The 72,089-nt window shown below is 37.3% G+C and overlaps 1 protein-coding gene across 2 annotated transcripts; it reads left to right on the forward strand.

The window, feature by feature from the left end:
* Positions 1-9,489: 9,489 nt before the first annotated feature.
* On the forward strand, positions 9,490-51,713 carry ACP3 (acid phosphatase 3). 2 transcript variants are annotated; one of them, XM_039837139.1, is made up of 11 exons: positions 9,490-9,663; positions 19,931-20,026; positions 22,881-22,967; positions 23,465-23,617; positions 28,101-28,199; positions 32,690-32,782; positions 34,422-34,554; positions 39,240-39,322; positions 41,334-41,437; positions 43,119-43,288; positions 50,848-51,713. In XM_039837139.1, exons 1-11 carry the CDS (start codon positions 9,544-9,546, stop codon positions 50,964-50,966), a joined length of 1,257 nt encoding a protein of 418 aa, XP_039693073.1. In that variant the 5' UTR covers positions 9,490-9,543; the 3' UTR covers positions 50,967-51,713. The 2 variants fall into 2 exon arrangements, with proteins under 2 accessions (XP_039693073.1, XP_039693074.1); XM_039837140.1 differs by lacking the exon at positions 22,881-22,967.
* Positions 51,714-72,089: the final 20,376 nt, after the last annotated feature.

Here is a 72,089-nt window from a genome sequence, read left to right on the forward strand (position 1 = left end):
TTTCTCTCCCAAACTTCAGACTCTCCTATCCAATAGTCATTCAACATCTCAACTTGAATTTTTAACAGGCATTTCAAACACTTCTCCCATTTTTCACACATCTCCAGCCCCACTGCCCTTTTTTTCTTTCCTCTGATACAACAACCTCGTTCACACATCTCCAGCCCCACTGCCCTTTTTTTCTTTCCTCTGATACAACAACCTCGTTCCTGTTTCAGGGCCTTTTCACCTGCTGTTCATTCTGTCCAGTCTGCCCTGCTCCAAGTGTCCTCATAGCTCACATCTTCATCTCATTCAGGCCTCACCTCAAATGTCACCTTAGAGATCCTTCCCTGACCACCCACCTGAAGTATCTTTACCACAGCATTTCTCCTTGTCAAATCACTTCATCTGATTGGATGATTGTACTCACAGTAGTTATCCCTGTGAAATCATCCTGTCCACTTATTCATTTACTTGTTTATCTGCCTTTCCTTGCTAAAATAAGTTTCATAAAAGAAGAAACTCATCCGTTTTGTCCACTCCAGCATTCTAAGAACCTAGAAGAGTGCCCAATACATGTAGATGCTCAATAAATAATTGTTTGGATCAATGGGAGGTGATGGGCATGCAACTAGAACCAGACCAACTAGATTCATCCCTGGGATATTTGAATTGGAGTTGGAGAAGAGTCTTTTCCTCTTGGATGAAGCTATGAAAAGCCTTGGTTCTAATTACTGTTGAGAGAGTGTATGGTTTGAGAAATTGAAGCCACAATGGGGAAAAGAGAAAAGAATGAATTTGATGAATCTCAGTGGCATATTTGTTCCAAGTCCCCAATGATCTTTACCCTTACCTTTGTTTAGTTACATGAGGCAAAAAAAATTACCTTCCTTGCCTAAGATGCAATAAATTAGATTTCTGTCACTTGCCACCTAAAGAATCCTGAATACTAAAGTGGATAGCAGGCTCTAGTGAAGGCATCAAGTGCCCTCCCAAAAGGAAGTTCCACATCGGATGTTCAGAGCGGGGAATCTGGTTAAGAATCAAGTACCTGGACTGAGACTCTATTGTTTCTCCCATCAACATCAAGCCAGTGAGAACTGCCCTTCACTGTCTGGAAAAGTAGTAGTGGCAAATTTTCTGAGCACACATGCAGGTGTGATGCTCAGATCTGCTTTCAAGACCAAACTTGCCAGTAAGATTGAAGGAGTGCAGTTAGCTGACAGCCTCCAGTTGCAGTGCCTTTGGGATCTACTGTAGTGTTTGTGCTGAGGCCACATTCTTTGCAGGCAGACCTCAGGCAATGACTGTGCATGGCAGGCTACTAAATTTCTGCCCAATTCAGGGTTCCTCTATTGCGCTGGACTCCCTAATAGCATACTGAGACTTTCTCAGGGTTGCACCACAGTCTGAAGCTCTTTCTACCCAACCATCCTTCCATCCACCACTCTTTTCCCAGGTATTGGACCTGTGTCACAGTCCGAAGACTTTCCCTGCCTATTTCATCTCCCTTTTCCCTTAATAGACATTATCCCCAATAAAGAGCTTGGGCTTCTAACTCTGTCTTGACATCTGCCTCCTGGAGGACCTAACCAACATATTAAGCAAGTGCAGGGCAAGGCCAACAGCCCTCATGCTATCTGAGGATCAATATAGGGAAGAAAGAGCAAGACAAAGGCAGAGCTGAGCCATCTCCCTGGGATCTTTTTCTCTTCCCTCCTATTGGGACTTTGTATGGAGAGCCATAAAACACATCTTTATAACTCTGGATTCCTACAGTTTGCTTATAACACATTCCTTTAACTACTGCACCAGTTCTCATGATGCTGGCTATAAGTGCACAAGGCTCTTGGCAGTTCCTGAAAAGAGAGAGGATTCTCTTTCATCACAAGAATATGCTCTGTCTGTTGGAAACCACAGGCTTTCCTTTTAGGAAGCTGCTTCAGACAGCTAAAAGACTGCCTTGTCCAGCACTAACCTTTCCAGTTCCAGCACGCTGTGATCTTGCTTTCATACTGACACCACTCTGGCCTCAGTATTTGTTCCCCTAGTTTGTATTTCCAAATACCCCTATTCTGCTACCCTGTAAAATTTCTATCCTTGCTTGAGGAAATCAAAAGAGTAAGAATTTTGAAATTAAACAAACTTCCTTCTCTTCCAAAGAACTTCTGTTTCTAACATCTAGTGTTTGCTCTCTGATACTGACTTCATAAATATTATTCTTTATCCTCCTGTTTGAGCCCTTACGGAGCTATACTGTGCACACTCTGTCTACCACTCACACTCTCCCATAACCACACTCATAACTGCAGTTTTACAATTTCCATCTGTCTCTCGGTCAGAAAATCGCACATTAATCCCCCTCAAAAATAAGGAGATTGTAGTGACACCATAATTAACAATGTGGTATTAATGAAATGGTGGATCCAGTGGTGTGCAGGAGCCTACTTATACTGGCTTTCAAGAATCCATTGTTGAATTTTCAGAAATTTTGCAAGATGGTTGTTAAACATAGCCATTATTAAAAATTAAACTATATAAATTTAAATATCCCAATCTAACAACTTGCAGGTCCCTAGAATGCATCATTCTTCTCTCATTCCTCCATGTCTTTTCTATTGACCTAAATACTAGGTAAATGAATGATTAAATGAATGTTCCTCTTCTTAGCAAGCATAATATTTCTGTGCTTGTTTCACTGGGTTCATCACATTGTAATTGTTTGTCTTCCCCCACAAGATAGCATGTTCCTTGAAGAAGGAATTGTGTCTGTTTAAACTTGATGTTCCCAGATCCTGTTCACAATAGATACTCAACAAATTTTTCAGTCATTAGCTTGCCTATAGCAATAGTTCTCAACCCTTTTTTAAGTGGATTGTAGCTATTGATATTTACTGTATTTGAAATTAAAACAAATTTTAAAACACAGTAATACATAAGCATAAATTCAACTTGCCATCACAGCAATGATGTCATCACAGGTCATGTAGACTTTGGAAAATTCCAATAAATACTCATGAGAGAAGAAAAATGAAAATTGTTATAAAAATAGTTTGATCCCATGGACTCTCCAAATAGACCTTAGAAATCCCTTGAAAGAATCTCAGGGACCTCTTGAAGGGTCTCAGAGACCCTAACCCACACTTTGAGAACCACTGCCTTATGGTAATTCTTCACCTGAACAAATTGATTCAGAAAAAAATACATTGACCCAGTTTGGGTACAGTGCATAGATAGAGAGATGACGAGTTAGGATTGAATGTAGCAACTATGACCCAGTGGGATCTTTGAGAAGAAGTGGAGTTGGCAATCATTTGATATGAATCATTGTTTTGTGGATTAAAAAATGGGATTTGTGAAGTTGTAACGTGGTACAAAGCACATTAATCAAATGCATATTTTTGATAGAACTGCTGTAAGCAAAGATATTTTTTTATACAAATAAATGGTACTTTTAAGCAACTGATATTTTGGGATATATTTTATGACTCTTTACATTACTTTTTCATAATTCCAGTAGCATCATTAACTTTAAAATCCTCCAGCAACAAGAACCCTAGTCTTCTGTCAAGCTTTTTGAGAACAAAAAGAAGGGGTCAATAAATGGAGATTCCTGTGGTTTTCCTTTGAATCACAAGACTTTTATGATTGAAACGGCCACATGACCTTATAATCTGGTCCAATCTGGTACTATCTGTGCATTACAATAATAATTTCCATGAAGAGTTTAGTTTCATAAAGATGAATAAAGAAAGCTATTGCTTTGTTATCCAAACTTTGACTATAAATATCTTTTTCTTTGCTACATCTATATGATATCCCAAATTATGTCATGTTACAAAAGTGTTTTGAGTTTTTCTCATGGTCAGAATAATACTTCAGTGTTCAACATTATTTCTAATGAGCAGTCTCATGTAAAGATTATGACATTCAAATTGCTCAATTTCCATTTTTATTGTCAAACTCTAATAGATTTATTGAGAAGTAAAGAAGGATGAAATGGGGCAAAATGGATATATTTAGGGTGTTTTAGAAAACTTACTCTCAACCTCACTTTGATAAAACAGAAAATGCCCTACTTACCTACCACAAAACTTTCCTCAGTAAGCATCACAAAATATCCCCAAGTTTTCTCCCAGGAGTACTCTTTGAGGAGAATTCATGCCACACTTCCAGAAAGAGGGTATATTTATCCTAAGGCATACATTCATGTTTGTGTATGTGTATGTGTATATAATATCATCATGGAATATGTGCCCCATAATAAGGATAAGTAATTCAAATATTATTTTTATTCAAATAAACACAGACATTATCACATAAAATGAAGAAGTTACATTAATTTTTCAAATTAAAATAGGATTCAAAAAATGTCTCTCCTTCAGCTGACCGATGCCCCCAAAACACATCACAATTGACAGAAATTACCAGGAGGACTAAGGTCAGCAGTCAAATAATGGAGACTAGGATTCAGAAAATCACAAAGCTTTGAAAGTCTCACAATCAGAAGATAAAGATTGACATGACTTTATTTATTCGAAACAAGTTATCCAAGCTTTAAAAGTACCCATCCTCCCGGCAATGGGACAGATAAACAGAAAATTAGTTGAAGGATATTTTAAGAAAATTTCAAAATATGTTGGGAGATTTTCTTTTTATATAAAGAAATTGATTAATAAGAATTTATTTATTCATTCAACAAATATTTATTGAGCTCCTACTATGTGCCAGGTATTGTTCTATCCAATGGAGACACAGCAGTAAACTCCTCTGCTCTTGTGGAGTTTATATTCTAATGGAGGAGACAGACAAGAAACAAACAAACAAGCAAACAAATATATAACAATGTCAGGTATGAAAAGTGCTATAACAAAAATAAAACAAGGTGGTATAATAGAGACTGCTGGGAATCTGCTAGTTTAACTGGGTGGTCTGTGAAGGCCTATCTAAAGAAGTGAAGAGAAAGAATCAGCCCATCTGAAGGAAAAGTATACCAGAGAGGGAGTTGTAAAATGCAACAGACATGAAGAGGAAGCATTTGTGGCTTGTTTAAGAAACAATGAGATCAATGTGGCTGCAAAGGAATGAGCAAGGAAGGGTGATAAGAGATGAGCTGAAGAGGTAGCAGAAGCCAGCTCAAGCAGGGTCTCGATGGGTTTGAGATTTTATTTTAACCAGGGTGGGAAATCAATGGAAGATTTTTACTAGGCCACTGACATGCTTTGATTCAGGAAATTCTCAAGGACAAACTGAGAACTTTCTAAATGGATATTGTGTTTTCTGGGAGTTTCGTGATACTAGAAGAAGTTGTGGACACATCGAAATATGGAAGAGAAGGACAGAACAAAGAAAATTTTCTTTTCAATCACTTAGGAATTGGCCATAGAGAAAGGCAGAAAGAAAATTAAACCACTTATCATCACGTCATCCAGAAAAAATCACCATCAAAATGTGCATATCCATTCAGTCTTTAATTTACATTTATACAAAATGAAATAGGGTAACATATTTTTAAGTGTGAGTTTTAGCCTTAACCTTTGAAGAACCAGTCTAGTATTCAATCAGTAAGGCTGTACTAAAGGTGAAATAGCAATGGGACATTTCCTGGTTATTCTAGTAATCAGAACTTTGGAATGATGAGCAAAGTGGACTGTAACAAAACATGTGCGTTCTGTCTTTCATGCCGGGACCTAAACAACTGGGACTGGTTCCTGGGTGACAGTTTCAGAAAGACTGAACTCTATCCCTGTTCTCCTGACCTCTTTCTCAGTTATGAGTCACTGTTATCTCTGTTCTCTCAGGTTAGTTAGTTCCCAATGTGAGAAAAGTAACTTTATTACAAGGAGAGGATTTATGAGGGAGGCCAGCCCCGTGCAGGTCCAAGGACTAGCTGTTAGTCGGCATTGTTCAATCTACAAACAAAACCACTTTTCAGTTCTTTTCAGTTTTCAGTGCCTCGGTATAGTCATCCAAACCTGGCCTCATCTCCCCCAAGCCTTCACCTCCTTGTAGACAGAACCAGAGAAAGTTAGATAATTTAATCTCAAAAGAAAAAAGAAGTTGTTCTTTCCCAGATGAGGAGAGTAAGGCACTTGCCCTGGGCACATAATTTAAGGGGGTGCCAAAAAACTCCCTAATCAAGATAAATAATATTTTACACAATATTTAAAAAATAAAAATTACTGTAAAACAATCTATCATTTTTTTAAATGTTAAAATTTTTAAAAAGACAGGCTCAGTATTACTAATTTTTCCTTCCACCTGAAGCTCCAATAAGGCTTGGTGGGGCACTGTTACTGACCTTACCTGAACCTCCTGAACTAGAATTTCTGGGAGGCCCAGGAGTCTGTATTTTATTAAGCTTTCTAGGTGATTCTTACATATGTTAAGTTAGAGAAATACAGGAAAAATGATCTCTGAAGTTTCATTTTACTTTTGATAATATTCTAATGAAGTAATCATTGGTGCTGTGGGGGGAAGTTTGTCTAAATGTTAAACAATAAAATAGTCATCTTATTCCAAAAGCAAAGAGAGACACACACACACACACACACACACACACACACACACACACACACAATGACACAATGACTAGCTAAGGGGAGTTTTACCCTAATCCCGCCTCAAAGCAGCTAACATTATAAATTTTGCCTCAAAGCAGCTAAAATTATAAAAAGGCTTTGATGCAATAATTTCCCTTTATATTGACTGTTGAACAATCAATATTATTGAGTGCCCAAAGTCCATATGACACTGAGAGACAGATAATATAATTTTGAAGATGTAGGAAGTCAGCAGAGTTTCTACTTGGTGAACAACCAATATACCTATTGATGTATCTCAACCTTCAATGCTACTGTATCCATTTATTCCAAATGATTCTCAGTCTTTACATAGGCCTCATGAATTCAAGGTTCACATGACCAAAGAAGATTCCAAATGGGTTTTATGTGAGTTGATGATCTTTCAGACTCAACTTCATGGTGTGCAGATCTACATTTATAATCTTCTCTCTTACAATTTGATGATCGAAGTAGAAGTTAGGATGGTGACTGATAGAGATGTAAACCATCCACTAATTCCAACTTGAATTAAGTTTGAATTGAGATATATTCCATTCAAGTAGCCTTTTCCTGATTGTCTCTATAAAAAATTGTTGTTATTGTTTTTGTTCTTACTTGAAGGGCTAAAAGGAGCCCAGAGGAAGTTACACAGATAAATTAAGGTTGAGTCAAAAGTAGGGTTTACCTAATAAAACCACCTTATGACTCAGCAATTCCCCTTCTGGATTTTACTCCCCCAAAATCCAAAACCCTAATTCAAAAAGATATATGCATCCTTATAATCACTCAGTATTATTTGCAACAGCCAAGATATGGAAGCAACCTAAGTGTCTATCAGTAGATGACTGGATAAAGAAGATGTGGTACTTGTATATAATGGTATAGTACTCATCCAAAAAAAAGTAAAATCTTACCATTTGCGAGAATATGGATGGACCTAAGGGTATTACGCTAAGTGAAATAAGTCAGACAGAGAAAGACAAATACCATATGATCTCATTTATGTGTGGATACTAAAGGGCAAAAATAAACAAACAATATAAACAGACTCATAGATACAGAGAACAAACTGATGGTTGCCACATGGGAGGGGATTGGGAGATGGGTGGAAAAGATGAAGGAAAGAATTAAGAAGTACAAATTGGTAATGGCAAGATAGTCACAGGGATGTAAGGTACAACATAGAGAATACAGTCGATAATATTGTAATAAACTACATACAGAGCCAGGTGGGTACTAGACTTATCGGGGGATTACTTTGTAAATTATATATATGTCTAACCACTATGCTATACACCTGAAGTTAATATAAAATAATATTGAATGTCAACAGTAATTTAGAAATAAAAATTATTTTTAAAGGCATTTATAAATGTAAATAAATAAATAAAATACCAAAAAAAAAAAAGTAAGGTTTATCCAACCTAGCACAACATGACACGGAACCAGAGTAATTATCAGGTAGGTTACGGAACCAGAGTAATTATCAGAAAGCACTAAGGCTGTAGCTGAAATAGTAACAGGCTTTAATCCAAGGGTGAGACGAGGCAGAAAATAGGCAAACAAGGAGCCAGACTGATCCCTGAGAAAATAAAACATCAAGCAGAATCAGATATTTGGCACGATTAAGGCATGTAAGAACTAAGCCTGTGAATGGTCAGCAGGTACTACCTTCCTTTCTCAGGTTGTTTGGTGCACACAGCAGGGATCAGTGTGGGAACTTCATCTCTGCCCTGGACAACCTCTCAATCTTGACCCCCTTTTTCCTGCACCCAACGCCTCAAAATCTTCCCCATTAAAAATGACAATGGAGACTGACAAGTAGAGAATGTGATGGCAAAGAGAGGGTCACAAGTCCCCTTAAATGTCTAACCCTAACTACACATGCCTTCCTTCTTCACATATATTTCCCCATACTAGACAAAGCAACAGCTCTCCCACACACCACATTCTAGGGCATCCTATGTCACGTAACAACAGAACTCTCCTGTCACAGGTGAGTGCAATGTACCAGAAAACAGGTTGGGGGAGGGGTTGCGGGGGCGGGGGTGGGAGAACCATTGTTCTCCCTCTGATAATGGGGTGGAAACATCACCACAGGAGCTCTGCACAAAAATCCTGTTTTAGCCTTTGATTGGAGCTGACAGATTGGGGAAAATGAGAAGCTAAATTTCCTCAATCCGGATTATCCTATTTTGTAGCATCCCTGATGAGATCAAAGCAAGGGTGTGACTAACACAGAATATAAGGCTCATGGCCAAAGTTCATGAGGGATAATATAGAGTTGTAGGTTAGTTTGTTATTGTTTTTAAACTGTTATAAAAGTACCTTTTCAGGTTAGAAAAGGTACTTTCAATTCTAATTTTGAGATATCGCAGATGAGCCTCAAATACCTTAAGGAGTAACTAAAAATTTTCAAATTAAAATTGCTCTCACTTTTCTTCAATTAAAAAAATACCTCTATGGGCTACACGAGAGTATTAGAAAAGGGAGCTCTGTTTGGCCTAGAGAACAGACCCAAAATTTGTCAGTACCTGCAGTTCCTTCCATAGTTCTTTCCCTAGAATTCCAGATTCCCAAAAGATGAGGAATCGCTGGCCTAAAGTTTCCATAATCAGGGTAGATCTTTCTCCCAAGTGACAGCCAAAAAACAAACACTGTATCACAACCCCATCTAAAGAAAAGATAAAAGGTAAACTACAAAAGAAATGTCTACGAAAATGCTCTGTGACCTTGAGCAACAGCTCTCTCCTTTCTGGGCCTCAATGTTCTCACTTAAATCCAGGAAACTGTGATCTCTAGCACCCAGCCCCAAATTTATTTGACCAGACACATGCCAAACCTAGTCCCAAACTACCTGGAGATTTTACTGTTTATGAATCTGGCTCCTCCCAGCTCCTCCTCCTCTTTTAATCCTTAATTAAATAGCTTCCCCTCTAATGGCTTTAGCACAGGAAGTAGCACCTCCTAACTCCTGCCAGAAACAGCCCTCCCCAGCATGAGAGCTGCCCAGCTCCTCTCGGCCAGGACAGCAAGCCTTCGCCTTAGCTTCTTGCTTCTGCTTTCCTTCTGGCTAGACCGAAGTGTGGTAGCTAAGGAGCTGAAATTTGTGACATTGGTGAGTAGACTTTTCTCATTGCTTTTCCCTTAAAGCTGTGACCATCAGGATCTGAAAACCAAGTATCTGGTTTCATTTTACCCTTATGTTGTCTCCCAGAGACCAAACTCAGAAAGTGAATAATCAAGTTTTGCAAGGTCCTCATGATGAAGTTATAACGTGTCCTGACAAAGAAGTGTTTGGTTTGGTTATTTTTGCCTTTGCCAGTGTTATTTATTTATCTACTTGTTTTACAACTGCCTTGAATGCAGATTCCTCTCCACAGCCACATTGGACAAGGAGAAGCCTCAGTTGGCGCTGTTTAGCACCAAAAGCTAAACTAGCTTCATTCAGTTTAATAAGTACTTGTTTGAAAACTAAAAAACAGTCATTTTGTTTTTCAGGAATGTATTTGTAAATGGTGTTTGAGCATAAAAGTGAAACTAAACTCAAGAGTTCTAGAATGACTTCCTGATACACAGAGTTGATTGACCATTAAAATCATGTTTTTCCTCACCCATGATATGTGTGACAACTTATGGAAAAAAGGGGGGCTGCCTAATGCATGATGTCAGGGAAAGAAAATACATTGTCGACATTGTTTTAAAAATAGATAGAGAAATTGTAGAGTAAGAGGGATTTAACCACTTAATACATGAGTTCTGGAATTAATCCCTCTATAACTCTTGATTTCTGTCTGTGTCTTTGATTTTTCTCTGAATCACTATTTCTTTTTATTTTCTGTTTCAATTTCTGTCTCTCTTTGCCTCTGATGCTCTCCTTGTCTTTCACAGGTTCTCTCCATCGCTCTGCCTCATATTTTTTTTTATTTGATCATGAAAGTACGCTGATAAATAAGTAAAGTTTCTTTCTGTAAGAATACTCAAATTTTATTTTTATAATTTGAAGGGAGGTCAACTTTTACTTAAAAATTAAACATGAAGTTTCTATTTACTCAGCTTAATGTATTCAGAACTCCTTTCTCTTTTGTAGAAAAATTTCATAACCATGTGTTTATGCAAATCAAGATTCTTTGTCCAAAAAATCTTTACTACGTCATAAATCAACAACGAAAGAGAGAGAAACAGAGAAACATATATCATCAATTTATTTACAAATGATCTACCAGCTGTCAGGCTTCTGTGCTGAAAAAGCTGTATAATATTGTGTACCATTCATGGGAAGTTAGACTTTAGTCATATAGGGAAATCCATGTGAGTTAAGACTTTCAGTTTTATTCATGGATTCCTTGCCAACATGTGCATTAAGCAAGTGTGGGGACTCTGCAGAAATTGCATCGCCAACACTGTAAACCTGTGACAAGCTGGTTGAGTAGTCCAGGCTAACTTCTCTTGGCTACCAAACTCTTGTGGGTTTCTTTTCTTCCTCTCTACTCTTGGATAACTTCTGGTTAGGGAATCCAAGTTAATTCTTCTCTAAGGCAAGCAGGCAGTTTCCTTGTGTTTCCTCTGTGATCCAAATAATAATAATAATAATAATAATAATAATAACATTTAATAATAATAATAAATCTTCCCTAGTTCTGAAAAGCTGTTCCTGTTGGAAAGAACAGGAAACTGCCCTTGAGTTTTGTTTTTTCTCATGAACAGAGTCACCACATGATTTTTTAAAACAGGTTCACCAAAATACGCCTTGTGAAATGTTAGTTTGACAAGTTGTTAACAGGCATTGTCTGGTTAAAAAAAAATGGGTTTCAATAGTCAGATCAACTTTAGGAACAGAATGTGGTTACACTGTGTTTAAATATCTAGTAAATGCAAGACTCCTTAGAGTCTTTAATATTCTAATATTTTCTGTGTCTTTCAAGTAAACTTTCAAGTATTTCCTAAATTTTGACTATAGAATCCACCTCCTCTTTTTTCCAAAGTGTCCGTAGAAAACCCTTAGAGAATCGTTATTTTTAAATTTATAGAGAGAGAATAATAGATACGGTGAATCACAATGCACTCATTAACCAGCTTAAATAATTATCACTCATGGTGCATCTTCTTTCATTTGTATGCCACACACGCCTACAGGGCTTTTTAAAGGTAATCCCATACATAATTATTTTATATGTAGATAGGGAAATGCCATTTGAAAGTATTCTCTCTCCTCTAAGCAAGGGAAAAATCACAAGTTTAGGGGATCTAAGGAAGAAAGAAAAATTCCTTCTCATCCACCTAGGTTCTATAAAGAAAGGGCTGTCACAAAGTATAAGTTCTTCTCATTCTTCTTGATTTACCTTGCAAAGTTCTTACTCAAGTCACAGAATATCCTTGATGAAAACAGCCTCTGAGTCTTAAGCACATCACCTCACTACTGAGATGGGTAACTTCCATATTGTGGTAAGGCAAATGCAAATGATGCTAGCCATCGCCCTTTGCCAGGGACAGCAGACCTTCAGGGTTCTGTCTCGCCTCTCCTGGAAAGTAAAAAATTGGCAAGTTCCTCCTCAGGGTGGGAGTCCAATATTGTTATAAATTTGCTAATGCTATGTGCTAAAATAGAAGTCGAAAGCTATACCTCAGAAAACATTAAACTTTCATTAATGCAAGTTCCAGCATCATTAATCAGGTATATGGAACCACAGACAGGTCACTCAATCCAGCTGAGTCTCAAGTTCCCCAAATGTAAAGTTGAGGATAATGACCGTAACTATGCTTTCTACTTCACAGAGTTGTCTTTAGGTTCAAATGGCATGATACACACGTGAATGTGAGAACCAGGATACAAATGGAAGGTGCTGCTAGAAGCTATCAGTCCAAAGCAGAAACTTTCCAACTTTTTGGATAAAATCTGTTGATCTTTAATTATTCTTTTTTCAAAAATCATGATAAAATACAGAGAGCATAAAGTTTTCCATCTCAACCCTCCCAAAGTGTATAGTTCAGTGGCATTAGGTGTATTCCATTGTTGTGCTACCATTAAAACCAACCAACTCCAGAACTCTTGTCATTTTGCAAAACTGGAACTTCATATCCATTAAAACAGCAACTCCCATTCCTCTCTCCCTTCAGCCCCTGGAAACTACCATTCTGCTTTCTGATTATGAATTTGACTACGAATTTGACTACTCTCCATATCTCATAAAAGTGGAATCATACAGGATTTGTCCTTTTGTTACTGACTTATTGTACTTAGCATAAGTACATAGAACTTCAAGGTACTAGATAACCCTTTGTTACTTTTGAGCTTATAAACAATACAATATAAATTTTATTATTTTCGAGTTCATAAAATTAATAAATAAACTTAATGGTTAAGCACACACATAACTTAAAAGGAGCATATGAGAGAACATAACGTATTAGATAGTTATCTATACTAGAACCTCAGACTGCTTGACTAATTTGTATTCAAGGCTTCCCCATGTACGAATGCTAACTTATTTTCTCTTGCGGGGTGACACACCTAAAGTATGGCTGGAGGAGAGAAAGAGCTGGAGGGGAGAATGGAGAGAGGATACTACCACAACTCAGGAAAGGCACAGTGAAGACCCAAGTTGGATCAGAAAGCCATAAAATTAGAAAATAAAGGATGAATTTCTTTTAAAAGTTGTGAAGGCAGAATCCTGTGGGCTGAATGTGAGTATTAAAGAAGAAAAAGAAAACAAAATGACCCTGAGTTTTCTAATTTTGGTTGCTGAAAAGATGATGATGCCATAGAGACAGTATACATAAAAGGCTTTAAACATCTGAAATTCTTGAAAAGGAATATGAGCTATAAACAATAAAGAAATTTATAATATTGTGTTCTACACAATACACTATAGCACAGCGGTTAATCCTCCTGGGCTTGAGTGCCAGCTCAATTCTTTACTAAGTGACATTGCATGAGTAACTTAACCTATTTGTGCTTCAATTTTATCATCAGTAAAATGGGGATAATAGTACTTTGTGGAGTTGTTGTGAGGCTTAATTGAGTTCATATACAGACGTACTTCTAAGCCTATCTGGTAAATGCCTAAAACATTGTAATTAATATTAATACATGTATACCACACAGTTATCTCGTGTGTGTTTTTTATAATGTTCACATAACCAGTTAATTAAAATGCCAAGGTTTTTTTCTGTTTATTCTTTTTACTCTCAAAAGGATGAAGTATTTACATGTTTTTTTTCCCCATCAACTTTGGTTCATTTTCTTCCCAGTTTTGGGCCCCTAGCTTAATAAAAACTAGAAAAATATATACATTTAAAATGTTACTCAAGAGTTAAATAGAATTTATTCGAACCATGGTTTGACTTACGGATCTATTAACTTACTGGTCCTTTCCTTAATAACTTTTGGCTAGAATAGACTACTGACTGCCTTTTAATTTCCTCAGCTTCACTGTTCATGTTTGAACTATTCCTTTGAACACAGGCAGGAACTTCTCGGGGCCTGTAAAACATTTTTTCACTTCTATTAAAGAATTTCAGTTACAGCTACCATATTGTGAGCATCCACTAGATGCCAGGCTCTTTATATTTGTATTTTGAATCCCCAAAATGACCTGGGAAAGTATATAATTTTATCTTGGTATTACATAAGAGTAATAAAATAGGAGCTGAAACTTACCTGTGGAGTACTGGGTGCTTGGGACTCAAGATGTAACTGTTCGGTGGCCCATCTACAACCTGTGAGCTGGCTTACAAAAGATGTACCAGATAAAATTCTCTACTAGAAAACAAAAGTCAGAGTTCCCGCGTCTGCTCAAGAACAACCCTCCAATGTCTCTCCTTTGCTCTGTCGTTCCCTAATCACGGGCCAAGGAGCAGCAAAGCCGTCTGTAGAGACCTGCATGTTCTTCAAAGGCATTTTCTGGGCAGAGCACTGTGTACTGAGTGTTGGTGCTGGGCCAAGTAGGAGATCAGTCCAGTTTGCTGACGCAAGCTTCTCCCCAGTTTTATGCTAATACATTTTGCAAATTTTCAAAGTGGTAAACTGATCAGGGAAATTAGATTTGGCTCAAGACGTTTCAACCAGCCAAGTCAGAGAAATAAAAGTGGAGAAGAGATGATTTAGAGTTGATAGAAATATTTCTTGAAGGAGAGAAATATGTTTCTCTTTGCTCAACAAGTAGTACTCATTTACCTATATGATACAAGCCATTGCCAGCAGGAAGGGAAGTATAGGGAGTAGCTAAGGTATATGCCTGAATAATAACAACAACAAAATTAATAGTAACAAATATAATAGCAAACCTCATATATAGAGCGCATCCTCTATGTTCAGTTCTATGGCGCTAGCTTTGCATACATTACACATTTAATTCTCATGATTCTCCTGCATAGGAATTAATGATTTTCTCATTTTACGAAGAGGGAAATCGAGGCATGTAGAAGTTTTACTTAAACTATTTTCCCAAGGTCATCCAATTAATTAGGTGTCGACAAAGCAGAGCTTTGAACTCAGGTCTAACCAACTCAAAAACCAGAGCGTTTTCCAAGATATGTCGCAGCTTCCACATAATGTAACACACAGTTTCACCCTTCCCCTCTCCTGCAGGCCTCTGTGTTCTTCCTGGATAAAAGTCTCTTTAGAGTGGCCTGCCTTACTGTCTCCCTCGTGGGGTATGGGAAATGGAACAGGATCAATCATGGGGGTAGCAAACTATGGGTGTTTTTTCAGTATCTCCTCAACTGCTTTTTTTTTTCCTTTTTTTTTACAGTTGGATTTTTTTACAGTTCTGTTTCACTCTGATTCCTTTTATAGCCCGTCCGCCTTCCTTCATACCTCTGAAGTAATGTACATATACTTGGCTCATTTATTTCTGCCCATATTCTTTCACTTTTTAATTCTTTTTACCAATGGACCTATTCCTCAGTTCCTAGAAGAAGAAAATAAAAGGCTTTTATTCAACGCAAGGTTTGTGCCTCAAGAAATTTCACAACTTGGAGTACACCCTAATGGAATAGGGAGTAGGGAGTAATGCCAATAGCCATGATCCCTTTGAAGATTTCCAGAATCATCCCAAAGTTTTGTGATGTATCTTGAATTCCAAACCTGAAAGGAAAACACGATGGTTTATTAGACTCCAATCTAGACCAAAGACAGACTCACTGTTCTAGAAGCAAAGGCACATATAGAGGGCATCAAGGGGAAAGACAAGAGAATGAAAGGAAACGGGGTGGGAGGGTGGCAGGGGAAAGAAGCACACACGGTATACCTTGATGATAGGTAAGCATGACAATCAAAAGCCCTTATGTAATGAGATTAGAACATCACCATGTACCTGGAGGAACTAGACCCAATCCAAGATTCATTCATTCATTAAAACAAGCTCTGTGTGTGTGTGTGTGTGTGATGTGTGTACTTTCTGTGTGCTGGCACTGTTTTGGGGACATAATATGTTGAATGTAACATCAGGAGGGTAAGCACATTTAACAAGAATATAAGGTGAGAACATCGTGGTGGCCAGGGCCAAATCGGGTAGGATCTTGTGAGCCATTGTAAGGATTTTGAATTTTATACAAAGAGAGATAGGAAATAATATAATGTCTGAGAGTGAGCGATTATAAATGATACAAGACTAGCCACACGTGAGTTGATAACTATTGGAGCAAGTGGTGGACTCATAGGGAAGGGCTCATTATAAAAATCTCTACTTTTATATATCTTTACAGTTTTCTGCAAAATAAAGTTTGATAGATGAGAGGACATGAGAGGGTTCTAAGCAATCAAGTGATATATTCTGACTGACATTTTTTGAAAAACACTGACTGCTGCACATAGAGAGGGACTGGACATGGTGTCCCCCGGTGTATCCATCAGAGTCTCCACATGCTATGCAACTCACCACTTCTGGTCGGCAGAGTCAGCAGACACAGTGGAGCAGGATCATTTGTGGGGGCAGCAAACCATGTTTTTTTTTTTTAATAATGTCTCAACTGCTTTTTTTTTTTAGTTAGATTTTATTTTGTTTCAATTACAGTTGAAATTCAATATTATTTTATATTAGTCTTTGGTGTTACAGCATAGTGGTTAGACATTTATATAATTTACGAAGTGATCCTTCCCCCAATAAGTCTAGTACCCACCTGGCAACATACATGGTTATTATAATATTATTGATTATATTCCCTATGCTGTACTTTATAGCCCCATGGCAAACCACGGTTCTTTAAAAAAAAAAAAAAGTTACCTGTAACTTAAAAGGGTGAAGTGAATGTGATGTGGTGGGGAAAACACTGGGCTGGCAATCAGGAGAATTAGATCTGGACCGCTTACTCCATCTCTTTGAACCTGTGTTTCCTTATTTGTTCAGTGTAGCAATAGTGCAACCTGTCCTCACAGTGGGGTTGTAAGAATTAAAATAGGTAGCAGGAGAAAGGATTGTACAAAACCATGGAGGGTTGCACTAACATAATGGGTTGTTATTATCTTGGATGCCTTCTTATTGTAATTATCACTAGTACTGCAGATAGTCATATTGCTAATAATATATTTTTAGGTTTCCAAAGGATTTCTTAGAGTTCGATTGCTGGACTGAGAACAGAGGTTATAAATTTGGCAGAGCAGCAGTTAAGAAGATTGCTCTCCTGCAGACTTAGAAGAGCACCTAAGCACAGTCCAAGGGCTCCAGCTGAATTGACGAAACTCCGGAAGTTCAAGAATGCCATCTGCGTGTGCACACACACACACCCACGCACTTACACACACACTTTGATTTTTAGCGTCAGAGGTGGGGGATGGTTTATTAAGTGTTTCTGTAGGACACTCATTTTAAAGAGTTTGCAGCATGTTTAAGCCACTACCTCAGAAACCCTTCAAACCTACTGCACTATAGGGAAATACAATTATTTCTGACCTGTAAGAACAGAATAAGAAAGCTTGCCCACGTCTCATGATTATGTTCCAGTGCTCTGCTCTTTAACACACACTTCTCTAGGGGGATCACACTTGTTTTTTCTCCACAGGCCATTCTGTCATTTAGTTGCACAATCTCAGTTATATTTTTTAAATAATGTTCGGGATTGTTTCTTACAACAAAGTTTTGGTTTCTTCTGATGCAACACCCTTCCTTACACACACACACATAGCTTCCAATTTTAAAGGAAAAGAGTAAAGTTTATAAAGAAGCCCCAGATTTCAGATTGTGCACATTTATCTACCTGATGGGACGCTGAGGGGTGTGTTTGACCATAGAGAAATGAGCCTGTTATATGAGGTTAAGATTGCTGGCATTGGAGACTCACACTCAGCCTGTGTTAGGGTCTCTGCTCTGGCACTTAACATGTTGTGTGACCTTAGGCAGGTTGCTTAACTAATAGTTCCCTTGTTTGTAAGATGAAGATAATAATTGCTTTGTAGAATTGATGAGAGGATTAAATGCATAAGGAGCACTTAGCACGGTTTCTAGGACAAAGCAAGAGTTCAAAAAATGCTGAGGAATTATTGTTGTGTTTATAGGCTGGAGGAAGCATTGTAAATTATTTCACTCCTAGTCAGTGTCTCTCATCTGACTTCTCTTTGACTAACTCAGTGGCTCCCAACTGTGAGTGATTTTGCCCCCAGGGGACATTTAGGAATGTCTGGAGACCTTTTTGGTTGTCACAACTGGGAAATGCTACTGGCATCTTGTGGGAAAAAGCCAGGGATCCTACAATGCACAGAACAGCCCCCCAAATGTCTTTAGTTGGGTTGGAATTATCCAACCCAAATGTCAACTACATACCAAGGTTGAGAAACCCTGGAAACTAAATAACGTGGGGTTGATAACCTACTGAAACTATGTGACATCTTTACTCAGATCTGGGAAAGTATTTTGCACACACCATTTGGGATCTAAAAGCCTGTGTTTCAATTGTGGAAAGAGAAGCGCTAATGGTTAACCTTGATAATCTCTGGTCATGACCAAGGCACCCCTAGTGACTAGATGCTCATCAGAGAATATGCAGCCTTTCTTCCTGCCGTGAGTGGAACATTCATGACAGTAATTCCTTATTTGACCAAAAGATCCACTCCACCATTAGCCCTCTATTTGCTGTAGCCTGTTCTACTGAGATTTTAGTTTCTCACCAGTTTAGGGGGCTAAAGATCAATTTTCTTCAGACATCAGAGACACAACCCTGGTCTTGGAAGCCTCCCTCACTGTCCTGGAATTCTATCTCAAAGATGACTAAAGTTTGAGACTGCTCCTTAATCTGTGTGTACTGAACTGTTTTACAGAATTTCAAAGGAGCAGGCTTCTGGTAGTATATCTGGTAGCAGAATTTCAATGGAGCATCTTGGCTGGTTGTATAAGTGGAAAATGCAGGAAATCTCAGATAATGCAATTAAATATGTTTGATGACATCAGTTAGATTTCATTTTGTGCTTCTTGAGTGTTTTTCTTTCCCTATCTTTTGCTTATAAAAATAGCTTTATGTTTGGCTTGGTATACCACTCAGAAAGCATATTGTAATCAAAGTACCAAGGTTTCAAAAGTCCAGGCTACTCTCCCCAAAGAGTAAAATGGGCAATCAAAATAGCATGACATGCATATAAATCGAGAAGTTTGTCCTTAAAGTGTTTAGAATTTACTCTCTAATCTCCTTACCACAATTCCTTTACCCCTAACCTCCTAAAGACTAACAAGTCCTTGGCTCAAAATGGTCATGAATTCTATGTAGCATTTAATAGCCACAATTTTTATTATATGCAAAACTGTTAACACCATTATATCTGTAACCACAGTTAAGGGGGGAGTACTTCTCATCAGAGTTTATCTGCAATAAAGTAACCAAACTAAGCTTTGTGTTACTTCTTGCCCTAATGGTACAAACCAGTCTCCCTGTGTGGGTCGCCTGCCTCCTAATGGCTTGCATTACCGGAAGCTCAGGAAAAGAGTTAGCTAGCCTAATATGAGATTTACCTGGGAGGATTTTTAAATCCTGATGGCCTGGCCACAACCCAAACTGATTAAAACAAAATCGCTAGGAGTAGGTCCACCCTCAGAATTTTTTTCACTCCCCAAGTGATTCTACGAGCAGCCAAGGCTAAGAACTAGTAGTTTAGAACAGGGGTCCCCAAACCACTGGCCATGGACCGATACCAGTCCATGGCCTGTTAGGACTGGGCCACACAGCGGGAGGTGAGCAGCGAGTGACCAAAGCTTCATCTGTATTTGTAGCCGCTCCCCAGCACTAGCATCGCCGCCTCAGCTCCACCTCAGATCATCAGGTATTAGATTCTCACAGGAGCACTGGTCCCTGATGCCAAAAAGGTTGGGGACTGCTGGTTTAGAAGAAGATCTATTATGATGAGCAGAGACAAAAACCTAAGTGAGGTTTGTCACGTTACCTTCTCAATCTATTTTCAGGTGTTTAGGCATGGAGACCGAAGTCCCATCGAAACCTTTCCTAATGACCCCATTAAGGAATCTTCATGGCCTCAAGGATTTGGTCAACTCACTCAGGTTGGTTGGATTTTCAGCTAAATATTGGTGATGAGTCTCAAGGGAAACTAAACGTTGTGAGATCTGTAATCTATTGAAACCATTTAACTACTTCAGTTACTAGGAAAGTAATTTGCACAATTACCTGGGATCTAAAAAGTCTAAAATGTGTTTTGATTGTGGAATAAGAAGCACTGATGGTTAGCCTAGATTATTTCTGATCATGTCCAAATCACCCTTAGTGACTAGTAAAAGTGTATAGAATTGCCAGTTCTGATCTTTTTTACCCTGCTGACTTTAGTAAAGCTGAAGAGGTGTGCATGGACAACAGAAGATTCCAGAAGTTTAGGGACACTAAAGAGAGTCAAGAGATATATGTAAGCCAACCCCCAAGTTTCTCAGGCTCCACTTGAGAAAGCAGAACATCTCGTCATCAATAAGCTGAGTGAGCAGGGTTGGGAAACCGATTCCCCTGGAAGTGCTGATACCAAATTCCTTTTCTTCTCAGGTGGGTTTATTGGGATCAGGCCCTCCTTGTAAGTGACCAGCAAAACACAGGGAGCCCTACTTTCTACAGAGCACCTAAGGAGAAGGTGAACTGGGAAACAGAGGCAAATGTAGACTCTGTTCCAGCGTCCCACACCCTTCACTTATAAGAGTGTATGGATGTTCTACTTGGGGCCACAAGGCCGGGTGCATTGCTTCTGTCCTGACAAAGCACTGTTTAACTGTTTAAGTGTATTAAGAAAATGTTAAAGAATGTTTAGAGTTGGGTACTTCCAAAATGAATGGGTCTTAATTTTAGCTAAACACTGGAATTATTTGAAGAGCTTTAAAAAGCATTGATGTCTGCCTGGGAGGTTCTTATTTAATTAGTCTTGAGTGTGGCCTGGACATTGGGATTTTTAGAAGCTCTTCAGTTGACCAGTTGACTCTAATGTGCAGCCAAGGTTGAGAATTACTGCCCTAACTCAGCTATGATGATTCTTGAAGAGAAGAGAACTTAGAGAGGCTATTTGAGGCCAAGAGCTTCTGGGTCCCAGATCAGAGCTCTTTTCTCCATAGGCCTACCCAGCTTCTGGCTTCTGGAATGATAGACGTGTTACAAGAATTCAGGGCTGCTTCTTAACAACTATGGTTCTGTATAGACTCCTGTTCTCCTGCTTTGCTTTTCCAGTAAGACCAAAAGATTCTCCCAGACTGTGGGATCCGTATTCTTCCAAGAGTCTCTTGACTAGCCATCAGATTCTCCTAGAGCAATGTTTCTCAAGCTTTGAAGTGTAAATGCATCACTTGGGAATCTTGTTAAAATGCAGATTCTAATTCAACAGATCTGACATGGGACCTGAGAGTCTGCATTTCTAACGTACTCCCAGGTGATGCCAGGGGTGCTGGTACATGGCCACTCTTAAAGTAGCAAAGTTCTAGAGCTCAAATTCCTGTCCTTGGCCAGGTATTTCCAATCTACGTAATGACAAGAGATGGCTTTCTATATCAGTGGTTCTCAAAGTAGGGTTTCCTGGTTGAGCAACATCAATATCACCTGGGAACTTGACAGAAATGTAAAACCTTTGGCTCCATCCACTGAACCAGAAACTCTGGGGTGAAAGCCTGGGAATCTTTGTTTTAATGAGTCCTCCAGATGATTCTGTGCATGATAAAGTTTGAAAACCATTGCTCTATCACAGATGATTATTTCCTCAAAGTCAGCAATGTTAGAACAATTAGACCCAACGTACCTGCTTATTCAGCTACCCAGTTCATCCAGGAAACTCACAAACCTCAAAGCACACATTATTTATTATTTTTTCTACCATCTTCCCCAATCTAGAGAGGTGGTAATGGTAGTGATGGCCAGGGGTAACAAACAAATGAGCTAGTGAGATCAAGCAGAAGCCACAATGACCACATCTTCTCTGAGTCTCAAAGCTATGGTGAGGCTCTGTATGAAAGACAGACTTGAATGCAATGTTTCTCAAAGCATGGTGCTCTACCACATGGATCTGTATCACTAGGGACTTGTTAAAATGCAGATTCCAGAGCCATACCCAGGATCTAATGAGTGGGAATCTCTGGGGGAAATTCTAAGGAGTCTGCGTTTCAACAAGCACCCCTACATAAATTTTGCTTTTGATGCACAGTAATGCTTAAAGATCATTGAGCTAAAGCAATCTTTTTCAATGATTACTGGCCATCAGAATCTTGATGAGTTTGTTAAAAACTGATTTCTGAGCTCACATCCAAAGATTCTAGATCAAGAGGTCAAGAATGGGACCCAAGAATTTGGTTTCTAACATACTTCCAAGTGATGTTAACACTTCTGATCCACAGGCCACACTTTGAGACTCTAATTTTAAATGTACCAGGTATAAATAATAAATGGTTATACCCAGAGGTTGAAAAGGATCTTCAGATTCATTAAGCCCAGCCTCTTATCAGATGGTTGAATTTCTTCCACAAACCCCCCCAACTAGTCAACTAACACTTTGAATGCTCTGCCTTAAAAGATGACCATTGAACGCTCTACCACACCAGAGATGAACCATTAACTTAAACCAGATCAATTACAAACTATTAATTATGCAAGGCCTATGTTAAAGGCTAATGAAGATGAAAGAATTTTCTGAGGGAGTCATGACTAAAGATCATAGCTCTTTTTTCTTGTTTTCATTTTAAAATGTGTTTGGGGGAGGAGAGGTAGACGACGGAGGGAATTAAAGAAATAAAAAAAGGAAAAAAAGAAAAAAATATGTTGTCATTGTGGAACTATTAAAGTACACCATTTTTCACCCATTTAGTGAGGAGAGATGAAATGCATAGATAAGATTCACGAAGTTATTTTTACTAATTTTCGTGTGTGTTTTTTTTCACGTAGCTGGGCATGGAGCAGCATTATGAACTTGGAGAGTATTTAAAGACAAGATATGGAAAATTCTTGAATGAGTCCTATAAACATCAACAGGCAAGTTGAGGAGCTAAAATTCTTGAATGAGTCTTATAAACATCAACAGACAACTTTTTCCCTTGAAAGAGTTTAACATAATGTCGCATTTATGAAAGTGCTTTGCCTGTTTTTCAAGCAACTTGTTCAAGTCAGATATTTTGTTTACAAATGTACTCTAATTTGTACAGTTATTTTGTTCCTAGAAAATTATAAATATGAGTAAGTTCAAAATTTGATGGACACTTATGGTAAATACTTTAGCTTGGCAACTGGTGGCAAGTAGTCACCACTTAATTGGTCTCTTTTGTCAGTTCAGCTATTGACATACCATGTTGTTATATACCAAGGCATGTTCATAATACTGTCTCTTCCATAATAGATCTTATGATCATGATGCTACCACGGTGTCTGCTAATATTTTGGTGTGGTTGTTCTGCCTTTTCTCAAATATTAGCTCTACAGGAAAAACCCACCGTTCCTCTCAGTTGGATTCTGCTTCGGTTTTCCCACTCTAGGTTTATATCCAAAGCACAGATGTTGACCGGACATTGATGAGTGCTATGACAAACCTTGCAGCCCTATTCCCCCCAGAAGGTATCAGTGTCTGGAATCCCAGCCTACCCTGGCAGCCCATCCCGGTGCACACAGTCCCTCTTTCTGAAGATCGGGTCAGTATTCTGCAAAAAGCAGGAGATTCTATGGGGCCTGGGAAGAGGAAGGCATGCTGCTCAGTCCTTGTGGATTTGGGAGTCTGGACACTCCTTGAGCTGTGCAGCCTTAATTATTTCCTAAATAAATGTGCAAATAACAATGTAGGACATAGAAAACGCAAGGCAGGAGAGGGTCAAAACAGAATTTCTCTTTGGATCTTTATCATCCATTTTGTTTTGCTGTTCTTTCAACTTTTGGCAATTTGGTTCTCTCTATCTTTACACACACACACACACACACACACACACACACACACACACAAAATACACCCCTCCCAATGTTCTGCCTTCAATTCTTGGGCTTTTGGTACCCCATACAGAGTTCTCCTTTCTCCAGAATATCTTAAATCATCTTTACCTACAAAGTACCTCCCTTCTCTCCCCCATGAAAATTCTCATTTCTAGGTAGGAAAAAAAGAGAAAGACTTGAGTATATAATTGGTGCCCAACACTTTATGTGTGTCATATTTACCTTTCATAACAACCTCGAATAGACAATATTATAGGAAGGGAAACAAGTGCTTATAGGTAAGTTAAACCAAATGGACCCCAAGCTACAGAGCTGATAAGCATCACTACTGGGACTAGAACCAGGAAATTCCAGAGCAGTTTCCTTCCCTATAAACCAGTGGTTCTCAAATTTAGCTGCATATTAAATCACCTGATAATTTTTTTAAATATTGATGTCCAGGGCACACTCCATCACAAATCAGAATTCCGGAGGGTGGGACCCAGGCATCAGTATTTTAAAAATAATCTCCCTAGATGATTCCAGTGGACAGCCAAGTCTGAGATCCAATGCTGTAAACCAAGCTGCCTGAATGAGGCTGTTTGAGAGAAACCTCAGATTTTTTATTTATACTAGGTGGGGCTGATCAAGAACTCTATAACCTTTTGAGAGGACTTGCTATTTTTTAAATAGCAATAAATAAATCTGACTAATCTCCTAGGTATGCAGTTTTAGATTATATAAAGGAAGTAGTTTGGGACAAGGAATCTTTCCTAATTCCCCTGCAATCACATTATAAGCATGACCATCTCATCTCTCTATGGCAGAGGCTTAGCATGACCAGGACTGTTGCCTAGTGACCTCTAGGGTAGCTTACTATCCCCTTTGCCCTGCCTGTGAACCTAGAAATTTGACTTAATTGCTGGTAACTTAAGAATTTTTTCCAAATGCTTTGTAGAAATAGCCTGACCCTGTCAACCTCACTCTAGGTAAATCTACGCCAAACAATTTTTCTGGTGTTTCCCCAAAAGCCAAGATGATTTGCTTATGCCTCTTTCCTTCATAGAATCAGGAGTAAAGTATTATGATTACTGGTGTTCTTAAGATTTTGTGACTATTTTCTTCTAAAAAGAAAAAAAATTACTTTACTACAGCCTTTTCATATTAGATAAAGGCTGGACAGCAGTACCAAATTTAGCCACTGTAGACCAAGGTATCTTAATCCTGAAAGATAGTAATTAAATTAGATAGTAAAGAGAAGACAGATACTATAAGATGAGGAAGAGAAAAACAGAGAGTGAGGGAGAGAGAAAGAGGAAGATAAAAGCAAATAAGATTATCTACCTATGGCTTCCAGCTCCCTGCTTACTAAGATGAAAACAGTTCTCCCTAACATCAACTAAGATCTCTAAGAAAATCAATCAATCAATCAACACAAAGTTATTCCCAGAGCTGTGCAAAATACTATAAATATGAGAAAGATGAGGCCAGATTTCCTCATTAATTTATAATCCATTTGAAGAAAAAAGATTCACGCGTGTGAAATGTATAGAACACAGAACAGGATGGTGAGCATTGATTTCAAGTGCAAGCTGTACATACTGAAGGAATTCAGAGAATGAGATGTACTTGGAGCTACCAAAGGGCAGTCATTCAAGTCTTCATGGAGAGATTGAGAACTTGAACCAGACCTCAGAGGAGAGGTAGAACAGGAAAGGAAGGCAGCTCAAAAGCATGGCAGTGAGTGAACATACAGAGTGCTTGCCCTTCTGTGTCCAGAGTTCATATTTAGAATGAATGAAAATAAGACTGAATAACTATGTTGGGCACAGATTAGAGAATTCAAATTTAATAGCTAGAAGGAATCCTGAGGCTGAAAAGCAGTGTGATGTAGAAAGAGGGCTAGATTTAAAGTTAGGAAAACCTAGGTATGAGAGACAACTAGCACTTCAGATACTTGACCTAGAGTAACCTCCCTGCACCTCAGTTTCCTTTTCTGTAAAATGAGAACAGTACCCACCTAACTTCTTTATAGGGATTTGAGAAAACCAAGTTAGTTAAGGAATGGAAAAGACTTTGTAAACTGCAATATTCTGGACAGATGTTTAGGTATTATTCTATTTATTTTCAGCCTGACTCTTTCAATACGTGAGATGAGAAAACTGAAGTCTAGAAAGTTTAAATAATTCATTAAAACCTTTAAATGAATAGTTTCATGATTTTTTCCCTAAACAAAGTTATTTCTAACTACGGAAAAATTTGAAAGCCACGCACGGAGATTTAGATGTAAAGCACTGAACGTTAAAGTATTCCTCCTTGGACATGCTTCCATAGTGTAGCAGTTAGCACATCTGCTTTACATGCAGAAGGTCCTGGGTTCGCGCCCCAGTGGAGCCGCGGTCCATGGTCTATGGCCGGCCATGCCACCCTGAACAAGCCCGATGTCGGATCTGAGAAGCTAAGCAGGGTCGTGCCTGGTTAGTACTTGGATGGAAGACCACCTAGAAAGACCAGGTGCTGTGGGCATAAATTTTAAAAAAAAGTGAAAAAAAAAAGTATTCCTCCTTAAGTATATAAAAGCCCTGTGAGACTATGAGTGGTGCTTTGAGCATTTGTCTGACAATGGCTTGGAAGGAAAAGATACTTGAGGCTCTAAGAAAAACCGTTGAGGAAATTCAGAAGTAATTAAATGAAGGCCTGAAGTTAGACGGTAAAAACCTTGGAAGGAAAGAGAGATAAGACAAGTGACACACAGAATCAGAAATGATAGACAGAAAGCAACTTATAAAAAAAAATGTTTTCTCAGTTGCTATTAACATGCCAGGCCCTGTTCTAGGCATTGACAACACAGCAGTGAACAAACTAGATAAGATCTTGGCTGTCCTCGAGTTTATATGCTATAGGAAATAGATAATTAGGACATAAATTAAATAATTTCAGATGGTGATGAAATCCTTGAAGGAAATAAAACAAGGCAATGTGAAGGTGGCTGGGGCAGGATGGCTAAAACATCGTAGGTGGGAGTCAATAGGGGGAGTGTCTCAGGCAGAGAACAGTCTGCAGAGACCTCAGCCTGTGTGTTCACGGGACAGCATGAAGCCCCACAGTATTGTTTGAGGGGAACGAGTGACAAGGACAGTAGTAGGAAAGCAGGGCAGAGCAATCACTAGGGACTAACAAATTTGGGCTTTACTCGAAGTGAAATAGAAAGCCAGTGAAAGTCATAAACCACAGAGTGGCATGATCTGACTGATGCTTTAAAAAGATTAGTATTTACAAAAATAAAATTGAAAGGATTAATATAGCCGCTCGTGGAGAGTGAATCATGAAGGTAGAAAGAATAAATAAATGCCAACTCACCAAATAGAAAGCAGTAGTTGAAACGGATTATGGTGGCTTGGACTGTGAAGGGACAATGACGATAAAGAAAAGGGGCCTATTCTGGAAATATTTTGAAAGTAGACAAGCAAAAGTGATTAGTTAATGAAGCAGGATGATAAATATTTGCCATTGGCAAAAGTAGAGGGATTGCAAAGAGGAAACAGTTGAAAACGAAGTTGAGTTCAGCTTTACACATGTTAAATTTGAGGAAGAAGAGAAAAATCCAAGTAGTGCTATCCACAAAGGGCTGGAAATACAGGACTAGACACAGAGGGAAAGTAAGAGCAACAAAATAAACTCGGGAGTCACCAGCCTGTAGGTTATAGTTAAAACTATAAAAGATTGTTAAATTTAAACTCATTTTAGCATGATCATTTTGTTCTCATAATAGAGTTTTAAATATATTTTTCTATGGATTTAATATGTGCCATTATTTTAACCATCTACCAATTTGTAGGAATTAAGTCAATGAATGGTAAATTGATCTCTTAAGATTCTTTCCAGAACCTCCAATTTATTTCTCTGGTGCATGTGTACACCTAGTGCTAGAAGTGAAAGGAGTCGAGAAGGTAACAGTTATCATTTCACAAAAAGTGAATATTTACCAACAGCATAGTCCTATTTAGGCAATTTCACGAAAGAACAAAAAGTTTTACAGTTCTGGGTATATATCCTGCTGTTTAAGACCTGCAGACCATTTACCTCTTTGCCTTCGATTTTAGAATTTTCATGGTCTCTTTGCATCTAATTAGGCTTAAAATATGGCTGCTGCTTCTTTAGCAAAATTCTTCTGACTAATAAAGTTTTTTATGATTTTTCTTTTGTCCTCAGTTGCTGTACCTGCCTTTCAGGAACTGCCCTCGTTTTCAACAACTTCAGAGGGAGACTTTGAAATCGGAAGAATTCCAGAAGAGGCTGCAACCCTATAAGGTTAAAAAATAGTGTCATTTAGTCGTGTACATAAGTGTGAGGGCCAAGACAAAAGATGAAGTTTCTCAAAAGTGTGAGGGGAATGTGTCTGCCGATGGCTGGTTAAGCAGTGGGTTAGATTGTTTAATGAGGGTCAGTCATCACAACCTAGTCCTCATCACTGTGCCATGGCCACAAGACAGTAAAGAAGCCAGTCTTTTCTGAATCTTATACTCATATGTCTGTGAGGAACCAGGTGAAACTGTGTGGCTGGATCCGGTTAAATGCAAGTTTAAAATGATGTGCCTTATTGTGAGGCTGAAGGACTGGCCTTCTGTCTTCAGATACAAAGGATAGGTTTTTTGTTGTTGTTGTTGTTTAATTTTGTTTCCACTTTGCAAAATACTTCTTTTCAAAACTATACAAAAAGTAGATATGATGCTTTGTACTTTTAAAAATCGTATTTTGAATATGTCAATACACTCACATGGTTCAAAAATCAAAAAAAAATAAAAAATAAAGAATACAGTAGAAAGTCTCTCAGTAACCCCACAGATAACTGCTGGCAGTATTTTCTTATGTAGCCTTGCAGTTTCTTTATGTATATGCAAATAAATATTAATATATTCTGATAATTTCCCCTTTTATTACACAAAAGTGCTATACTATAAGGTTGGTCACTTGTATTTTTTTTCATTTTACAAAATATTTTGGAAATATTTTTATATTTGTACATAAATAGTTTCTTCATTTTTTCTTACAACTGTGTATTTGAATTTATGGTCATACCATAATTTATTTGACCAGTCTCTACTGATGGAAATTTGTGTCATTTGCAATCTTTTACAGCCTGCTCGAATATCTTGTGCATATAAATAATTTCACAAGAATATTTGTGGAATAATATCCCAGAAGTAGATGCTTTAGAGCAATATTTTAATAACTTAAAATATTGTCAAATTACCCTCAAATGAGGTTATACCAATTTCTACTCCTGTCAGCAATGCATGAGAGTACCCGTTTCTCTACTGCCTTGCCAACCGTGCATAGACAACTTTAGAGATGTTTGCCAATCTGTTAGGTGAAAAAACGGTATCTCTAGAAGTGTCCCCTCTGAAAGCAGGAATGAGACAAGGAGGCACAGTGTCATCACTCTTACACGACATTGTGCTGTAGTACTTTTCTTTAGTGATGAATAAGCTTTGGATATCTTTAATTAAATGCCATTTGTACTTCCTTTTCTGTTCATATCCCTTGAACCACTTTTTCTTTTAAATTATTGGTAGGGCAATTAGGTAATACCAATTTCTAACCATATTGGGGGGTGGAGGTTTCTATAATTTTTAGATACTTTCTATGTTTTCATATCTTTGTCTATAATATGAATGGCATTGTTTTTATTGTTTGCCCGTTGACTTTGTTTACAGTGTTTTTGCCACGTAGTCGTAAATGTGCCGATATACTCATATATGGTTTGTATATTTTTAGTCAGAATAGTTTAGAATAGCCTTCCTCATTGCTAGGTTATAAAGTAAGTCTGCAAAGCTTTCTTCTAATTCTTGTATAGCCTTCCTTTTCACATTTACATATTGGATTGATTTACAATTTATACTGGGGTTAAGTATGAGGTACATATCCTGCTTAAGTTTTTTCCCAGAAGATTACCTAATTGCCCCATCACTATTTATTGAATATTTCATTCTTTTCTCAACTAATTTGAGCTATTATGTATTAAAATTCCCATATGAATGGAGTCCATTTCTGGACGTTTTATTTTATTTAATTATTTTTTTATTTCATTAGCTAAAACCACATTGTTTTAATTATTAAGACTTTATAATTTTAATATCTAAAGGGCTGATCATCTCTCATTGCTCTACTTTACCTGAGTTTTCTTGGTTATTATTTTATTTTCTTTGTGAACTTCAGAATCTGCTTGTCTAGGTCCAGAAAAATCTTTTACTGTTTTTATTGGGATCATACTAAATTTATAAATTAACTTAGGGAGAATTTGCAACTTTCTGATGTTGAATCTTCCTTTCCAAGAACATGGTACCTTTTACTTTTTGTTCTTATCTTCAATATTTTATTAGGGTGTTCTTCATATAAGTCTTTACATTTTTTGTTAAGTGTGTTCCAGGTTTATAATATCTGCAAATACTCATGATTTAGTTCTACTTTTCCAATATTTCTACTTCGGATTTCTTTTGCCTATCTCCACTGACCAGTACTTACAGTACAGTACAGTCATGGTTGAATTCAAGAAACAGCAGGAAGTTCTGAACACCAAGTAGAAGTTAGCCTTCGTAAAAGATTTCTATGTTTGTAAGGGAAATTGCCATTTGTCAACATGTCCAACTGGCTGCACCAGGAAAAGGGGGGTAACTTTATTTCTAGAAACTCTTACCGATGCAGAAGGCAACAACTTAAATCTGCATAACAACTCTACCCTTGTTTATTGTGCTTTTTTTTAGTAACCTCCCATACTGACACCCACCATCCCCAAAGGCTTCTTTTCTCTTTGGCTGAAGATGATATTGAAGCTGGTTGCTTCAGCCATTTGGGCGAGTTACTCAGTTTTCCTGGATCTCTCATGTATAGACATGTTAAACTTTTGTTTTTCTCTTGTTAACCTATCTTTTATTACAGGGATGTCTCAGTCAAGAACCCAGAAAGGGAGAAGGAAAATTAGTTTTTCTCCCCTAAGAGCAATAGGCTATACCATATGGCCTAGGTATGTAGTAGGCTATACCACCTAGGTTCTATGATGGCCACACGATGACAAAATTGCCTAAAATTGCATCTCTTATAACATATCCCCATTCTTCAGTGGCCCATGACTATATTATGTAATAGTGTTGATAGTGGGCATCTCTGTCTTTGTTCTGATTTTAGAAGTGTTTCTCTTTTAAGCATGCTAGCTCTGGGACCAAATAGGTATATTTTTATCAAGTTAAGAAACTAGCCATCTTTTCTATTTCTTATTTGTTTGTTTTTGTTTTTTATTAAATTTATTAGGGTGACATTGGTTAATAAAATTATATAAGTTTCAAGTGTACAATTCAACGATACATCATCTGTATATTACATTATATGTTCCTCGCCCCAAATCAAATCTCCTTCTGTCATCATATATTTGACCCCCTTTACCCTTATCTACCTCTCTCCTCCCCACTTTGCCTCTGGTAACCACTACACTGTTGTCTGTGTCTATGAGTTTTTGTCTTGTTCATTTGTTGCTTTCAGTTTTATATCCCACATGCGAGTGAAACCGTATGAATTCCTATTTTCTTGAGTGTTTTGTCAATATTGGTGTTTAATTTTTTGAAAGGTCTCTTTAACATTTTAATATAATCAAGTTATTTTTCTCCTTGGATCAGTTACTAAGATCTATCATAGACTTACTAATATTGAACCATTTTTACATTTCTAAAATCAAGCCCCTTTCTTTTAATATTATATTGAATTATTTGCTAATATTTTACTTAGATATCTTGTATTGATAGTCAAAATGACATTAGACTATTGTTTTCTAGATAATCTTTGTCAGTATCAATATTACACTTACTTCATAAAAATTTTTTGGAAGTTTTCTTTTTCTATGCTCCAGAGCAGTTAAAATAACAGAATAATTTAGGTTGGAAAACTTGGTAGAATTCTTCCATAAAATCATCTGTCCCTAGAGTTTCTGTTTTGTTATGTTTCGGAGGTTTTGGGGGGGATAGGGGGTGGCAAGGGATCTTTAATAATTATTTCTATTTATTTTATGGAAATCTGGGTTAATATTGGAAAATTATATTTTCCTAGAAAATTTATCCAATAGACAAACAATATCTTCCAAAAGACTTCACAGAAATTGCTGCCAATTTCATCAGGCAGATAGCTGAACAGTCAGTGTCCTTAACATGAAAATTCAAGAATAATACAGAACCTAGAGAAATGTTTGCATCCAATCCAAATTTCATACTTAGAGCCAGACACCAGGTTCTGTTTCTGCTGTGTTTTTCTGAGGTGCTTTGGCCTGAGACATATTTCCCCTCTCTCCTTAGACACTCATTTGCATGTGAGTTATACATAACCTACTTCCAAAAAGAATTTTGAGGCAGTTCAGTTCAGTCTGATTCCAGGACAAATCAGGAAGGAGCATGTGACAGTAAGCCAGTATTTGCTCAATTTTTGATGTAATAATTAGAAACGGTCAATTAATATTTGTAAAATTCTTTGGATTGGCATTATCATAACCAGTATTATTGGCATACTTTTCTGTAAAGAAGAGCAATTCTCCACAGGGCAAATCTGCCACATGGGGAACATTTTGGGTTGTTACAGCTGAGGGATTAAGAATGATGTTGGCATTAGTGGGCAGAGGCCAGGGATACTGCCAAACATCCTATAATACACAGAGCAGCCCCCCACAACAAAGATTATCCATCCCAAAATATCAATATGAATATCAATGCTGAAGCTGAGAAACCCTGGTGTAGAAATTTTTCCCACTCTGTGTGTTTCAGGATTTCGTAGAAACATTGCCAAAACTTGCAGGATACCATGGCAAGGACCTTTTCGGAATTTGGAGTAAAGTCTACGACCCTTTATTTTGTGAGGTAAAAGAAGGAAATATTAAAATTAACTTGCAATCTGATTTTATAATGTATGCCTATTTTGAAATAAAAGAATATTTTCTTTTGCTTTTTTACAAATGTATTACTTATATATCTTTTAACATAGAAACATAATCCAAGACTTCTTTATATTAAGTTGAACATTCTGATTTCTTCTCTGTTATTCATGTTTTTACCTTTTAGAAAATTGCAAGCAAAATTGCTTTTCTTCTATGCCTTGCCACTTATTTTTCAGTCACTTAGGAATGCTTGGCTTCTGTCGTGTATTTTAATGAAAAATGCAATGTTATTGTACAGTAAAAGAAAAAAAAATTACCTGGTTTCTGGATATTAAAACAAGCAAATCAACTTTAAGCCAAGCTATTGAAAGTGGTTTATGGGGAAAAGATCTCTTCCTTGCTGTACAACGCATACAAAATAACATTTGTAGTTAGCTAAATTAGTACTGAGTTTTTCAAGGTTACAAGGTGTTTTTCACTCACCATGCTCCACCTGCTGGCCAAAAGGAATACTCTATAATCCTGATTTCCCAGCCAGTTCACTGAATCCTGGGGCAAATCTGACCACTCACAGGACTCTTATCTACCTCTGATTTTGAGGTCATTGTGAGTGTTAGGTGGGGGTGGGGGATGGGGAGGCAGTAATTATTTTTCATAGTTCCATCTCAGTAACAGATGACACAGTTTGCCCCTTCCATGTCAGAGTTAGTTGACGCAAGCACACACTACTTTCCTAATATTTTTACTTTATCATCAGCATAGGTTTCAAGGAAGATACGTGAGCTTGTTTATAAAAGACTCTTCAATAGAGACAAAAGCCCACATTTTGGTTCCAATCTTGATTTTTTTTCTTTCTTCCTTACCGCAGTGTGATCTGATAGGGTCATGGTGTATAGTTCTTTTTCACCTCTCTCTTTCTCATTTCCTCTGTAGGTTGCTTTACTTTGGTCTCCTCTTCCACAAACTCTCTCTCTATCAAATCCAGCCTTTGAATCTGGGGGATCTTAAATAACTCTTCATAGCAGGTAATAAATATTGGCACAAGGTCTCTACCTGCCCTGCTGTACAGATTAGTTATCAATTTAACAAATATTTACCAAGCTCCTGCTGTGTGCAAGGTATAGGCTTTCCCCAAGAGTCAGTGAACTAGATAGAAACTGATAGGAGTCAGGTATATTATTAAAGGCTCTGGAAATATATTACCTTTCCCACCTGTCCTCTTAGGCTGCTCATTCGGCTTTTGAGGAAACATCAACCAACCCTGTCAGCTTTACCTCCCTGCCACCCCAGGTTAATAAAAAGATTTCTAAACCTTTCATAAAGAAATAAGGTACATTCCTGCCCAACTCTACCCTCACTATGCAAAATACGAATCATCTTTTACCCAGAGTTAAGCCAATAGCTATGCACTTGGTAGGAAGGGGTAAATGAGTTCCCGTGAATTTTTCTTCTGAAAGTCAATACCACTATTTATCGCAAAGTAAGGTTCTCCCAGAAAGAAATGGCAGGATAATAAAGGCAGGATCCAGTAGTTCTTGTGGGGTGAAAGAGGATAAAAAAATGAACAAAGAAGACAATCAGAAATAAAAATATACATTTCCTTCCTTTTTTCTTTGCTACAGCGTGTTCACAATTTCACTTTACCCTCCTGGGCCACGGGGGACGCCATGACTAAGTTGAAAGAATTATCAGAATTGTCCCTCCTGTCCCTTTATGGAATTCACAAGCAGAAGGAGAAATCTAGACTGCAGGGGGGTAAGTATTTTTTTAAAGATGGGAGGAGCATATTGGATTTGTGGTTGAGTGATATAAGCCTAAATCCTGGTCCCACCACTAATCACCTATGTGACCTTGGACAAGTCACTTAATCACTCCTGTAACAATTTCCATTCTGTAAAATGGAGATAATAATTATATTCACTTCCTATATCATAAGGATTAAAATTAATATATATATTCAAAAGGCTACACTACCTGGAAAACCCTACCTGCTACATAATATATAAACTGACAGTAAATATTATGTGTTGTTATAATCATCAGTATTCACCACTCTGGGCCTTAGATTTCCCATCTGAAAAATGAAAGCTTTGGGCTAAAGTTAAATGATAATTTTTATGCTTTCTAGATCAAAGAATCAAGGAGTTTGTATCTGAGCCCCATGAAAATCAATTGTGTCTCTTAGCCTGCGGAATGAATTTTTCAAGTGGGTGATATAACAAAGTGGCCTGTTTTCCCGAAACCCTTGGTAGTAGCTATTGCGAAAGTTAACAACATATATTTTGCAGGCTGATTATGCCCTGTAGATTAATATCTATGGCAATTGACAGGTTAATGCACAGCTTAAATTCTTCCATTGGTGTTGAGAGGTGTTTATTTCTCAATTATGGCTCTTCTCAGCTGGCTATGGCCCTTCATAACATAGGACACCCTATCATAATGAAAGTAGATCCAGGCAAGAGGATGTCATGTCCTTATAATTAGCATAGGTGGGTGGAAGAAAGAAACCAGGACCAGGCAGGATGGGGATAGAAACTCAGGCCTCTGAGGGCAGCTGGTTGAGCCAACTAATATACCTAAGGGTGTGCCAGGTTCCAGTGTTGTTCATGTAGGCATTGAAACTAAGTGTAGAGAACAAGAGAAGTTTCATTATGTCACATTGATATAACAGTGAAGCAATTCTAAGCCACAGGAGATGGTTTTTTAAGTTATATGCTCTAGACAGTGTGAGGAAAACAGTCTGATCACATTAGGACTGCAACCATGGCTAGCCTCTATTCACCACGGGGTCAGGACCCCAGGAGAATACATAGAAGCAAAGCATCCTGGTGGTTGGACCATCCTGGAAGGAAGTTTACTCAAGACTGCATAGCTAGAGAAAGAATTCAAATCACCAGCCAGGCGAGGAGTCATTTATAGCTACAGAAAAACAGCTAATGAGGTATGAAGTCAGAATGGTTAAAAGCAACTTTATATGAAGTGTACAAAGTAGCTTGTGGCATATACTTCAGGACAATCGTCATAAATGATGTGATGAAGTTGAAGAAGTCTTGATTGCTTGGCACAGAGGCATACCTGATAGAAATGTGTAAATCCTTACTCTATGCTAAGGACATGAACAACAAAATCCAGCCTCTTGGGAAGGGAGAGCATCCAGAGATGAGTCTTAGATGGAACCTGGTATGTTGGAAGAAATTACCAGGCAGGATATAGACTGTATAAGGAGGCAGCTCAACAACTTTGTTGTACTAAACAACAAAATGATACAGAGGGTAGAAGTTGGGCCTCATTGGCTATACAAGTACCAGGCTTCATCCCTGGACCACCAGGTGCTAGAAAGATGACTCAATCCCAAGCCCCATTAGATGGTGGAGGGAGAACTCTAGATTAATTTCTCCCTACCTAGTTATAATGGGCTCAAGAATTCAGCCCCTCACTAGTCAAAATGTGGTTCAAGGACCAGCAACATCACCTAGCATCTAGCTAGAAATGCAAAATCTCAGGCCCCACCCCAGACCAGCTGAATCAGAATCTGCATTTTAATAAAATCCATAGGTACCTCATATACATTAAAGTTTTAGAAGCACTCCTCTAGATGTACAAGATGATGAATAAAAGAGTAGGAAAAGCGAGGCAGGACTTGATAATAGCAGATGCAGAGGTCTGTGCATGAACAAAACGTAAGATTTATCTTAGCAGCTCACTCATATTTTTCCCTTTTTTTCATTTGGATACTAAAAATTGTATTTCACAGAAGTCACTTTCCCTCTCTGGGTCCCAGTTTCCCCATCTGATGAGTATATTAAACTAGATTCTGTCTATAAGAGTCTTTCCCTAAGATCTTCTCTCGGTCTTAGACTCTAAAAGGCTGGCACTCATATGAATGCAACTGCCTACTTTCTGAAGGAAGTGTATGTTTTCGATAAACCAGGAAATTGTTTCCTGAGTGATTCCTGCCAAAATACACATTCAGCCTATTGTTCAAATCTGGCTAGGCAAGAGAGACTTGTCAACTACATGCTTGTTGAATGATGAAGCCGCTGGACACAATCCTCCAGAGAAAACATGTATTGTCTGGGTGACACAGAGTCACATGAAAACATCAGGACTTTAACCAGCATCATCTGACCTTTGTCAAAACTTTTTTTCTATCAGTTAGTATCAGGGGTGACACTGTTTGGTAATATCTTCCCCCCACCCCGACCTGCTACACAGAGAGAGAGAGACACACATACATATACAGAGAGAGAAAATCTTTACAGCTCATTTAGCAATATATGGCTGGTCATATTCATATTAATGTAAACCTCTTCTTGCTCTAGACCAAGGGTTCCCAACCCCCCAGGCCACGAACCAGTACTAGTCTGTGGCCTGTTAGGAACTGGGCCTCATAGCAGGAGGTGAATGGTGGATGAGCAAACGAAGCTTCAACTGTATTTGCAGCCACTCCCCAGCGCTAGCATCACTGCCTCAGCTCCACCTCAGATCATCAGGCATTAGTTTCTCTTAGGAGCACTGGTCCCTGGTGCCAGAAAGGTTGGGGACCACTGCTGTAGACCAAGGTTTGGCAAACTACAGCCTGCAATCCAAATTTAGCACAGTACCCATTTTTTGTAAATAAAATATTGAAACTCAGCTACACTCATTCATTTAGGTCGTGTCTATGGCTGCCTTTGTGCTTCTACCCAAGAATACAATTGTGACAGACCATATTGCTCACAAAGCCAAAAACATTTACTATCTGGCCCTTTACAGAAAAAGTTTTCCAAACTCTGCATGGACCAAGAGTGAAGGAAGTGAAGTTTATGTCTTCCCATCAATGGTATTTTGTCTAATGTATATAGATTTAATAAAAGATGCAACAGGGAACTCAGAAGCTAGCTTATACTACAGTGTAGCCTAATGACTAAGAGCAAGAGTTTTGAAGTAAGACATGCTGAGTTCAGAGAAGCTTAAACCTTATGTTCACAGTTGTGTAATCCTGGACAAGTTGCTGAACTTCCCTGAACCTCAGTTTCCCATCCTATTACTGGCATGCTAGAGCCTGGAGAATCATAATGGTTACCTCTAGTTTAAGAAGAGAGGGAAATAACAATCGCCCCTGAACCAAGAGCTGATATCATATTCCATTATCAACACTGAAGGCTGTTGCAGACGTACCTGCAGACAAGGGACAAGTTACTGATTGAAGGTGGCTATCATGACTCCTAGAAACTTGGTCACAGAATTTAATACCTATGTGGCATGAAGATCAAGCTAAAATCCCTTAAGGACTCCCGGAGGGCAACCTTTCCTGGAACAGAGAGCTGTAGACCTGTTGGAGATATAGCATCAATCTTTTTCCATTCCTAGTCAAAGAAGTCCCAGCATTTACAGACAACAAATCACCTCCCTCCTCAATTAATCTTGTATTGTTCTTCTTGGTATACAGACCAATGAAGTCTATTCTTACTCTTTTATGAGCTTTTGCAGGACAAGTAATATGTAGCAAAATAATCTGGCCCATTGTAGCTTCTCACTGGGTGTTTGCTGAGTGGATCACAGAGTCAGTTTGTTAACATCGATGCCCTTCTCATTACAAAAAAAACAAAAATTGGTCATCCTCAAGCCAAGAGAACACATGTATAATAGAGAGACCACCAACAAAGGATCATCAAGTGATGGTAATAGAAGTCCCTGAAGCAACATGTCCCCAGAACAGTACCTGACACCATGAGGTACCCCTCAGCCTTCAGTGTCTACATACGGAATGGAAACTCTGAGTTGTGCACCTGCTGTTCACCACCTCAGGAGCAACAAATATGAAAGGCCTAGAAGCTCTCATCTACTGAAGACACATGAAAGCTGAAGATGCTGGATGCCCCCTTGATAGTGACACCCAGAGAAACCTGCAGAAATTGTCCCCAGAAAATAGTCTATGACATGTCCAGACATCCAGAGAGCTGCTTTCTCCTATGGTCTCCCACAGGTCTGACTGCCAGGGCATGGAAGGAAGAGAGGAGTACACATCATGTTGCTATTTCAGGCCTGCCTTGGAGAAGAGTATTGGCTAAAGACTCTGAAAGAAAAAGCCATCTGAAATTCATTCCAAGTTTCTCAGCCACCTACCTTTGAGATTTAACAAAACCGGGTATGGTAGAGTTCTGGCATGCTAGTCCAGCTCTCCTTCTGCAGCTCTGCAAGAGTCACTCAATGTCTCTGGACCTCAGTTACCTCACCTGTAAATGGAGGACAGAAGTCAGGATTCAGTGAAATAATGTATGTAAATCACACTACTAGCACAAAGCAGATGCTCAACCAGAATTAGTTATTTCCCTCTCTTCTTAAATCTTGAGGATCACGACAGAGAGAATCGCTAAGTATGAATTAACTAAAAGCTTATGAACTAAAATATAAGCCCATGTTTGGTTCAATTCCATTGTTGATTTATCTTCTTTAAGGTGTCCTGATCGATGAAATCCTCAATAACATGGAAAGAGCAACTCAGCCATTGAACCACAGAAAACTTGTCATGTATTCTGCAGTAAGTATTTTTGTCTCTGTTCAGCATCCATTTGTTCAAGTATGGGATCTCTCTGAGGAGTGGGCCTTGTCTCATCATTTTCCTATCGCCCAGTAGATGGTAGACACCTGTTCAATGCCTTTAAAATTAAATATGTAATCATGATCCTTGAGGAATTTACAATGTTACACTGACAAGAAGACAAGTGAGCACATAAACACTACACAAAGCCATATAGAAATGCCACACAAGCCAGTGCTTTGGTGCCTGGGAGGAGGGAAGCATCCACTGGAGGAGGAAAAGCTGAGTGTGCAGGACTTGGTGATGAACTGGAATGTGGGTGGAAGGCAATGATGCAAATGAAGATAAAGCCACAGATAAAGACAATGTTTCAAGCCTCAATGACTATAAAGGTGGAAATATCAACAGAGGTGGTCTTGGGCCATGTGAATATACCAGTTAGACACTTGGGTTTGACATGCCAGGGGATCGTCTGAGTGAAGAACTCCAGATGGTAAAGAAGATAGAAGAGAGAAAGGGCGAGAGAGCTGCAACTTGAAGTTAGAGCTACATTTGGGTACAGAAAGAAAAGAAAGGTCTACGGCCATGCTACCCTGAACAAGCCCGATCCTGTCTGATCTCAAGATCACAACAAGGTTGGAGGCCTAGTTAGTCTATGAATCTGAACTCCTCGGAGGAGAAGATAATAAGTGCTATGGTATCAAAAATCATCACATCAAGGACTATGCTCATGGCTCAAGGTCCTTATGAGGGGTCTTTCTGGTCCTAGGAAAAAAAGAAAAAAAAAAAAGGAAAAGAAGAAGGAAGAAGAAGAAGAAGAAGAAAAAGGAAGGAAAAGAAGAAGGAAAAAAGGAAGGAAGGAAGAAGGAAGGAACGAAGGAAGGAAGGAAGGAACGAAGGAAGGAAGGAAGGGAAGGAAGGGAAGGAAGGGAAAGAAGGAAAGAAAAGAGAAGAAAGAGAGAACGAGAGAAAAGAAATATCTTGGAGAAGACTTCCACCTTGGAGCAGGAGTCAGGGAAAGAGATGCAGTTGGAGGAGAATTCCAGGGATGCATCACGTACTGATGCCTGTCTGTGGAGTCTGGAATGAGTCGGGAAACAGACAATAGTGTAATGACTCTATCTTTCACCCATAAAGAGCTCATAGAATATAGTGCTTCCTGGAGAAAGGAAGTCCCGAAAAGGCAATCCTACTAGTTCTTTAGTTTCTAATCTGATTCCCTGTTCTAATTGTGTGACTTCTGGCAAGTCTTACATCTATAACTCCTTTTCTTTCTCTAGTAAATTGGTTCTCACCTTTTTTGAATATGCGTGTGCTGCAATATAGTCTATGCAAACAAATGTTATACCTATCTTTTAGATATGGAAGTTGAGGATTTCTTAAGATTAGATAACTAATCAGTGACTAAACTGGGACTGAAAACCAGTCCCCTATGCCTCCAAGCCACTCTGGGATAAACATTTAACAATTATTTTTAAGCTACACAATCTAGTTCCTTACCTTTTATCCTCCCTAAACATTTGTAACCTCACATAGTCTTCCTCAATTAAAAAAAAAACCATAGATTATTCTAACCTATACAAAAATATATAATCTAGCTCTAAGGTGTTCCAAAATATTTTAAAGTTTAATGAAAATCAATGACAGAAGCTAAAACAGAGATACTACTGGGAAAAGGCATGGGACAAAATCAGAAGACCTAGCTTATGTTTAATTTCTTCACTTTGAGGGTTATATAATATTAAGCAAGTTACTTAATTTCCTTGGGTCTGTTTCTTCATCGTTTAAATAGAAATAATGATATGTATGTAAATCTCATTGCCTAGCACACAGCAGATGCTCAGTCAAAATTAGTTCTTCTCCTCTCTACTTCCTAAGTCGTTGCGCGAATGGGAAATTTAATCAAATCAGAAACCATCATGGTGCTCTACAAGCGTTTAATACATACCTTTTGAATGTAAATCTGAACCTGAGTTAAAGGTCAAAAATGATTTATTTCAAATCTCTGTAGCATGACACTACTGTGAGTGGCCTACAGATGGCGCTAGATGTTTTCAATGGAATCCTTCCTCCCTATGCTTCTTGTCACTTAATGGAATTGTACCTTGAGAAAGGGTAAGTGTCTAAAAGGTACCTTTCAAAATTAATATCACTGAACCCCAGGTTTTGTTATTATTGTTGTTGTTTTTGGCATAAATACATTCTTAAAATATTTAATTTTTAGTTAGATACATTTAAAATCATGTACTACATAAATAATTCACTCAGTTAAAAATACTGCTTTTTTTTACTTTAACATTTTATGTAACAGTTTTATCTAAACTCATTGTATGCATCTTGACTTGTGTCCTCACCACTAGAGCCAAATGTTGAATCCCCTAAAACTGTTTACCAGATATAGTAACTAATAAAAGTAATTTTGGCTACTGTACAAATGAACCTCAAATTCTCAGAGATTTAACCCAATGAAGATTTATTTCTCACACATCTAACAGTTCAGTGCAGATATTCCTGGCCAATAGAAAGTGACTCTCCCATGGCGTGATTCATACATGGTGACTCAGAGACACAGAGTTCCATCTTTTGAACCTACTGTTGTCAAGAGTGCTATGTTCACCTGTAGGCAGTTGTAGAAAGGACCAAGTAGATGGACGAAGCAACCTGCTTATAAACCACCTCAGCCCAGAAGCAGCACCGTATCACTTCTACTTACATTCTACTGGCTAAAATTAGTCACGTAGTCCCACCGAGATGCAAGGGAGTCTGGGAAATATAGTCACTTCCGAGCCATAATGCTATTCTATGGAAAGGGAATCACGTACTTTGCTAGGCTTTGATTAGTCATCTTTGCCATACCATCATCTTGAGATTGAAATGCTGTCACTGAAAATGTTATCCTGCAATATAAATACTTATTCATATAATATTATGGAAGTTTTAAAAAACATATCGTATAAGTGAATATTTGTAGTTACTACTATTCGTATGGATTTTTAAAGTGATGTTTAAAAAGGCTTGTTTATAATTTTCAAAAGTGGCAATTTTAAGGTTACTACCCCAAGAAAAATCACTAAATCCTACTTGAATTTCTCTCCTGCCGCTTTGGCCAATGGCCTCCACAAGCACCTCATACTAGCTTGCTGATATTGGTTTGGGCCAGTGGACCTTCCTCAAGCAGTACATTTTTTATTTTTTTGAAATAAAGAATTGAGAGAGTCCTCCTTAATATGAGAGAAGGTAAGAACACCCACCCCATCTTTCCGAGATATAATTTTACAAAGTCTTAGCTGTACATTCAAGCACATATGTTATATATTATTCAGTTCCATGTTTATGGCCTCGTTAAGGAGAGGGAAGATAGATTCATTGAGGGAAAGACCAAAAGATACCGGGAGAGGAAAAGAGAATAGGAAGAAGTAAATGAGAAGCTTAAAAGGGAGAAACCAAGAGAAAGAATCTCCAACACCCCACCTGCCTCCCACTTCTTACTCAAAGGCTCATCAAATCACCCTCCAACCGTCACCTTTCAGCTCCTTCTCGGATTAAGTATCCTGGTCCCCACCTCCTATGCCCCTGGCCATCTAACAAACCAGCCTTCCCATTTCCACCCTCCGGATCTGGCCCCCCTGTCCCAATCTCCTCATTCCCACCCCCAAACTGGCTAAACTCTGCTCATTCCCATAAATTCTTCCACTAGTCCCTCAACCAATGTGTCCTAGGCCAAGTGGAGAGAAATTTCATGACAGTTCAACAACACAGAACTGACAGAGCTCTCTCCTCTGCCTTCCTCCACCAGAGAGTACTTCGTAGAGATGTACTATCGAAATGAGACTCAGCATGAGCCGTATCCCCTCACGCTGCCAGGCTGCACACACAGCTGTCCTCTGAGGAAGTTCGCTGAGCTGGTTGCCTCTGTGATCCCCCAGGACTGGCCCACGGAGTGTATGATCACGAGCAGCCGCCAAGGTACTAAGGATGTGCTGGCTTAGGGTGTATGCGGACTCTTTCTTAGAGTGGACGGTCTTCGAGAATAACTTGACCATTACCCCCAGCTTTGAAAGAAATTGGTTTTGAGTAATAATTACATGTTACAGAGACCCCAATTTCAGGCAACTCTTACCTTTACACCTGGCCCTGCCCCCACTTGCCACAAACCTTAACTTGTTTTTGTTTTTTTTCAGTGTTAATATAAAAGGGCATCAGTGCCAAAATATAATCACAGATAAAACTTTGGTCAAATTTCATGAGGCTGCCATGAGCTATATGATTAACTGCATAAGACCTTTTGTTGTTTAAAGACTCTCAGATTTCTTTTGAGCAGAATTAAATAAAGTTGTTCTTTAAGTGTCTGAAGTGGTACAGATTTCCCACAAGCTAGGTGAGAGCAAAGAAGGAAAACTTTAATCTTAGGCTAATGAGCAAAGGACCAACTAACCAATTAGCTCCAGCCTTCTCACGAGGAGAAGCAAAGAAATGAGATACATTGGAGAAATCTGGAGAAATCATTTATACCGGGAAACTGGTTATTTTTAATATTTCTGTTAAAACATATTGGGTGGCAGAATTAAAAAGTAAATAGATTTTTGTTTCCTTTGGTCCTGGAAAAATCGTGTTAGTTTTGAAGAAACCAAAAGCAAAATTGCCAGAAAACTTTGATATATGTAATATATATGGCAGCTCTTGGAGTACATACATCATAACAGATAAGTAATTTAATGACAGCAAGATATTCAGACATCAGCCATCAGAGATGAGAGCCCTTCATGAGTGGAGTTTCTCTTAAAGCTCCAATGGTAATAGATGTTGAATGTGATTTAAGAGAGGAAGTATGATGACACATATGAAATTAGAAGAAATCACAAATGTTAGAATATCCTGAATGTCTCCAAGATCAAAACCCATTAGAATGTTGAGAGTGTGGCTGTGGTATCTATTCTGAGGACAAAAGCAATGGATAAGGTTTGATTCTGGTATCTACAGAAAAACCTAAGCACTCACAGATCCTGCTGAAACCTATCACTATGTAAGAAATCATGTTCAAATGACAACTCTTTAAAGTCCTGTAGATTTGCCATGTGGCAGATGCAACACATCTAAAGACCAACATGCTACGTCACTATTATGGCTGAAGATGCAGTGGTTTCTGGAGATAAGCTTATACTGGATGCCAGCGTCTAGAGCATAGTTATTCCCTCTCCCAGTTGGTCATTGGATAACTGTCACAAGACATTGATTGATATGTTTATTTGTATTATTTCTTTCCCAAGTAAATATTTGGCCCTGGGCCCTTCATCTAATCATTTCTTCTCCTCCATGCATGTAAGTTTCCTCCAGAAGTGAGCCAAATGTAAAATAGTGAATAAAGTCATTATTAGGAAGTTCAAAAACATTACTTTTTTTATAATGAATTTTGAAGTGTGTGTGTGTGTTTTAATTATAATAAAATTCCTTAAGGACAGATTTTGGGGACTCTATTTTTGTTTGGGCATTTTATTTAACGTAACAGGAGGAAAAAATATATAAAGTAAAATTATTTGACTGGCTTAAATTAATATTTTATATTGAAATCTATTTAGTTTGCACTTTATCACTTATGATAAAGACTAAGCTGATGGATGGCTCTGCTTCATCTATTTAAGATAAAACTTGCTAAGAAAATGCCATTGGGAATACAATGTAGGAGAGAAGTAAGGAGATACATATTAGAATAACAAGGGTAATTTATATCTTATGCCTACAAGGGTTGCTATGGAAACAAGAGTTAACTGAATTTGAAGGGAAGGAGGTAGTAAGGGATATCAAGGAAGGCTTCCTGCAAGAGGTGACAATTGAACCATCTGAAATCAGTTTGGACAGAGGTTTCTAGTGGTGTGGTACAAGGTACTAGAAAGACATTTATCAAATGTCCTTGTGGCTTGAAGCTAGAAAAGATAGGGGAGTTACTTGGCAGAAAATTGAGGGTTCAAATTGATTCCCACAGGTTTCCTTCAAGGGACAAATTCTAATGAGATAAAATGTCATCTGCACAAGAGCAAGGATTCTATCTGTTGTATCTATCCTATCTGTATTCTATCTGTTCTCTGCTATATCAGTCCTCAAGACTTGGAAGGGCCTGTGTCTGGCATAGATTGACACTCAATGAACATTTCCTCAATGAGTGTATAAATTAGTTACTTTTCCTGTCTGAACCTACTCTTTTCTATCTTGGTAAGAAGCAATACCCAGTAAGTTATTTTTGACCCCCAACTTCTCCCTTATCCTCCACTGCTAATCTGTCACTTCTTCTTATCAAATCTACCTGTGGTATGTAAGTAGAAATCCTTTTCTCAAAACACCACTATCAACAATTCAAGATCTAAATAGGGCAAAATATAATAAAGCAGGAAAATATGTTATTAAAAAGAAAACTTGGGGACTGGTTTGCTGGAGCCAGCTCAAGCAGATCAAGAGTGGAATGTGCATACTACTTCCCAACTCCGAGTTCGATGACTTCATTTCGGCAGTTTGAAGTTGGTCTTAGTGCCATGGCTGGAGTATTTTTACCTCAGAAATCAGCATATGCCACAAATCAGAGTTTTGTTTTCTGATTTTTGTTTTATTAGATTTAGTTACCAGCACACATAGAAAACTTGTTAAGAGTCTATAACACAGGGTGGTCTTCAACAAAGTGAATTCAATATTTGAACTTCTTTAAGAAAAAAGGATTACACACGTCCTGCATGGTCTCAGAGAGCAATGCTAAGGTCAGCAAGTACACATTTCAGGAAGGCAGATTAGATTGTGTTCAGTGTTAGGAATATCTAAGACCAGAAGTGGCCTAGATGATCTATCCCTTGCCTTGGCAGAGACACTACAGAGCAGGGTGAAGCAAGAAAGTTTATAGGGGTGGCATGACGACTTAGTAGGGCCACCAAATTTAGCAAATAAAAGTACAGAATGCCCAAATGAATTCAATTAATAGCTCTACCTGCTGAATGTTTATAATTTACTGGGCTGAATTAAGGACATTTAGGATTTCCTGAGAAAGCCAATACTGGAAGCAGGACAAAACCATTAAATAAGGCCATGTCCTTATACATAGAATGTCTGCCAACCCTATACCTTAGTGCATTTCCACCCCTGCAATCTTAACTGTATCTATAAGCAATGTTTTTAGCTAATGTTACTAGACCCAATGAATTTTATTCTCATCAATTAAATCAACTGGAGACATTGCTTGGAAGTTCATGATAAGTCTAAGTTCCATACTATGTTGAGAAGGCAAGGGAGAGAGGGAGGGAGGTGGGGAGGCAAGCAAGGAGGAGAGGGATACAGAGAATTAAACAAGCCCTCGCTGTTAAGTGAGTACTATAATGAAGGACTAGAGGTACCTATAAGAACTTACAGCAGAGGCAATTAGCATAAGTCTGAGGGGTCAGAGAAGGGTTCCCAAAGGGGGTGATGTTCAAACCAAAACCTAAAGAAGGGAAAGAATTAACTAGGTGAATCGTGATGGGGAGAGGAGAATGTTATGGACAAAAGAGAGAAAATGTATACAAGCCAAGAGGCTAAAGACAACATGGGGCGTTTTAGGTACTGGAAACATTAGGTCTGGTGAGGGTGCAAAGAGGCTAGAGAGAGACAGGCATTAAGTGTCTCCTGGGTCCGGTTGAGTAGCTCTGGTCGTTAGAAGGTTTTAGGCAGAGGACAGATGTGACTGGCTTCTTGTTTTAGAAAGACCTCTTGGCTTCAGAGGAGGGGATAGATTGGAGAAGAATGGGATCGAGGGCAGGAAGAACAGTTGGGAGGCTGTTGCAATAATCTAAGCACTAGGATAAGTGAAGGAGAAAAGCAGGCTTATTCAAAGAAGGAAAAGAGAGAGTAGACAAGACTTGTGAAGTTAATGGCAAAAGGAAGAGGCCTTTGATACATAGTGCCAAAATAGTTTTCAAAAAATAGTACCAATTCACACTGCCTTGAGCAGCTTTCATGTGTTCCCATGTAGTAGGGCATTTTTTTCAGTCATTATCTGCACTAGACCTCTTAGCAATATAAGATAGAATTGATCACTCTCTCTTTTCTCAGATTCTAGAACATTATTCTGTCAAATTCACAAAATCCTTTACAGTACAAGGGAGCATATAATTTAGAGAGAGAATCTCCTTAGTCTTCTCTTTGTCTTCCTTGTTCAGTTCCTCTTGGACTGATACCTTCTACCAACCCCCTAAATGATCACATCCCAGGGCCCTGTCCTTGGTTTTCTCATTCCACACTCACCATACGCCAGTACTACCCAGGCCTCCATCTTCTACATCCAGAGCCCTTATTTCCACATCTACATATAGAATTCTATACCTATTTTCTCCAGCTGCCTACTGATCATCTCTACCAGGATAATAACCCGTCTTGATTCTATATTTGAAACAAAATTCATTATCTCCTCCACTCCAAACTGACCCTTTTTAATGTGCCTTCAATCTCAATTCACAGCCTAGTCATCTTCTCATTCACTGAAGGTAGAACCCATGGGGTGAACTTCGCCACAACCTCTTCATTACCGGTACATTTAGTTCATCACAGAGTCTGTCAATTCTACTTCATGAGGATCTCTTGAATTCCTTCATCTGCATTCTCAGGGTCACAGTCTAATGCTGACCATGCAGTATCTTGTCAAAGGCATTTTAATAGCTCTCAACAAGGCCTATAGTGTCTCTATCATCTTATCTTTTCCCACAGTTTTGGAGTTTTTCTTAAAACACAAATTGGGCCATGTCACATCCATGTGTAATAATTGCTGATGATTTCCATTTGTCCCATGGCAAACCAGACCTCCTAAAACCTGGACCCTGAATCATATATCTGGTCTCACCTTGCCATAACCTGTATTATAGTCACATGCAACTGCTTATTATTTCCTGAACATGCTCTTGTGCTATGCTACTCGTTGTGTCTTATGGCCAAATCTGATTTACCTCTAAGGCCAGCTCAAATCTTATCATTTTCTCAGAAGATTTTCCAAACTCTTTCTCTTCCAAATAGAACACTTTGTATTAATTGCAACTTTCTCTCTGCTCCAATGGTATATCTTTTACACCTCCATTTTACTATTTATCATATCATCTTATAATTGTCTGTCTGGTTCTCCCAGAAGATATTGATCTCCTCAAGAGCAGAGATTGTGGAACCTCAGAACCCAACACACAGCTGGCTTGGCATAAGGTGTGTGCTCACTGCATGCCTAGGAAGGAACAAAGAAAGAAAAAACAGGGAAAACGCATTCCATGGAACTACCATGACAACATAGCCAATAAAAATAACTGAAAATCAATTTCCAAATATAGAAAGTCAGTCATGAACATTAATTTTTAAGAATCATTAGCCTCTGCCTTCCTCCCTCATTTCCATTTAGTCCTTTCCTTCCTTCTTCAATTATCTTTGGTTCCTTCCAACTTTACATTAGCTCCATCCTCAGTACTAATGGCACTCATCCACCAGGATCTAATTTTATTGATATTCATCTTCTCATGATAAGAGGCATCCTGACAGCATAAAAAACTAAGAGTTGAGAACCCAGGCATTTAGATCATTAATTCATTCCACAAAAATGTATTGAATGCCTGCCATGTGGCAGGTATTGTTCTAAGTGTGTGAGATACATTTACAAGCAAAAAAGACAAAGGTTTCTGCCTCATGAATCTTACATTCTATTAGAGAGAGAGAGGGATGAATAATAAATAATAAACATAATAAATAAGTACTTTGAAAGGTGAAGATCACAAGCACCAGACTGGGAATGGGTGTGGGGAGAAGGCATATAGGTTGCACCTTTAAATAGAAAACTCTTAATGAGAGGATGAGATTTGGGCAAAGAAGGTGATGGAGTTGCCTGATGCAGAGATTTGTGAGAAAAGCATCCGAGCAATGGTAACAATATAGCAAAAGCAGTAAGGGGAGTGTGCTTGGCATGTTTGAGGAAAGATGAGAAGGCCTGTGTGGCCAAAAGAGAATAGTGAAGGAAGAGGGGTAGGAGAGAAAATCCAACAGGTTAAAAGGCCAAGTGATGAAGAGTCTCATAAACTATTATCATCAGGACTTTCATTCCAAGTGAGATGAGCATTCATCGCAGACTCTGTCTTAAGTAGAGGAGAGCCATGATTTGATTTGAAGTCATTTGGATGCAGTGTTAAAAATAGACTGTAGGGAAGGAAGGATGAAAGCTAGGAAGCAAGTCAGGAGAGCATTGTAGTAGTCTTGGCAAAAGATGATGGTGGTTCAAAGCAGGGTGGTGGCAGAGGAGGAGAGAAATCGTTGGCTTCTGGCTACAGTGTTTGAGAGAACCAATGGGATTTCCTGACAGATTGTGAGAGAAAGAGAGAAGTAAAAGAAGACTCCAAGAGTTTTGGCCTGGGACACTAGAAGAAAAATGTCAACTGAGATGAGGGAGGCTGCAGGAAGAACAGATTTGGTGGCAGAGGCGCAGAAATTGAGAGTTCAGTATTGGAATGCCTAATAGATGTCCAAGGTAATAGGTCAAGTTCACAGTTGGAATATATGACTCTTGAGCTGAGGAGGATTTAAATTTGGAAGTCAGTTACTGAATAGATGGCTTTTAAAATCATAAGACTAATAAGATCCAGTGTATTCCCACACAAATGCAATTACTAGCTTAACTTTAGCCAAATTATCTAATCTCTCCACTTCTCATTTTTCTCATCTCTACAATGATAAGGTTAGGCTAAGTAAGTGCTTTTCAGCTGTGTTCCATGGAGTGCTAGGGTTCTGTAGAGAGCTGCCAGGATCAGACATTTGCTCTCCCATTGCCAACTCCAACAAGCGGTTCCATATTTTTACAGTGAAAATCAGATGTACATTTAGAAATGGTACAAATCAATATTTGCGATGTATATACTATAGTAGACTAGATTGTGTGTGTGTGTGGAAGGGGGGTAACTTTCCAGATGAAATAATGAATAGCATCTCATTAAAAAAACGACCCCATATAGCTGCATCATGACTGGTCAGCTGTCAAAGGGACGTGTGTAAATAGAGGTACAGATTAGCACTAGTACACAGTTATCCTAAAAATGTTTGCCATAGTCAACATGTGCTCGACGTTTCCTCTCTAAAAGATATTTACTGAAAATTAAATTCAAAGACCAAAAGATGGTATTCCATTTCTTTTAGACCCATGTAATGATTGCAGTTGAGTATTCAGAAATTTCTTTGACTCTGAGACTGTGAACAATTAACAATTTAATTGTAAGAAAATGCATGAAGGTAAGGCTGCAAGACGACCTTAGAAATACTTCAGTAAGCTGCCTTTCCTTTGCAGTGGAAGAGCTGAGGCCCAAAGGTCAAAGGTCATGCTGGAACTGGAACCTAAGTCATCTCTTGACTTCTAGTCCAGTGCTATTTTCACCACACTATGGCTGCTTCGGCAATGCCACTGAAATTTACAATTAAGGCAGCAATCAACACTGATTGGTAATCTTCATATTATTCCAATTTATTAATTTTACTTTAATGCTCTTCCTATTTTCCCACAGTTCTAAAGATCATCCTTGCTATTGCCTTTTGCCTGGTGTCTGGTGTCTTAGTGGTACTGCTGTTTACCCTCATTCGCAATGGGTCCTGCTGGCAGAGAAACTCCTATCGGACCATCTGAAGGGACAACTGAAGAAGGGCAGACATGCCAGGCCAACTTCCTGTGAGGCAGCATCTCTCAGTGATGAACCGTTCAAAGGACACTTTCACTATGTGGGCATCATCTTGCTCACACCCATCTTTTCGAGCCTGCCTAGAGCAAGAACTTCTAGTGATCCAGGGACAGCCGCTGGACCTACCGATGAATGAACACCCGGGTTGCTTAGGTCTCCTCGCCATAGTGCAGGCTTCTCATTCAGCTGTAAAGAAGCTCTCTACACAGGTGGCCAGAGAGAAATGAGAAGTCAAACTCCAACTAACCTTTTGCCTGCAAAGAGCAAAAGGTTTCAAGGTGTGACAAAGACATAGATTAAAGAAGAGGAGATAATGAGGGGAAATTAGACCAGAAGTAGTATTATATAGGATGATTGTTAAGAAATAAGACACAATCAGAAGGTTTAATAAATCATTTGTTCAGTCATTAAGTAAGTTTAATACAACACATAAAACACACTCCTGAAAAGAAACTCCTACCCAATATTTGATAGCTAACAGATTTCTCTATGTGTGTCTGTACACTAACACACATACATAAGGCTATCTTGAAAATGTCTTAGAAAGAGGTATTTAACTCTGAGAAAATGTAATATCAACTACTTTAGTTGTAGGTCAGGTCATTTTCCCCCACAATTTCTATAATAAGGAATAACTAGGAACTCCATGTAGCCATGGTTCTTTTTTTTTTTAACCTTTTTCCCGTTGAGAATAATAATAAAAAAAAAAAAGTGCAACTGCCAGCGTTCATTTAACATCATGCATAGGATTGCTAGGTTTTCTGGAATGTGACATTTTCAGCCATGGAACTACTAAAAACGGAATGCTATAAACAGAATGATGTCATTTGTTTCCAAAGGCTATCGATATACTAGAGTGATGCAAAAATTATGATAAAAGTGAGATATTTCATGGCAAACTTTGGGGATGAGGTTAGGACTATTCCGCGAGATTTCTCAGGGTAAACACTGCAGCCACAGGCACCTCTTGAGAGTATTCTTGGGGCAAATGGGAAATTAACCTCAACTATCAGAGCTGGATATCTTTGAAGTTCTGATTTCTTTATTTCATGTTAAAATTAGGAGATTTTACCTTAACAAGGGCTCTTCATGGCCATGATGAAACGATAATAAATTTTAATTGCTACAAGTAGATCTGAGTTTCTCAAGTGGTGAGGTAGATACAGAAGTAGACTGAAGGATGATGACTCACTTGAGCTTGAGCTCCGTGCTGGCTTTAGGCCAAGTTGGAACAAATCTTAAACCTTCTTTTCATAATCTAAAAATGAAGTCTGGGCTAAATGAACATAGAAGTCACATCTAGTTCTCATGTTCTGTGAACAATTTTTTTTTTTTTTCATTTTGTGCTCTGGATTGGTCATTGTCCAAGCAAGCACTTTCATAAATGGTAACATCGTAGCCTGAAATTTATTCTAAACAACTTTACTCTGCGCTGAGCTTCCAACCATCTAGTTGGTGGGAAATTCAATCTCATTCATTGGTAGTGATCTTCAGTTCCGCAGGTTCTGCTAAAGATCCCAGAATGTACCTGGTAGAAAGAATGAGATGAAGGACCGCTAGGCTGCTGTCCACCCTGGTCTCCAATCAGCTCACCGTCCATTCTCATGTGGTGTTCTAAAGGCAGGCAGAAGACATCTGTGCCATGCCTCCCAAGGCCGCGCACTTGGAGTTCGGCAGTCTGGCATTGTCCAGGCCCCTAACTGGGGTGATATTTGTAAGCAGTGCTGGGATCTTTGACCAGCACAGAACCACCCTCCTGAACCCCACTCTGTTTCTTAGTCTCAGGAATTTTCCTCTCCCCTTGGATCCCACAGTTTCCACCTGTTAAACTCCAAGCACTTACCTCTATCATCCTCATTTTCTACATAATTCTCACTGAGCCTAGGCTATTGCAAACAAAAGCCTGAGAAGGAGTTGTCTTCTCTTGCCTAGGGACTGCTGCTTTATGCTGGAACACAGGAGGCACGTAGGCAAAGAAACGCAGGATCTGGCTACATTCTTGGCTTGGGAAAGGGAAGAACATCTATAGCAGCAAGAACAATGGACAAGTTTCTGTCTCCATAAAGTAGTCAGCCATATCAATAAGGAAGCCACAACATCTTATGCTAGTAAGTGACAAGACTTTAAAATAGAAGCATAAACAGAACCACAAGTCACGAATTTTCATACTCATTCAACAAACATCTGTGGAAGACCTACTATTTGCTAATTGCTGGCCTAGATTCTAAATTTTCTGTTCCTAATGTGCTTATTAAGATGTTTGTTCCCGACAACTTCAGACAGGGCCAATAGAATGTAAAAGTAAAAACTTTTACAAGCTTTTCCTCGTATCATCTTTTATTACTGTAAGTAGCTAAAAAGACCTCCTCTACTTTGGATTGGTTCAGAGAGTTTTTTTTAACATCCCCCATTTCTCATCCTTCTATCCTCTTGACTATTGTAAAGAAAGCTCTCACTCCCAAATTACTTTGTTTACCTTCCACAGTTATTCTGTTGATAAATGCTGTAATTGTTTTTCATACTTTATGGCAGTATGCACATGTGACAAATGAAAATTCGCAAGTGACAAATGATTTATAATGATAAAGCAGAGAGCACAAATGTACTGTAACATTTTTCAGGAAATTAGTTAATCATCCAACTTAAACAGGAAAACTTGCAAATTCTCTACTGAAGAAAATGACTATTTAAGGTGGGTCAAAAGAGATCAGTTTAATCGACATGATGATAAATATTATTTGAAAGAAAATTGCTAGGGTTGAGATAAGCTCTGCTCTAAAACATATTCCCCCACATTTGAACCACAATATAAGCCTTTGAATAGAATTTGAATAATTCAATAATTACCACATCAATGTAGGGACATTCCCTACGACGGAAAATATCAGTAATGTATATGTAGGAAAGTTTTAAGGAAGAGTTGTACGTAGAATATTCCTAGCTAGAATGGCATGGCATGAAGAAAGCATTAAGAGAATATGATTATAAAAAGTATTTCATGGCATTAGAAGAGTACGGGCTTTCGAGGCAAACATTCAAACATGGAAGTCATTCAACCAATAATCTTTTTTTATATTAGAACTGGCATTTCTTCTCCCGGTCCTATTCTCTATTCTCCCAACTTCCTGTTTTCTATCTTGTTCTAATATTGTCGGCATTGATTCTTTGTTCACAGCCAGAGGGGTTTCTTGGTAAGTGAAAACCAAAGTGTTAGTTTTCTCTTTTAAAATTCTCTTTATGGAAACCCCATTTGAGCAAAAATGAATGCCCGCAACATGTTAGTACTTTAGACCAGTGCTGTCTAATAGAAATACAATGCAAGCCACAAATGAGAGCTACATGGGAGATTTTAAATTTTCTAATAGCCATATTTTAAAAAGGTAAAATAAAGAATGAAATTAATTCTAATGATAAAATTTATTTAATCCAGTTTTTCCAAAATATCACTTCAACATATAATCAATATTTTAAATATTATAAGATATTTTACTTTTTTTTTCTCATACTAAGTGTTTGAAATCTGATGTGTACTTTACCCTCATAGCACATCTCAGTTTGGACTAGGCACATGTCAAGTCTCAACAGCCATATATAGCTAGTGGCTGTCATAAAGTTCTGCTTTTGATTATTAGATGATAATCTTTTAAAGCAGAGAGAATGTATTCTCAGCTATAATTTGTAAAATCCACTTTCAGGTTACTGTGAAGAAGTAAAAGTCATATTTTTATGTCTACATCTTACTATTTTTACATATGTGCTTGTTGTGTCCAGAATAACCAGACCCAACTTGAGTGCTCTTAACCAGGAGACAGTTTATTAGCCGGCGGCTGTCCTTGCAAAGGAGCAGCCTCGAAATGCCAAGATACAAGGTTTTTAAGCCCCAAATCCTATTCCTCATTCTGTCTTAAACACAAAGGTCCATCTTTCTCCTATTCACTACCTGTCAACCCACTGGTCAGGTGTGCAAGCGGGAAGTACAGAAGCAGAAAGCTTGTGTTAGAATGTTATGTTCCTATGGGTGATTGCCTATGTTCCCATGGACAATAGCCGGTGTTCCCATGGGCGATGGCCAAATAGTAATTTTCAGCTTATATACAATTGATTATTTTTCATGCCACGCAAGCAAGCAGGGTTACACAGGGTTACACAGGCTAAAATTGGCAGTTAGCGTATGAGCTCATTGTTACAAGTTTCATGATTAACAGAGTGTGGTTAGGGGTTCCAGAAACTAGGCCTAAGTTATGGACTTCCTTTGTCCAGTTTCAGGTTTTAATTATTCTTTAACCCTTTCACATTTCAGCAGGCCATTACAGTGCTGAATCGATAAAAGATTTTTCCAAAATGTTTTATTTGTAAACCTGTCTTAACAGTAGCAGTTCATAATTTTTTCAAAACGATCCTAAACTAAATGGACTAGTTCCTCTTATTAAGTGTCCTAAGAAGAAATTTGACGACGTATTTAAAAAATAAGTACTGCCAGATTGGGGGGAGGGTGCCTTTTTAAAGTTTTATTAATTTTTTTTATTAAAAGTAATTGTATTCAAAACAAAAATAAATGTAGAGACTACAGAAGAGTATAAAATACAAAATAAAAGCTTTTCCTACCCACTTTCAGTAATCAGAGACAATGCTGTCAACAATATCTAGTTTTTGTTCTTCTAGTGATTAGCATGAATTCTATGAATAATACCTTTATTCTCTGAAATTTTCACATCTTTCACTATTCTTATAACCCATGATATCCTCTTTCTTGTAGGTTTTTTTTTTTTTTCATTTAAAAGATACATGAGCACTAAGCTTTCTGGTTCTAACGCATCCAAATATGTCTATATTTTGCCTTCCTACTTAGCTATCAGTTGGCTAGACATAAAAGTTTTCAGGTTGAAAATCATTACCCCCCAGAATCTGAATGCAATATTCTGTTGTCTTTTGGCATACAGGACTGCTGATGAGAAGTCTAATATCAGTCTGATTCTCTTTCTAATGTAAATAATCTGCTGTTGTTCATTTTATTTTATATATGTACATACATATGTTTATGTATGTATATATGTATTGATGAGTCTTTTAAGATATTCTTTTTATCCTTTAAGTTCCGAAGTTTTACTAGGATATAGTCAGGCATGGATATTAGTCTGTTTTCTGTCTAATCCTGTATGGCTTACATGTGTCTTTGACTCAAGAAAATTATGTTTTGGAACTTGAATTTCCTGGATCTCTCTCCTCCATGCCTCAAACTTTTTCTCATATTTTCCAGCTTTTAATCTTATTTTTCTACATTCTAAGAAATTACATTTTCAGGAACACCACCTTGGCATTCAGCAAATCCATTATCATTATTTTTATTTCCAAGAATTCTTTCCTATTTATTCATTGTCCCTTTTTCATAGTGGCCTCTTCATATTTTATTCTTCTATCTTTAAGGCCACTACTTAGAATTTTTCAAGTTCTCTTGTGCTCTCTAAATAATCTCTGTTTTCTCTGGACTCCATTGTTTGAATTTATTAATCTTGAACCTTTTCTGTCATGCTCTGGGTTTTTCTCAAATTCTTGTGAATCGTAACCGCAAAGAACTTTGAGAATTAGTACAAATGGCCGGTGTTGGTTTCCCTTTTAGCTCTATATACCTGTTTGACCGAGAAACATTTTCTTGAATAACCGATTTAAAATTCTCTTTTGCTAATTGCAACATCTTCATCACCTGGTCTTAAATGAGTGTCTTTCCTCCTAAGTATGGGTTACGTTTTTCTGTTTCTTTGTGTATAATTTCACAAATTGTGTCTTAGACATTGTAAATGAGATATTGTAGAGACTCCAGATATTATTACTTTCCTCTAGAAACTTTTTTTTTTAAGCAGTCAATTAAATTGGCTGAACTCAAACTGCAAATTGTCTCCCCTGCAAAGGACAGAGGCTCAAATATCAGTTCAGTTATTTTAGCCTAAGTCAAGCCGCTTGGAGTCTTCCCTGTGTATGTTTAGTTCAAGGTGCAGGGGTCAGCTGTAGTGTTTGTATATCCCTCTCTCTGGCTTTCAATATTTTAGGATTTCTCTCTTAATTTTAATAGGCTATGGATGCTCTCAAACACTATTCTCTTGTACTCAAGCCAGTAAAAACTATGGACTATTTCCTTCTTCATTTTATCCATCCCATCCCCACCCTCTGCCTCTGCATAGCACAAGCTTGAACCTGCACTCGAGCTAAGAGCCATAAAAAATAAAAATCACCTAATGCTCTTCTCTTTTCCCAAATGCTAATTCTCCTCTAGTGTCTGCCTACTTTTGATTGCTCCCACATATCTTTAATTAATTGTATTTTATATTTTTCCCAGAGTTTATAGTTGTTATCTGTGGAAATTCATCAGATAGGAAGTACATAACCATTATTGGAAGTAGATGCTCTCACTTGAATGGAAAGGACTAATTTAAGGTTCTTTCCAAGGATGAGAGCTATAGCATCAGGTGCCCAGTGATGTTTGTGGGCAGGGAAGTGGTATATCAGCTAGGGACATATCCAAAAATAAAGAGACTTTACTCTTGACCGGGGTGAGTGTTTCTTTGTATATACCTCTTGGGTGGAATGACTTTAACTTTTAAAAATTTCCTCTTCATGTCTGTGATATAAATTCAGAATTATGTCCACATCTGCTTTGTTTCTCCTTCGGGGCACGGCAACCACATTAGCAGTCCTCCCAGAAGAGCATCCTCTTTTTACAGAGAACACACCTCCGGATTTTTCTTGGGAGGCAGCCACTCTGTATATATGGAGGAAGGAATGAGATGAGCAGCTGATAGCGAACGCTTTCTTTTATTAGTTACCCTGACAAGTAACTCCCAGTTCCCGGATGCCCGATGTGATGAGCCAGGCTCCCTTAGAAAGAACCAGGTTTATGCCTGGTGGGTCTGACCGCAATGTCCCTGTTTTGACTTCATCAAGTGTCCTTATCATTGAAGAATCTCTCAAAATAGCCGACCTGCTGATGTCACTCTCTCTAACACTGTTTTGATTTAAATCTTTTTGTTTGTTTGTTTGTTTTTTAACATCTTGTCTATTATTTCAGTAGAACACTGGGAGAAAGGAAAGTTAGGTGCAATAGGTCTTTTTTTCCTAAACAAGAAAACATGAGTTTGTTTTTCTAGCAAAGGGGTCTATAACTGTGTCTAACAAAGTTAAGAAAGATAGTTAAGCCATTGAGTGAAGGGGGGGAAAAAAACAGACATAACACTATGTACACAATGTAACTTAATCTCACAAACAATTGCCAAGTGCCTGCTCTTAGCCTGAACTAGGGTACCTAGTTTCCATCATATTTTTCAAAGAGAATCTCAGTTCAAGAAAAAGTTAAGTACGGTAGCACCATTATATGACATAGGGAGCACACTATTGAATTACTTAAAGGTCCCCACCTTTAGAGGGCTCATAGCTAAATAATTTCTTTAGCTAGGTTTTTCATTTTTTGCTAGCTTATATTGTTTTTCCTTCAAAGTACCTCAAGGATTTGGCCCTTCCTCTCTATGGTCACTACCAAATTTTGCCTTTCAACACACTTCTGGTTTTAAACCTTGTGGTCTCCCCATCTTGCACTTAATATTGTACAATATTCTTAAGACTCATTTCTAGCCCTTGGTATATATTCAAATTAGGTCCTATATAAATACCTGTTAATTGACCCAACCAATATTACTAACCATGCTAGCTTTTGATCAATTTTTAGTTGAAGGAGATTCATGAAGCCCCACTTCAAATTCATTCGTTACAGAAACTCTACCAGAAGTATAACTAAACAAGTAGTTCTCTAACTTTCGTATGTGTAAGAATCTCCTAGTGTGCTTGTTAAGGATTCAGATTCTCTATAGCCCTCAGTGCCAGAAATTCTGATTCAGCCTAGGAGTCTGCCTTTTTAACAGGTATCACATGCGATTCTGCTGAAGGCAGTTCCTGATCTTGTTTTGAGAAACCATGCTCTAAACTATGTAATAATCCTTAGAATAAGAATACACACCGACTTCTTCAGGTTTATCTACTTCATCAAGAGTCTGTGAGGTAACTTAGAGATCTAAAACTGCCTTAAATAGGCAATGAAGATATATTTTCAAAAAAAGCTCATACAAGTTGGAAATGAGATCACATTTAGAAATGTAGTTTTAGTAATTTTCAACTTAAGAATAGAGGAAATTAAGGAATTAAGGCCTTTTAAAATGGTGGTCTTGAGAAAAAAGAGTGATAGCTCCTCAAAAAGATCAGCCATTTGCAATTTATAGTTCCCCAAATAATTCATTTTATTAGTAAATGAATAGAATGCTTACAGTGATCATATTTTCTAGACTTAAACATAGAGAAAACAGACTTACAATGTAATAAGATATTTGAAACAATAACTTCCCTGAAAAAAATCTAAGACAAATAGTAGCGTTTAGAATACCACAGAAAATGTAAAGCTAAACTTAAATATGTAACACTTTGTTGCTACATCTTCCAACACTACTTCTTATCTTATCACAACATCTTCCTGTCTACTTTCCATCCTTCTTACAAATGTACCAAGTAAAATGTACTTGAAATAAATAAAATGGATGGGGGAAAATAAAACTTATGTCTCTCTTTCAATCTTTAAAAAAGTTTTTTGTTTTTTTGTTTTTGTTTGTTTGTTTTGGACAGTGTCTCCTCATATATATGACTGACCTACCTATAATTAAATTGTTTTAAAATTTTATGGAAGAGGATCCAAGTCTTTTAACTCCCCCTTTTTTTTTTTTTTGGCAAGTGCTTTTGTGTTAGAAGTTACTGTTCCTAGTGAAGTGACTCATGGGAAATTTTATTCAATATCATTATCTCCCATGTTTGGGTCATTAATTATTATCAAATGTGGAGAATAAAAGAGAATAGGGTAGTGGAGCCAAACTGCTTGGGTTCAAATCACAGCTCTGCCACTTACTAGCCATATGATCTTGGACAAGTTATTTAACTTCTCTATGCCTCAGTTTCCTTATCAGTGAAATGTGATTTCTGATTTCAGAGAATTGTTATAGGAATAAATGGGTTAATATTTGTAAAGTGCCAGGAACAGTGCCTGGCACATAATAGACATCATATAAGTGTTTGTTATATAAAATATTGAATGAAAAGGGTAGGAATTTATTATTCCCAGCTTAAATCATTATTATTTTGAGTTTTATGGAGTTAAAAGAAACAACCATATCACTTCTCATTAACTCTCTGTATACTAGTGAAGGTGTTTTTTTTTTTTTCAATCTTCTTATATCACATCTTGAAATAACAACTATTATTAAAATGATGGAAGTTTCATTTGGTGGAACAACAAGAAAACTTGAGATCTTATTAAAACTGTTACTTTGATGGAGGATTTCTTTCTGAGAGAACACAATATTCTCAATATTCTCAAAAAAATCAAAACAACTAGATTTTAGCACAAGGTCAATTATAATAGAATGCTTAGAAAATAAAAGTCATTAAATGTGAGGACAGATTCTATAGTGAAGCCAACTTCGCTTCACAAATGTAGATATTGCAGGAAGAATAAAATCAAGCAAAACACTGATTTTCTAAAGATTTGTTACTTTGTTAATGAAAAAGCAGAATAATACTGAATGTAGGTGGTAGACATCTTTCTGAGTTTCTTTAGTCTCTTGCTATATCTCAAGTTCTTTTTTATAATTATAGAAGTGAATTGCCTCTCTTGTGCCCAGGCTTTACTGATCTCAATAAATTATTATAGTCTTAGGAATCATAGAGTTAATTTCTAAGAAGTTACTCTTTATTAAAATGTGAAGAAGTACCCATATGAATGGGAATTTGTAACTTGGAACATCATAATTTCATTAAAGCATTGATGAAAACATTCCTGTGGTCAACAAAATTAATTTTGTACGTTCCATTCATTTAACAAATACTCACAAGTCACTTACATGTGTTAGTTCTGTGAGGCAGGCACTAATATTGACATCATGCCCATTTTACAGATGGGAGACAGAGCTAAGTAATCTGCCTGCAGTCACAGAGCCAGGAGGTGGCAAGGATGGGATCTGAACCCAGTCTTTCTTCTTCAAGACACCACTTTTGAGCTGCTAAGCCACAGCCTTCCCTTGAGGAAAAGTACTTTTTCAGAAAATTGCACCTCTTTCTTATTTTATTTTGTTGCTGTTTTCTATCCAAAATATCTTTCTTGAGTGATGTAAATGCAAGAAGGAAAATAACTGCTAAGATAATACGTGAATCTCGTCCAAGAGGAATATCATTTTATTTTGATAATTTCAAACTTGATGCCCCTTAATGAAAGTGAGTTGTTTTTATTTTACACTTTTTTTTTTCAGGAAAATAACATTTCTATTTGGCCACTTGAAAGTCACTGAAAGGGTTGGGAAGTAACTATAGTCACAAGACATCTAATTCTCTTGATTAAATTTGACCTGCCACAATTACATAGACATGACCTTAAGCTTGTGGTTTTTATATAGATGCAATAGGATGTGAAGATGAGATTTGATACTCTCATAACATGATGAACAACATTTGCAGGCTAAGATATCTAGGTTGATAATATAATATGTTGATAAAGTAATCAGATATTTGTTAATAACTCGTATCTTCCCTTAGTCCCACCTAGCAAAACATTAGTGCTGAAGCTTCCAATAAAATTCTCAGATCTTTCTATTTTTTGTGCCGCAGAGTTGCTGTCAAATAATGTAATCATAGCTGAATATTTGAAAGTCTATTATAAGCTCCTCAAAGAGTGTTTCAACCTTGACACAAGAAAAAAAAAAAAAGGACAAGTTTCCAGAAATCAGAGCACATGACAATAAAATTAGTCAATCTAATAAAAACTTGCTTTATAAAAGTAACCCAATAATTTTGTAGATCGGCATTTTGTAGAAACCAATTAATGATCCTTTTCAGAGAAACATGCTAAAATGAAAATTTTGCGGCTTGCCCCATTAAAGAGATATTGTTCTTTTGGAAGGGAGATATACTGCTGCCCATTTTAGAGTGATCAAGTATGAAATAAATAGATTGAGGCAAAGAATTGCTGGCATTTGATGCTGGTTCAGTGAATATGAATAAATGATTCCATTTCTCTATTCCTCTCTCCTTTGCAAACTCTTAGATTTATATCTCCTACATGCCAATTCCAAGCATTTTAGTTTCATCTTCACCGTTTGGGCCATAGCTATACTATTTATGGCTTAATATATCTTTTTAATTGACCTTTTTTAAATGTTATCCTAGCCTATGTGTGAACCTTGCTATAAATTTTCTAATATTCATTAAACTAAATATAAACTTCTGTAATCATAAAAAGTCGACATGTGCACTATCTAAAATTACATGTGGCACTTATGTATTTTGGGAACCATTTAAACAATTCAAGAGTCACTGGAAGTAATCCTAGAGAGATTCATCTGGTTCTTAGCGGGTGCTATAAGTGCCACACAATCTTCCAAATGTATCAACTCATTGAAACCTCACTATACTCCTAGGAGAAGAATACTATTTTATTTCCATTTGCAGATGTGTAAACAGGCACAGAGAGATTAAGTCGCATGCCCTAGCACATAGCAGGCCCTGTGGCTGACCCAGATTTCAGTCATGACACCTTGACTTCAGAGCCTTTGCTCACAACCATGATGCAATAGTGTCCCCTTGGGTCTGCCTCCAGATCCAGTCCAAGTGTTCACATACTGAGAGAGACTACACCATTTTAACTTGCATTCCCATTATCCTCTCTTTAATCTTCTTCTACTCTTCCCTGGAGAGAGTGTAACCTCTTAGAATCTTTAGGAACCAATTCAGGAGCCAGCATTTGGGGAGGATCCTAGAGTTAATCTGAAGTCTTGGAAAGCAGGCTGAGGTGCCTTATTGCCACAGGTTGTCTACCAGACAATATACTTTGATCCCATGATGTTACTCCCTGTGGTTCTTTACTGACACCAAAATGTTAGGCAAGACTCTATATGTCATCTGTTCCTGAGTCCCTCTTTTATGCCTGCCAATTTGCTAATCAATGTGAAAGATACAAGAGACATATCGAACATGGTTATTACCCTCCTTTCTACCCATTACTGCCTAACAAACTACCCCAAAATTCAATGGTTTTAAAGAGACATTTTATTTTGCCCACAATTTTATGGGTCAGGAATTTTGGAAAACCTCAGAGAGACAGTTCGCCTCTGATTCAGGTGCCATCAACTAGGGCGTCAGCGACTAAAGGATTTGCTTCTAAGACGTCCTCTTCATTCAGGTCTAGTTCTTCAGTGTTCCTTGGTCAATATTTCTCTCCACATGGTTCATCCTCCAGAGCCTCTTCATATGGCTTGGGCTTTTCACAGCATGATGGTCTAGGAAAGCTGCACTTCTTACATGGTATCTTGCTTTTATGAAGAAGGAAGCAGAAATTGACAGTTCAGTTGAGGGCTATCCTCAGACTGGCATAATATCACTTCTAACATATCCTATTGGTCAAAGCTATCACAGGTCCACCCAGATTCAAGGGAGTGGAGAAACATTCTATCTCTTGACTGGGGGAGTGTCAAGGTCATATTATGAAGGAGAATGTGTGGGTGGGAGATATTATTGCCATCTTTGGAACATATGGTCTGCAATACCTCAGAGAACTTTTATTCTAAGTCAAGGGTTTATAAAAAAGAGTCCATGGGTAAAATTCAGGAGGTCTTTGAACTTGGAAGAAAAATTATATCTTTATTTCACCTAATCTCTAACTAAACTTTAGAGTTTTTGTCCATTTTAAATGTACAAAATACATGTTTTTATGTTTATAAACTTTTAATGAAGCTGTTTGTATTTATCTTTAGATATAAGTGATATTTAGGCTTTATTTTTGTTTAATAAGGCCTTTTACCATTGATTAAATGAAGAGATTTTTGAAGAGATTTATAATCTGTAAATTTAAAAAAATGGTGTAACAATGGTGTAGTTGGGTTCTAACTATAAAAAAAGAGAAATCATAGACATTTTTATAGCAAATTCAATTGTTATAAATATCTCAAAATATTATTTGTACTGATTGCTATTGTGAAATTATAATGGCTATAAAATCCTCCACTAGATCTTATTATTTAAAGTATTAATAAAGAAGCAATATATTGCTCTATTGCAATTTTGTTTTTTAGCATTTAGGTAACTGTATTTCAATTTAACCAGTTTCCTTTATAATTTTTTATATTTTATTTTAAACATTTAAAAACATTATTCTAGAAAGGGGCTTATAGGTTGCATCAGAAAGCCAGAGGTTTTCATGACCCAAAAGAAAGTTTAAGAATTCTTATTGTGGGAGAAGATCAAAACATTAAACATATAAACACAAAATAATTAGAGAAACCATACACAATGGTATAATCCAATATTGAATGCTATAGCACAGGCTTTAAGCATTACCGAATTTCTTTCTCCTGATGGTACAATTCAATTCAACATAGTACTTTTTTTATATATTGATTTTTAACTGTTGTATACATTTATGTAATCATGACCACAAAAAGATTTTTTTTAAAGACCCAAATAGTGGCAGACCTTCAAGAAATTTCACAATACCTAGCATATGGAAAGTATCCCAAAAAATTCCAGAGAGGAAAAAACATCTACAAAAAACAAGGATGTGATTTCTTATTAGAATCCCTGGTCATACAGCTTCAACTTTCTGAGAAAAATAGTTATGAACTTAATATTCTATATACAGTTAGCATGTCAATCAAGTGAGAGGGAAAAATAAAGTCATTTTCAGACATATAAAAACTCAAAAGGTTTATTTCTCATGTGCTTTTCCAAGACGATTACTTGAAAATATTCTTCAGCCAAAACAAGAATAAAATCCAAGAAAGGTAAGGACTTGAGATCCAAGAACACAGCCTCCAGTTCAGGACTTGGGTAAAAGTCAGGATGTCAGGTCAGCATCCAGCCCAGAGAGTAGCTGGTCCAGATTGGAAAAAGAAGTCAGAGGGTTCTGGGAAATATACCTTCAATAATTATATTGCATCCCTTACCATAGATGGAATATGTTGAGAAAAATAGGTAATCTTAGTGACTCGCTGAAGGCATATGATAAAAAATAAATAAAATAAAGACACTTTGAAATCATAAAATAATAATCAATATTAACACAATCACAATAATGGAAATACTGCGTATCGATATTTTCCATTTTAGATTCAATCAACTAACCAAGCATACAAGAATTAATTATGGTTACGGAAGAAATGAAGAAAGCTCACAAAAGTTGGAGGAAGGGTGTCCAGAGAGGTGTCAAAAAAAAAAAAAAGTAAAGGGAAGGGTAGGAGTCTTAATTTATTTTATTATTAATAATAGCTAACACTGAGTATTTACCATATGCTCATTCTAATAGAGAAACATGAATTAATCTAATTTCCCAAGATGTGGAAACTAAAACAGAGAGGAATATTTAACTTTCTTTTTTTTTCCAGACAGTTCCAAAAACAAATTCTTGCATTTATTCCTAAAAAGAAAACTTTAGCAACAAATTGTATTGGGAGGGCAGGGGGTGGATGATAAAATAGGCTGCCTTTCTTGTTCTTTCTTTCTTTTTCTTTCCCTAAATTTCTTCCTAGATTTCTTTCTTAAATATATATTTTATTTTTTTTAATTTTTCAATTACTGTTGACACAATATTACATTAGTTTCAGGTGTACAGTATAGTGATTATATTGATATAACTTATGAAGTGATCACCCTGATAAGTATAGTACCCACCTGACACCATTCATAGTTATTACAGTGTTATTGACTATATTTCCTATGCTTTACATCCCTATCACTGTTTTCACAACTGGCAATTTATACTTCTTAATCCCTTCCCTTTCTTCACCTATCCCGCCAGCTCCCTCCTATCTGGCAACCATCAGTTTATTCTCTGTATCTATGAGTTTGTTTCTGTTTTGTTTGTTCATTTATTTTGTTTTTTAGAGTCCACATATAAGTGAAATCATATGACATTTGGCTTTGTTCGACTTATTTCACATAGCACTAACTTTCTATCATACATTGCTTCTATTTCATGGAAAGTCAAAAATATTTTGTATCTCTTTGGATCAAGAAAATGAGAGATTTATATATATAATTTCTAAAAATCATAATATATCTACTTAAGGTATAATGAAATAAACACAGGTATGTATATGACCTTGGTGATTTTTATAATGCTACAGAATTAAATCATTTTTGTACAGGTTCATAGATGGACAGACCAATGAGGGGAAAAGATATAAACTCCAGAAACATGAACAAATGCATACAGAAAATTAATATATAATAAAGGTGATGTTTCAGCAAAAAAAAGATAGGTTAAGCAACTGGCTAGCTATTTAGAAAGAATATAACTGGACTTCTACCAAAAATTATTTTATCTGAAATTATATATTTATATTTTTAAATTAACTCATATAGTATACTAAGAAAACATGAAGAATTATACAGATATATATGTGCATGTGTATGTATGTATAATTTTGGAATAGGAAAGCTTTTTAAAGGCTTTTTAAAACTTAAAAGTGATAATCTATGAAATTAATAAATAAAACTACATATGTATTAAAAATTAGAGCATGTAACAAAATAGCACAAATGGCAAATGACAAACCTCAGAGGAAAATGGCAACATATATGATGGGGACTTTCTTTCCTTTAAAGTAAAGAGCTCTTAGAAATTAATAAACCTGAAACAGTGGATTTCGTTAACCAATGTCACCATAACAAAAATAAATAAAATAAAAATAAATAAATAAATAAATAAAATAGAAATTAATAAGAAAGCCAACAATCTGGTAGAAAAACTGACAAAGTACAATACACAGAAAAGAAAATATAAATCACTTTCAAATGGAAACCTTACTGAATGATCTGCATTTTGAGGTACAAAAGAACTATCTAGGGAATTAAGACATTTTGCATGTATTATATTTGGCAGTTGAACTAACATTAACCACCTTCCAGAAATCACTTTTTGTGCTTTGGCAGGATAAAGCAAGAATCAGTGGGGGGGATGAACTAATGAGGCATCAAAAAGTAAAAATGAAAAATGTGAAGAGAAGTGGGAGGGAATAGGACAGGACTAGAAGTCACTGGATCGAGGAAAGAAGGAGTCAATCCAAGAAACAGTTCAAGATATGAAAAAGAGGGGCTAGTGTTAAGAAAGTCAAATGATTGCTTGTGAATTTCAAGCACGACAAGGAAAAAAGAGAAGTGGGAAGAATGTGAAGCCAACACAAAAGGGATAATGGAGAGACCAAGGGGACCAGAGATTTTAAATGAGACTAAATGGAGTTTGGATATGAAATAGCTAAAATGATATAAGGTTTGGTCAGTAACTGGGATTTTAGACTTTGATTTCTAAGATGGATCAAACTCTCAAATATAAAATGTGACCCAGTTAATAGGAATTGAATTGGAGTGAAAATAAAATCATTGGAGTTGAATTCGAGAAATATTGAGATGTTGGATGGATCGTCTATAACACCATTGGAAGTCTATAGGATAGTAGAAGGAATTGAGAAGCTTAAGGCACTGAGACAAAATAGCTGCGTTGGCAGAAAGGTCAACGGATGACACACAGCTGTTAGAAAGGTAGACTTGCTGAGAGCAGAGCAGGTGAGGACTCCTGGGCTTTGCAAGGTCGTGGATGTCAGAGCTGGAATTAAACTGAAGATTTTCAAGTTTCCAGTAGTTAACAGATCTACTTATAATATCTATTTCATAAGGCTGTTGTGACAACCCAATGAGATGATATCTGTAAATAGTCTAGTACAGTGGTAGCTAGTATTATAATTTGTATAATTATTATATACTCCCAGGAGAGAGGAAACACATATAATTAAACACATCTTACATTTTCATTTGCGACATGGGATACTTGAAAACAGATGAAGGGACATGCTGAGTCATGCCACCATTCCACGATAGAAGATCTATATTCTGGAACTGGTTCCTTATTCCTAATGCTGAATTCAGTTCACTCTGAACAAAACGAGTTGCATTTTTTAAATTCATTAAATTCACATGGGCAAAAAGAAGTCTGATTTCAGGTTCACATGGGCAGCAGAAATATTTTTTTTAACAAATCCAATGAATAAAATAAAATGAGTCCTCTGGTAACCACCACACTATTGTCTGTGTCTATGAGTTTTTGTTTCTTTGTCTTGTTTGTTTAATAGTCATTTCCTCCCCTTGCCCATATCCCCTGACATATCCCCTAATCTGTTCTTTACAGTTTCATCTTTTCGAGATAGTCGTATAGATGAAATCACACAGTATATAACCTTGAGACTGAATTCTGCACTCAGCATGCTTTTGAGATTCATCTAAGTTGTATTTCTTAGTATAGATATCCCATACTTTGTTCACTCCCTGAAGGAATTTGTGTTGTTTCAAACTGTGGGTAATTATGAATAGAGCTATGATAAACATTTGTGTACAGGCTTTTGTGTGGATATACATTTTCATTTTTTAAAGCAGTTACCAGGAATGGAATTTAGAGGTCGTACAATAATTTTATGTTTAACTTTATAAGAAGTTATCGAATAATTTTCCAGAGTCGCTGTACCATCTTGCATTCCCACCGATAACAATGTATGGGAGTTCTGCTTGCTCCACATTCTCACTAGCACTTGGTGCTATTAGCGATTCTTCTTTTAGCTACTCAAAAATGTAGGTATCTCATTGATTATTTGCATTTCCCTAATAGCAAAAGATGTTGAACATTTTTTTCATGTGCCTATTTGTCATCCATTTTCTCTCTTTGGTGAAATGTCCATCCATGTCTTTGGTGGGGTTTTAAATAGGTGTTTGTTTTCTTATTTTTGAGTTTCGAGAGTTCTTTATACAATCTGGATAAAAGTCCTTTGCCAATATGTAATTTGCAAATGTTTTCTCCCAGTCTGCAGCTTATATTTTCTTCTTTCTGAAAGTGTCCTTTTCAGAGCAAAAAGGTTTTATTTTAATTGTGATGAAGCTCAATTTATCAACTTTATTTTTTAAGATTATATTTTGATTCCATGTATAAGAATCCATCACTAAATCTAAGATCTCCTATGGTTTTTTTTCTAAAATTTTTATAGCTTAACATTTTACATTTAGGTCTATAATCTATTTTGAATTAATTTTCATGTGAGGTTTAGGTCAAGGTTCTTTTTAAATGCTTTTCTTATCTGTGGATGTTCAATTGTTCCAACATCATTTGTTGAACAGGCTATTTGTAATACATTGAGTTGATTTTGCACCTTTATCAAAATTATAAATTGGCCACATGTGTGTGAATCTATTTCCAGATTCTCAATTCTGTTCCATTGATCTATACGTCTGTCCCTTCAACAACATCACATTGTCTTGATTACTAGAGTTTCATTATTGAGTCTTTAAATCAGATAGTGTGATATGTTTAAAACGTAATTTTAGAAAAAGGTTGAAGTAGGACTCTCATATAGATGTAAAAATAAACATGTTAAATATTTTATTTTGCTTACTGATAAGAGAATCAAACAGATGATATGAATCATTCAAAGGAAAGGTTAAAAGGGCATACATTTATATGGAGTAAAAAATATTGCAATGAATTTCAAATGGAAGCAAACTGGTTTTTCCATCACTTAGGTCTTCTTTAATTTCTTTTATCGGCGTTTTGTAGTTTTAGCATACAGATCCAGTACATGTTTTGTTAGATCTAGACTAAAGTATTTAATTTTTTGAGCTATTGTAAATTGTGCATTTTTAAAAAATATTTTGCTTTCTAGTTCTACATTGCTAGTGTAAAGAAATATGATTGAATTTTGAGTGTTGACTGTGTGTCCTGTTCGGTACTAAACACATTTAATAGTTCCAGGAGCTCTTTTGTAGGTTGCTTGAAATTTTGTACATAGATAGTCATCTGAGAATAGGAATAGTTTTGTTTCTTCCTTTCAATCTGCATGTCTTTTTTTTTATCTTGCCTCATTGCATTGGCTTAAGATTTTCAATATGATGTTAAATAAGAGTGGTGAGAGGGCACCCTTGACTTATTACTGAGTTTAGGAGGAAAGAATTTCCCTATTAAACATGATAATAGCTGTAGATTTCTTTTTATACTCTTTAGCAAGTCGAGAAAATTCCCTTCTATTTCTAGTTTGCTGGAAGTTTTTATACAGAACGATGTTGGATTTTGTCAAATGTTTCTTTGTATCAATGCATATACTCATGAAGATTTTCCTTTTAGATTGTTAATATGGTGGATTGCATTGATTGATTTCTGAATAATAAGCTAGGCTTTCATCCTGGGATAAACTCCGCTTAGTGTACTGTATTATTCTTTTGATATATTCCTCAGTTCAATTTGGTAATGTTTTGTTGAACATTTTTTCATCTATGTTCATGTGAAAGATTGATCTGTAGTTATCTTTTCTTATAATGTGTTTGCTTTTGGCATCAGAGTAATGCTAGCCTCATGAAATGATTTGGGACTCCTAGGAAGGGCTGCAAAAAACTGACCACTAGAGACTCAGGAATTCTTCGTAGTTCAGAGGTGCCTGGGGTGAGCATCCGTGATGTTGGAGACTTTTCTAAGACCAAATCTCTAAACTAGGAGATGGCTGATGTCACATAATTGTGCCATTTAAAAAGGTGCATATTCATATTCATTTACTGCCTTTCCCTATTATACTGCTTGAGTATACTACCTATTGTATTTCAATCTGGAGAGGGCTAAGGACTTCAAAGACCCCATCTCATGCACCTTCTTTCAAAATTCCTAATTGAAGAAAAGTGTCAGTGTTTATAAGATTCACACATGGTAGTTTAGATCCTACAGAACTAAATTTGGCATGTTTTACCTACTAAAATATTATTTCTCATGGTTGAGTCTCTTAAATGTCTATTTACTGTGAGGAGGTACTTTCAGTGATGTCAGAATACAGAAAATCCCAATGTTCCAACACTTGTATATATCCTTGACATATATATACCTTGTGAGTGGTTTAATCATTGTGGTGCAAATAGTCCAAATATTTGTGAGGTTACACAACGGAATCAATCACTAGTTTGTATGTATAGTCTGCCACCTACTGTCCATAAGTGGTCTTTGCATGCTTGCTTTCATAGCGGTTTAAAAATATGATTAAAAATGCAAATTATGCTTTAATGTTTCTTATGAACGAATGAGATAGCAAATCTGCATTCTTTTACCTACAAACCAATGATCTGCCTCCGTCATTCTACACATCGTATCTAGCTAAAATTCACCATTCCTGTTCCTTTAATATTAGGACAGAACTTGAGCTTTCATTGATCTGCAGAAAAAATGTTATTGAGAGAGTGGGTTATATCAATTAATCTCTGGGGTAATTTATTACCTATTCATAGTTAGGGGTTAAATTAAGGTCTCCAGCTTCTGCAGGAAAAAAAACAAAACAGCAACTTTTCTTCATCTAGATTTGAATTCTGTGGTCAGAAATGCAGAAGAAAAGATAGAAAAAGGGTAAACCAAGCCTTCACATTTACCATTTCATTTCTCTTTTCTTGGAAACTTCTGCCCCCCACATCCTTCCCGGGTTCTCTCATTATAAACCTTCAGATTTCAATTCAAGTGTCATTTCCTGACCACCTGGGTAAAGTAGTCTCTCTGCCCTCCCTACTCCCATCACCTTCTGGCCCATTACCCTGTTTTCATTTCTCCATAGCACTTATCACTAACTGCTTCATTTATTTTTCAATATGTGTATTGTCCTTCTCTACCACCATCTCTGCCCCTTGCTAGAGATATGGCCATTTTCATGTTCACTGCTACATCCTCAATATTTAGGACCTGATCTGTAATATTTGTTTAAAAGTTAATATATACAATTATTTTGTGATGTCAGTCATCTCCTGGCCTGGAAGTTTAATCTTAGAAAAGTTCGCATCATGAATGCTCATCTCAAGCATCTCTGAACAATGGGGACCTTTTAAGCCTATAGCAGTGAGCTGAGAGTCCTTGAGAATGTTTCCTTAAAGAGAATATTTATATAAATACGTTGAATTAATGACAAATTTGATATTCTGTGATCTGATAGGAACATTAATGT

The sequence above is a fragment of the Pteropus medius genome, unplaced genomic scaffold, assembly GCF_902729225.1.
Source record: "Pteropus medius unplaced genomic scaffold, Ma_sr-lr_union100, whole genome shotgun sequence".
Lineage (NCBI taxonomy): Eukaryota > Metazoa > Chordata > Mammalia > Chiroptera > Pteropodidae > Pteropus > Pteropus medius.

Bases quoted from the DNA above. Each gene is read 5' to 3' on its own strand.
- ACP3 (XM_039837139.1), top strand. From the start codon at position 9,544: ATGAGAGCTGCCCAGCTCCTCTCGGCCAGGACAGCAAGCCTTCGCCTT. The intron at 9,664-19,930 runs GTGAGTAGACTT...ATCTATTTTCAG, and splicing joins AGCTGAAATTTGTGACATTG to GTGTTTAGGCATGGAGACCG. The intron at 23,618-28,100 runs GTCAGTATTCTG...TTTTGTCCTCAG, and splicing joins TCCCTCTTTCTGAAGATCGG to TTGCTGTACCTGCCTTTCAG.